Genomic DNA, 72,089 nt, shown 5'->3' on the forward strand with positions numbered 1-72,089 from the left:
AAAATTTATATGTTATATTAAATATTAAATAATTGATTATGAGTAATAAAATAAAATTATCAAAAATTTAAAAAATAAGATATTCTTATATATTGTGTTGCTATCTGAAACAATATTTTTATTATAAAAGTTAAAAATTAAGATACAAAACAAATTATAATTAAATATTAGTCAGCAAAAAACACTTACATAAAGGTATTTTCTAAACACTTATATAAAGATATTTTATAAACTATTTAACACAATAATAAGCATATATTTTGATAAAAAATATTTGACATATATAAATATTTTTATGTTTGATTTAACCATCTGACAACATAAATAATAACTTATTATGCTGGTTTTAGATTAATAAGACATAAACTTATAAGTACTGATAAGAAAATTATACACCTAGTTTATAATAAGGGAAAATTGGAAAAATGAGACACTTTGAACTTTTATTTGTCACAATAGGACTTCTGATATTTTGGGTAATTCTGGACAATTTTTACCTTTCTTTTATGGGAAAAATAGTATACTGAATTTTAAAAATGTTAAAAAATATGAAAATTATTGGAAACAAAAGTACGACAATATATATGTTTAAAAGTTTTTTTTTTTTAAGTGGAATCATATTTTATTTTATCTTCTTGCTACAGTTAGAATACTCATTCTGGTCATCTATTTAGTCTAGAAATCGGATACTAAGTTTTATACATAGATATATCTTGGGTATACAACGTATACATCTATTTAGTCTATATATTATGTGCCATAACATGTTCTACCTTTTACCTTATGTGGCGCTTAAGGAAGAATATGTTTCACATTTACTTTACTGTGTTCTGATTTAGCTAGGATATATATATTCTACGTGAAATCCGAAAAATATGGAAGTTTCCATATTCGGTTAAAGATGTTTCCTAAATCTAAACTAAATCTTCCCTAAATATCTCATAGAATATTTTCTCCCACGTTTTTTTCCCACGTTTTTCTCCTTCTCCCACGATCTTTTCTCTTCGTTGTTTGTGTTTCTCTCTTCTTCATCAACATAATCATATATTTTCTCTATCAATACAACATGGTTCTAAGCTATGTTAAATCTGGTGAACCTGCAGTTGTATCTCTATCATCGAGGGACGTACACATAAGTGAATTTTGTGACATTATTCATTTCAGTGTGTAAACATTGTTTAGATCATCAATGTGTCGTTGATGTAGTATAAGAGCATTGAGAAGAGAGAAGGAGTTTTTGGCGAGAAGGATAAACTCGAGACTGACGCCTAAGGAGAGAGAGGAGCTGTACATGAAGTGGGACGTATCACTGGAAGGAAAACAGAGGAAGCTACATTTCGTGAACAAGCTATGGACTGATCCTTACGACTCAAGGCACGTGCAAGAGAGTGCAGAGATAGTTGCCAAGCTTGTTGGGTTCTGTGAAAGTGGTAACATCTCTAAGAGATGTTTGAGCTCAACTTCGCCATGCCTTCAGATAAAAAGTGGAACAATGTTTGGGACAACATCTATAATCTTCTTCATCTATGAAGATAGTTTTTTTTTTTGTAAAAAAGTAGACAACACATAAGAGTACTCCTAGTTATATCATTATGGTTGTGTTTGTAGTACTAGATTCCTTGTCAAATTTGAGACTATAACGATCAGATTACCATGTATGATCCTAGCGCCAGTACCACGTCCTCTTGACAGTGGCTATAACAAACCTCAGTTTTAGAATTAATTTTAATGAGTCAAGACCTTGTACCCCCATTGCTGGGGACGCTCAGCTAAGTGATTCTACTTGTAATGAAGTTTTCTTCCACTGTCGCACATAAAAAAGGTTGAACTTTAACCATATTAATATTCGGCAATATGAAGGTACACAACAAAACTGAATCAATCTCTGCAACCTGAAACTTTTGTGTGCAACGACAGGCCCTTATTTTCTGAGGAACACTGTAATATTGGAGCATGAGTGTGACCAAATCTATGATAAATAATGACAACAACTGAACAATATTGACTCAAACAGCAAGCTTAAGTTTCTTCTATGTTGTTGGAAAATGTAATTCTAGTTTTCCTCCCTCTCCATGTGCTCAGGTGATGAATTGTATAAGAAACAGCTAAACAATACGTAGCAATGGCATCTGTTAGATATATTGTTGGTTTACGTATGTCTGTCGAAGAACTTCTATATGAGTACATAGAAAGTGGCAAAGCCAGCGCAGCCTATACATGCAGCTTTTGGCCCACCTGAAACAAAATCAAATTCATCAAAATCCCCAGAGACGCAACGTATAATGAGAGCAAACAAAAATCTCTTGAAAGAGAGCATGTGAAATGTCAAAGGAACAAAAGCAACTACGAGACTTCAGTTTGAGAATCAAAGATTATTACCTACTGTTAAGAAACTTGAGATTTTGAGGAATTTGATGGAAGAACACTTCGATTTGGAATTGGCCCGTCCGACGAAACTAGTTGAGGAAGAAGACTTTGATTTCGTTGTTTCTTCAGTGAGATAGAAGAGAAAGATGACGAAAACGAGGTTAGATACTAGGGCAGATGAAGAGCTCGGCGGATAAGACAAGGGCAGATGAAGAACCCTAAATCGCCATGGGAGAAGCTTCTACGCGGAGAAGACGAGGTAAGAAAAAAGGAATTAGGGTGTCGATATCTTAACCCGTGTCCCTCTTTTGTTCTCTCTTTTTTTTTTTTAACTTTTTAACTATTTTAACTATTAAATCTATTACGAAAATTATTAGAGAATTATTACTTATAATTATAATTCAACTTAATTGATTAATTTAAGGGCATTATGGTATTTACAGAAATTAAAATCCTATTTTCCTAAAAAAATGTTGCAGAAATCTTAAGTGGACAAATCCAAGTTCAAAGTGTCACTTTTTTCTAATTTTACCTAATAATAACTTTGAAGTAGGGTGATGGTTTTCACTAAGAATATTTAGCATATATCTAGAATCGTTGCTAACGGAATCTAAAAATATGGTATATACCTAATATTATGGATGCAGTTTAATGATGAGTTAAATTTGGTTCTCATATTTTAGAAGAGTCGTATAATATCTATTTCTATTATCCGATATATCTATAAATGTTAAAAGCTTATATATAAATTCGTTAAGATCTTAATTAGTACTAAATGATTTTGCATGGTGAATAAGTTTAAAAATCTAGAATATTCGATATGGAGCATAATAATGATTTATATCTATTTTAAATATCAAGTAGATAATATTAGCCAATATAATATATATAACCATAAGTTATATTAAATTATATTTTTTATGAATGTAATATAATATATATAATAACCATAAGTAAAAATTCATATGGTACATTTTCATATAACACTAAATTAAAATGTCCACTAATTGATATCTGTTTTTTTAATTATTTGTATGTTTCATATAACACTAAGTTAAAATCTTTAAACTGACATCATATTATTATATGTATAAGCCTAAGTTTAAATCATTACGCACCCTTTGTTTTTGGTAAAAAAATATTATTTGTATGTTTAAGTCATTACACACCCTTTATGTTTATAGAATTGAGGGTTTGTATGTTAGAGTTCAGGGTTTGTGTAGTTTAAAGTTATATTTTTTGGTTTAGGGTATCAACCGATTTTTTAGGTTATAAAGTATAGAGATTGAATATTGAGATGTATATTAACATGAGAGAATGTAGAAGGTATATAAAGAAATACGAGAATAGAGTATACGTTAAGATCAATTACGATCGATGAATCCTATGATTGATTCTATTTTACTAGTAAAGATTTCTTCCTTTTTTAGATTTCTGTGTGGAACATTTTGTTCCGTTAACCGTTGTGTCTTTTCGTGGTTGCCAGAACCCCTTATCGTTCTTTTTTTATATGTTTTTATGTTCACTTGGTGATCTTTTGTTTGTGTCACAGCGGAAGTGAAGGTTCAAACTAGACTTGTTTGGGGTATATTTGTGGTGTTTATCCCTAGTTATACTTCGATGTCTTTGTCCAAAGTTTTTCTAGACCTCAGTGATTCTTCTGTTTGACCTTGGACGCACATCTACATTACTTTCATTCTTTCAATCTGGTTCGTGGCTGCTAGACGCTTAGTCTTCTCGATGGGTCTTGGATATGGGTTTCCTGCAACTCCTATCTTCTTGCTTTGGCTTTGGTACCACCGATGATCTTCAGTTGTAACACGTGGAGCTTATTTGCAAATGAATCTTTCACCTGTTTTGCAGTGGTCTCTGGTGGCTGCGCATGTTGGTGTGTTGGCCCTGGTATCGTTTGTCCACAATGTGCGTTAGTGGTTCTCCCACCCGAAATTTCGTTTTTCCCGACATTATGGTGTTTATCATTACCTGGTTTTCTCTTCTTTTTTTTTTCTTTTTCGTGGCAATTATTTTCTCAGTTATTAGGACGACATATGTGGTTGCCTGCTTGGTGGTAAATTGACAGTTAAGCATTTAGTCTTCATTTTATCGGCAGAGGTTGTTCCAGAGGTTATGCTTCCTTTTGGTCTTTTTGCTTTATACAGGCTCTCGGTTTAGTGGATGTAATGTTGGGAGGTTTGGAGGCGGTAATTAATCTTTGAGAGTTTCACCTAAACAACGGTGTCGCTGGATGGTTTCACTCCCTCATACTGTTATGCCAATGTTGTTGGATAATTCCAATTAACTTGAGGAGCAAGTTAACTCATTAAAGTGAAGTTTGATGGGTTAAAGAAAAATGAAAACATATCGAGCTTAGGAATGTTTCTATATTATTATTAGGAAAAGATGTAGCTTCGCCCTTAGGAAAAGATGTAGCTTCTTCCTATATAAAGAGTTCTCATGGAGAGATGTTCCATCAAGAGAAATACATTGAAATGTTTAGTTTTGAGAGAGTTTCTAAATCTAATAAGAAGAGAAGTTCTTATAATCTTTGTGTTTGTGCAACTTTAATTGGTATCAGAGCTCCAGGTTTCGAAGGTCGTTTACAAGAGGAGTTGTAACTTCGATCAAAACATGGGAGACGATTCTCAAGCACGTGATAAAGGTCTTGAGATGAAGAAGGACATACGATGTCCGATGTTAACATCGACCAACTACACCGTATGGTCGATGCGAATGAAAGTTATGCTTCGTTTATACGAAGTTTGGGATACGATTGATCCAGGGAGCGATGATGCAAAGAAGAACAATATGGCGATTGCTCTAATCTTTCAATCAGTCCCGGAAGCGTTAATACTTCAGATCGGAGAACATGATACATCGAAGAAGATTTGGGAAGCTATCAAATCCCGTAACCTAGGTGCTGATCGCGTGAGAGAAGCAAGGTTACAAACTTTGATGTCTGAGTTCGACAAACTGAAGATGTCAGACACAGACACAGTGGATGACTACGCAGGAAAACTTTCAGGCTTAGCATCGAGAGCAGCCGCGTTAGGAGAGATAATGGAAGCATCAAAGCTGGTAAAGAAGTTTCTGAAGGGACTTCCAAGAACGAAGTTCATTCACATCGTAGCTTCGTTAAAACAAGTTGGATCTAAATTCAACGGGATTCAAAGACATTGTTGGGAGATTGAAGGCTTTCGAAGAACGCATCAAAGAAGAAACCCAAGATGAAGGTCAATCGAAGCTCATGTTTGGAAAGAATGATATGCAAGGTAGTGGAAGCCATAACAACTCGCGAGGAAGAGGCATAGGTAGAGGTTATGGTGGAAGAGGAAGAGGACAAGGAAGGTCTAATGGTTCTGATGGTCATAACAAAGGAGGAGAAGTTTCAGACAAGACCAAGAAGGACTACTCTAAGGTTAGATGTTGGCGATGCGACAAGATGGGGCACTTCGTGTCACATTGTCCTACACGACCAAGAGAAGAAGCTAACCTAACGGAAACACAAGAAGCATATGCATTATATATGCATGAAGTAGTATTCCTCAACGAAGAGAGAGTGTTTCCTAAGAGGTTTGATGAAAGTGATGGAAATACGAGTATATGGTACCTTGACAATGGTGCAAGTAACCATATGACAGGCAAGAGAGAGTTCTTCTCAAACCTAGATGAGAGCATCAAAGGCAAAGTCAAATTCGGTGATGGATCAAACGTCGAGATTGTTGGGAAAAGTTCGATCACGTTCATCGGAAAAACAGGGGAGAGAAGAGCACTCAAAGGTATCTACTACATCCCAAGTCTTAAACACAATATCATAAGTCTTGGACAAGCAACCGAGATGGGTTGTCAGGTTAATATGAAAGAAGACTTACTGATGCTGAAAGATCCCCGTGGAAGGCTATTAGTACAAGTCGCAAGACAACCAAACCGATTGTACAAGACACCAATGGATGTTGAATATCCAAAGTGTCTTCAAATACAAGAAACTGATGTTACATGGACGTGGCATGCACGGCTAGGACATGTGAACTTTGGAGTCATGAAGAATATGGTAGACAAAGAGATGGTAGTAGGGATGCCTCAGGTGATACACGAGAAAGATGTGTGCAGCGCCTGCTTAGTTGGGAAGCAAACTCGGAAGTCTTTCCCGCCTAAAGCAAAGTATCGAGCATCACACGCATTGGAGTTGGTACATGGTGACTTGTGCGGTCCGATATCACCATCAACACCAGCAAACAATAGATATGTATTTGTCTTAATTGATGATCACTCAAGATATATGTGGACGATGCTGCTAAGAGAGAAGAGTGAAGCGTTCGATCGGTTCAAAAAGTTCAAGGAGTACGTGGAGAATCAAACGAAGCTACAACTCAAGACTTTTCGCACCGATAGAGGAGGAGAGTTCACATCTTCTGAGTTCATTCGTTTTTTGTGAAGAAAACGGTGTAACTAGACATCTCAATGCATCGTATACACTATCAACAAACGTGGACGAAGAACCAGGATCATTCAAGCTTTCTCATATTGATGTTACAGAAGAAGGAGATGGTGATGAGCATCAAGATCACCAACACCAGCAAGTAGCAGAGAACAACGATGTAAACCAAGACCAACATGTAACATCAAGATATGGCCATAACATCAGAAAACCAAAGCGGTTCGATGATTACATCCTACTTGCTGAAGTTGAAGGTGGCAGGCCCTTGCTGGACATCGATGGTGAACCAGAAAGTTACATCAAAGCTGCAGTGATACAAGCTTGGATCAATGCAATGAAGGCAGAGATCGAATCTATCATCAAAAACAAGACCAGGAAGCTCGTCAAGAAGCCGACAGGTGTGAAATCGATAGGTTTGAAGTGGATTTATAAGATCAAGAGGAATGCAGATGAAACGGTGATCAAATACAAAGCAAGGCTAGTCGCAAAAGGCTATGTGCAACAACAAGGCATAGACTTCGACGAAGTGTTTGCACAGTTGCTCTAAGAGCTTGGAACATCAAACTCGGACATGTTCTCAAGGAGATGGAGTTCACGAAGTGCACCAAGGAACCTACGGTATATCAAAAGAAACATAAGGAGGAGCTTCTGATCATAGCTATATACATCGATGACTTGTTTGTAACAGGGACTTCGCTCAATGTTATCAAGCAATTCAAAGATGATATGTCAAGAAAATTTGAGATGTCAGACCTCGAGATGCCTACATACTATCTTGGTATAGAAGTAACGCAAGGAGCTGATGGCATTCACATCAAACAAGAAGGATACGCGCAAGGTATACTTGTCAAGACGAAGATGGAGTCATGTAACTATACTCACGTTCTGATGCACACGAGTTTGAAAGTATTAAAGGCAGAGGAGGAGCCTGAGATTGATGCAACATCGTATCGAAGCACCATAGGATGCTTAAGAGAGAGTCATAGAGAAGCAGTGAAGCATCTATACTCACGTTCTGATGCAACATCGTATCGAAGAAATGCGATGCACCTATTAACGGTCTATGGAAGTTCATCGGAGTTCAGAAGATCAACATACCCGAGATTCGAGTTGGAATTAAGGGGGGAATGTTGGATAATTCCAATTAACTTGAGGAGCAAGTTAACTCATTAAAGTGAAGTTTGATGGGTTAAGGAAAAAAGAAAACATATCGAGCTTAGGAATGTTTCCATATTATTATTAGGAAAAGATGTAGTTTCGCCCTTAGGAAAAGATGTAGCTTCTTCCTATATAAAGAGTTCTCATGGAAAGATGTTCCATCAAAAGAAACACATTGAAAGGTTTAGTTTTGAGAGAGTTTCTAAATCTAATAAGAAGAGAAGTTCTTATAATCTTTGTGTTTGTGCAACTTTAAATGTTGGGTTGGTTAGTAAGATTATGCTTGTGATTGTCGAAGTGGTTAGTGTTCGGTTGTCTTCATGAAAGCTATAAAAACCGTATTATCAAGGCTTGAGGGTGTTTTCTTCTCGGTAACTCGCGGAAACCGTTTAGTCTTTTCAGTTCTTAACATTTTTTTTATTTTTTTGTGTAAGTTTTATTTCGTTGGTTCTGCTTCTAAATTTCAACTTCTGGTATTTGTTCTAGGGTTGGTGTTGTTGTGATTTAGCATTTTTGTTTAGTTTCTATATCGTTGTTACTAGTAGATTGTAATCTCTATCAAAATTTAAAAATTTGGTATAATAATTTAATTTATCAAAAAGATGTATTTCAACCTTTCAACCCATAATAGGTTTTCAAAAATGTTACTATCCTAAAGACTTTGGGACAAGTGGCTGAACAAACTTTGCAAAAATGATAATAGGAGAAAATATCTCGAGGAAGATTGGAAGCACTTTCTTATGGACCAAGAGGCAGAGCTAATGATACGACGCCGTCAACACCGTGGCCATGAAGTTACGATGCGCCACCACTTTGAGACCCACCAAAAAAGGTTCTTATAGAAGGTGAACTTCCTGTGATACGTTAGAAAAAGTAGCATTTCTTTTATTCCTTTTCTTATTTCATTATATTTACTTTTATATATATAACAACATAAGCCAATTAATATAACCTGACTCACAAATCACCACACCCACCCATCATAAACTTTGGATAAAGTGATTTGAAACCAAGTTGAAATTAACCAAATCACCATAGAGTATTTCCAAAAACCCTTGAACACTTAAATTTTGAGGTTTTTTGCCCTCCAAAAAAGATTTTCAAACCTTCAAATTTTTAGATGTCACTATTCAAAACCTCAAAATACTATTTATTTTTTATTTTAGTCCTTATAATTTTAAAACTTCCATATAATTGTATTCGTATTAAATTTTATCACTTTAATATTTATTAATATTTCACCTAACTTTTCAAATATATATAGAATATATAAAAATATATTACTATAAAATAAAACTAATATAAAATACGATTATTTAAGATAGGATTTTTATTTCACAAAACAATTATAATATCAACACACTGGTTAGAAATGCAAGATGGATGACGATATATGAAAATACTCATTTAACCTGTAATCTTCATATAAAAACTCATTTCTTATTTTGAAATGCGTTGATTGATCATATATGGAAACAATATGGAAAAAATATTAAGTAATTTGTAATTTTTATGAACTAATTCATGTTTATATTATTGAAGTTGAAGACTAAAATGCAAATTACATAAGATTTTGAAGATAAATTTGTGATTTCTTCTTGTAGCAATCCACCTTGAAATTTTCATTTTGAGGATCCTCCACCTTAAAATGAGATTCATTCTTGAAGATGCTCTTAATAAACACATTAAAAAGAAAACAACAAAATCAGTCCATTTTCTAGTGAACAAGAGTGAATTTCGGAAATTTTAAACGATTTTACCCATTTCATACAATTCAAGTGTTGTAGAATAAGTTGATATACACTTCATTCATGCGATTTTATGGTTTTGGCAGAAAAATATTTTGGCTGGATGATATCTTGCATATTTACATTGTTTTATCCATTCACTCATGTGCATTTTGATCATATAGACTAGGATTTAGCCATGTTTAGGTTGCATTTTGCATACATGAGTCTTTATCAGATATTGGAGTACCACATGGAGTTCTTGGAGGCATTTGGGTGCATTTGGAGCTCAAAAGAAGTGATTAAAGCGATCAACGGACGAGCAGCGCACCAGAGCGACCTCACCGGAGCGACGCCGTGAAGTCGCTGTGACACACATCCCGTAGCGATCCAGCCAGAGCGACATGGAGAGGTCGCTCGCGTTTCTATCGTGAGACACCCCTCTCAGAGCGACTTGCCAGAGCGACGCTCCGAGGTCGCTCGCGTTTCCATGGCGAGATGACACAAAACGAAGCCCAGAGCGACCTCTCAGAGCGACCCACTGAGGTCGCTCCCGAAGTCCGGAGAGACTTGTTGGAGCGACACACCAAGGTCGCTCGCGTCCTCTCGTCCGGAGACACCAAAGTCGAGCATCCTGGAGCGACCCCTCAGAGCGACCTACCAAGGTCGCTCCCAGTCAGAGCGACCAGCCAGAGCGACCAGCTCAAGTCGCTCGCGTTTTAACGGGGCGAGACACGAAGAAAGCGTCGGGAGCGACCTCCTGGGAGCGACTATGCTAGGTCGCTCTGCGTGTTTGATTGGACGATTTTTATGTTATTTCAGGGGCCTTTTGGTCATTTGTTTTATTGTTTTTAGATTGCAAAAACCTAAGTTAAGTACTCTTTGTAGCCACCAGGCAGATTATCTTTTGATCTATTGAGAAATACACAAAAACTCTCTTGAGAAGTTCATCTCTTGGATTTTGATTGTTATGTTCTTTTGTTCTTGTTGATTTCTTATCTATTTCTCTACATGATTAATCTGAAATCCAATATGGGTTTAAGAGGAATCATGGAGATTGGTGAGTAATCACTTTTTGAATTCATGGGTTAGGGAGATTAAGAGTGATTAGGTTAGTTCTAGGATGTTTTAGTGTAGATCATTTTTGTTCCTTGCTAGTAGAGTATTCATAATGCATCTTCTGAGTTGGCCACTCAAAAGTTGATCAATAGACATTTCCCACCCAAAAGGTGTTTGATGAAATGCCTGAGACAACTCTCCTAGGCTTTTAGTATACTTTGCCAAAGACATTTGTTGTTAAAGGTGCTAAAATAGCTAATAGACTTGTTAGTAATGATTGCTTTCATATTATTCAACCAAAGACATTTGATGTTTGAGATATGTTAGCAAATGAGCATTCATCTAGACATAGAGCTTGCTTAGAATTGTGTCTAGGCTTAAGGTTGATAGTTTGATTGATCATTTGTCATCCTTAGTTCGATACTTGATCACCCAAGGTCTAATCCCTATGCCCATGAGTTCTCTTTTCCCTTAGTCAAGAAAGTATCATTCTGTTATTGCTTCTTTTTAATTAGTAGTAGTTTAAAACCCATCTAAATCATTGGTTGCACTTACATTAAGTGAGTACTTGCATTCTCGGTGCTTTGATATCCCTCAGAACTGGTTCGACAATCACTATACTACAACATTTGTCTTAGGAGCCTTGAAAACTCCTAACATCAAATTGGCACCGTTGCCAAATTCTGAGTAGATTTGAACATTGAGATTTAGTCACTTACTTGAGACTAAGTCATTTTTATTTTCTTTTGTTAATGATTCTTCTTCTTCACCTACCTTTAACTTTCAGGTGTATGAACTTGAGGAGCAGGGGTCCAACAAACCTAGTTCCAATAGTAGCAGACATCAGAGCTTTAGAGAGGGAGTGTGTTCGAGCTAGAAGAGAAGAAGAACAACAAGCCCACTTGCAGCGATTGGATATTGATATGGCAGATCCACCGCAAGGGGCAGAACACCAACCACGGGCAGCTCGACCCATTGGTACTTATGACCGGCCCAACATTCATGGTCACAGACTGGGAATCCGAGCACCAGCTGTAGCAGCCAACAACTTCGAGATCAAATCAGGACTCCTCAACGTGATTGAGAACAACAAGTATCATGGCTTGGCTCTAGAGGACCCATTTGATCACTTGGACAGGTTTGACAGCTACTGCGGGTTGTCAAAAACCAATGGTGTGTCCGAAGATGCTTTAGAGCTCAAGCTATTCCCTTTCTCTTTGGGGGATAAGGCACGTCAGTGGGAGAAGTCTCTACCCAGCGATTCTATCACCACTTGGGATGACTGCAAGAGAGCATTCTTGAAGAAATTCTTTTCATCCTCAAGAACTGCTAAGCTGAGAAATGAGATCTCCAGTTTCCAACAGAAGAACTTGGAAGGATTCAGTGAAGCCTGGAAGAGATTCAAGGGCTACCAAGCTCAATGCCCACACCATGGTTTCTCTAAGGAGAGCTTGCTGAGCACATTCTACCGTGGTGCTCTTCCTAAGTACAGGGCCAGACTGGATACAGCTAGCAATGGGTTCTTCTTGGGGTGAACTGAGGAAGATGCAGAGGAGCTGGTTGACAACATGGTAAAGAGTGATGCAGTCTACAGTGGAGACCACGACAGAAGCAGTCGAACAGATGATAAGCAGACGAGGAAGGAGTTGAAAGCTCTACAGGATAAGATAGACATCCTCCTTGCTGATAAAGCCACACAAGAGCAGCTGGAGTTTGTTGGTAACTCCAAGCAGGACGATCCACCTGTTGTCCATGAGGTTGAGGGTTTGGAAGGTCAGGAAGAGTTGTGTTTCATCAACAACAATGGTAGCTGGTACAAAAAAGAGCCCAACTTTCAGTACAACAACTACCAACAGAAATCCTATCCCAACAACCAACAGAGTGGTTATCCGCCTCGACACAACCAGCAAGGCAGCTATCAACCTCAGCAAAACCACTCATATGGTTCCTCTGCTCCTCAAGAGAGCAGCACTGACACCCTGCTGAAACAAATCTTGGAGTCTCAGACTAGAAGTGAGAAGCATGTTGGTTATAAGTTGAAGAACCTTCATTCCAAGATTGATGAGAGCTACAATGAGCTCAACAACAAGTTCTCACATCTTGCTTCTACAGTCAAGAATTTAGAGAATCAGTTTGCTTGCATGAACACTCACCAGACTCGCCAGCAAGGATCTCTACTTGGAAAATCTGACCAAAACCCCAAGGAGGCCAAAGCTATCACCCTCAGGAGTGGTAAGCAGTTACCTCCTACAACCCTCACCAAGGATGCTGAGAAAGTAGGTGAGGAGGTGGCCATCAACTTAGATGATCAAGTGGTGATTGTTGATGAGAAAATCAATGATGAAATCTTGGAGATGATTGAGGAAGCCAAGGGTAAAGGAAAGGTTGGGGAAGAGAAGAAAACAGTGAAAGATGGTGAAGTTCTTGTTCCAGCAAGTGAGAATTCTTTTGTTCCTCCTCCCTATGAACCCAAACTACCATTCCCTGGTAGATTCAAGAGGCAGCTGCTAGAGAAGTACAAGGCTTTGTTTGACAAGCAAATGAGTGAAGCTCAGGTTGCAATGCCCATCATCGATGCTTTCATGTTGATTCCTCAATACAACAAGTTCCTGAAAGATGTTGTAGCTGCAAATAAAAAGGAAATGGAAAGCATGATGATTCTTACCCATGAGTGCAGTGCCATCATCCAAAGGCTTGACGTTCCAGAGAAGTTAGAGGATCCAGGATGCTTCACACTACCTTGTGCTCTTAGACCTATGATATTTGAGAAATGTTTCTGCGATTTGGGAGCTAGTGTCAGCGTGATGCCTTTGTCTGTTGCAAAGAAGCTTGGATTCACTCAGTACAAGAAGTGTAAACTCTCTCTGGTGTTAGCTGATCGTTCAGTGAAGTACCCTGTGGGCATCTTAGAGGACCTACCTGTGAAGATTGGAAAATATGAGATACCTACAGATTTTGTGGTGCTTGAGATGGGTGAGGAGGCTCAGGACCCATTGATTCTTGGAAGGCCATTCTTAGCTACAGCAGGAGCAATTGTTAAGGTGAAAGAGGGCACGATTGATCTCCATTTGGGTAAAGGGCATGTTCTCCACTTTGACATCAAGGAGAAAATGAAGAAACCAACTGTGTTCGGGCAAGCCTTCTACATTGAAGAGATGGGCACTCTTAGTGATGAGCACCTTGAAGAGTTACCACCTGAGGACGACGAGGAGGGAGCATCTCCCTCTACTCATTCTCCATAGAAGGTAACCCACTACTTTCCCTTGTATATACCATTTCGTTTTTTTTTGCATATTAGTTTTCTCTTTTTGGGTATCTCTCTCTCATTGACAACACAGAGACTGTGTCATTTAAGTTTGAGGGAGGTACCAAGTATTTGATCACGTTTGCTTTGATGATTTTGAGTCTCATGCATTGCATTATACATATATATTTGCATTAAAAAAAAAAATTCATTTAGTTTGCATCATTGGCATTTCTAGGAGAGTCTAGAGCATATAGGTTGCATTGGGAGCAATGATTTTAAATGCCTTGTAAAGAACACTAAGTTGCACCTGGGTAGCTTTTGCACCTCTCAAAAACACTTGTATGCTTGGAGCCTTGAAGACTCTTCCTGAAACTTGTTGATTGCTGAAACTCAGTCTTTGAAGCCAACTACAACCTTATTTGAACTGAACGAACTTAATGCTTCTTGCTCATGGTCCCTTGTGTACTGAGTCATGGCTATACACACTTGAGTTGTCACATCCTTTATGCCAATCTTATTTTGACAAACTCTAGTGGTAGACCACTCCCAAAACCTTTCCCTTCTTTTAAGCTTTCATTGTTTGATGAGTGAGGCCTTCTTCGGAAAGTCTTACATGTGCATAATGTTGAGAGTATCGGGAACGACAATGCTTTATCTTCATTCTTGTTAGATTGGGCACTCTATTGTCTAGCTATAGGTGGGGGGTGAGAGTTGTGATTATGATTTGGGAGCAATGAAAAAGTAAAAGAAATAACTCTTTGTGTTTAAGTGAATTGTCTTACTGGGATAAGTAGAAAAAAAAACCTCTAGCTCAAGTTATGAAAAGTCTTGGCCCCCATTTAAAAAAAAAAAAAAAAATATGAAAAGAAAAGAAAAAGAAAGAAAAAGGGGGCTAGCAAAGTTGTTAGGAGCTAAGTAATGTTTTGAGGTTGCGAAAAATCCCTTGCAGATTTCAAAGAGAAGGAGTTAATGTTCTTAGGATCTTTTGGTGAGAGATGTGAGTTGGGTTTGACATTTGAGAATGATTGTGTAATTGTATGTTTGGGAAAATGGTAGAACAATGGAGATTGAGCATTGTATGCATGAGTTGGTCCCTTTCTTAGATATATTATGTGCAATGTCAAGGCTACTTGTTTTGAGAGTAAACCACTTTAAAAGATCATGGATTTTGAACCTCTTGACCCACTTGAATAAAAGTCTTCCCTTACTCAACCAAATGATTTGGACCAATTGACCATTTGCAAGAATTCACTTGATGCTATGCTTAATGAACTTGAGAGTTGGCTGATTTGCATGTGTGAATGCATGATGATGAGTGTAGGGATGAAAAGAGTTGAATAGGCCTAGAGAAGCTAAAGTATAATAAGAGAGGGTGTACTAATGCTGAATTTAGATGTTGATTTTAGTGCTTTGTGTGTTTCTTTTGGCAATGAGTTCCCACCTTCAAACCTCTCTCCCTATGAGTTCTAGAAAGTTCACTTGAGGACAAGTAAAAGAATAAGTTTGGGGGAGTTGATATCTTGCATATTTACATTGTTTTATCCATTCACTCATGTGCATTTTGATCATATAGACTAGGATTTAGCCATGTTTAGGTTGCATTTTGCATACATGAGTCTTTATCAGGTATTGGAGTACCACATGGAGTTCTTGGAGGCATTTGGGTGCATTTGGAGCTCAAAAGAAGTGTTTAAAGCGATCAACGGACGAGCAGCGCACCAGAGCGACCTCACTGAAGCGACGCCGTGAAGTCGCTGTGACACACATCCCGTAGCGATCCAGCCAAAGCGACCTGGAGAGGTCGCTCGCGTTTCTATCGTGAGACACCCCTCTCAGAGCGACTTGCCAGAGCGACGCTCCGAGGTCGCTCGCGTTTCCATGGCGAGACGACACAAAACGAAGCCCGGAGCGACCTCTCAGAGCGACCCACTGAGGTCGCTCCCGAAGTCCGGAGCGACTTGTTGGAGCGACACACCAAGGTCGCTCGCGTCCTCTCGTCCGGAGACACCAAAGTCGAGCATCCTGGAGCAACCCCTCAGAGCGACCTACCAAGGTCGCTCCCAGCCAGAGCGACCAGCCAGAGCGACCAGCTCAAGTCGCTCACGTTTTGACGGGGCGAGACACGAAGAAAGCGTCGGGAGCGACCTCCTGGGAGCGACTATGCTAGGTCGCTCCGCGTGTTTGATTGGACGAATTTTATGTTATTTCAGGGGCCTTTTGGTCATTTGTTTTATTGTTTTTAGATTGCAAAAACCTAAGTTAAGTACTCTTTGTAGCCACCACGTAGACTATCTTTTGATCTATTGAGAAATACACAAAAACTCTCTTGAGAAGTTCATCTCTTGGATTTTGATTGTTATGTTCTTGTTGATTTCTTATCTATTTCTCTACATGATTAATCTCAAATCCAATATGGGTTTAAGAGGAATCATGGAGATTAGTGAGTAATCACTTTTTGAATTCATGGGTTAGGGAGATTAAGGGTGATTAGGTTAGTTCTAGGATGTTTTAGTGTATATCATTCTTGTTCCTTGCTAGTAGAGTATTCATAATGCATCTTCTGAGTTGGTCACTCAAAAGTTGATCAATAGACATTTATCACCCAAAAGGTGTTTGATGAAATGCCTGAGACAACTCTCCTAGGCTTTTAGTATACTTTGCCAAAGACATTTGTTGTTAAAGGTGCTAAAATAGCTAATAGACTTGTTAGTAATGATTGCTTTCATATTATTCAACCAAAGACATTTGATGTTTGAGATATGTTAGCAAATGAGCATTCATCTAGACATAGAGCTTGCTTAGAATTGTGTCTAGGCTTAAGGTTGATAGTTTGATTGATCATTTGTCATCCTTAGTTCGATACTTGATCACCCAAGGTCTAATCCCTATGCCCATGAGTTCTCTTTTCCCTTAGTCAAGAAAGTATCATTCTGTTATTGCTTCTTTTTAATTAGTAGTAGTTTAAAACCCATCTAAATCATTGGTTGCACTTAGATTAAGTGAGTACTTGCATTCTCGGTGCTTTGATATCCCTCAGAACTGGTTCGACAATCACTATACTACAACATTTGTCTTAGGAGCCTTGAAAACTCCTAACATCACTGGAAAACACAATTTTCTATTTTGTGGAAAAACACGATGTTTGGATTTTGACGGGAAATTACGATTTTTCAATTTTTATGGAAAATTGAGATTTTTTGGTTTTTGACAGAAAACATTGATTTTACGTTGATTTTACGATTTTGATGGGAAACGCGATTTAATAGTTTAAGCAGGAAAACATATTATTATGTTTCAGCGAGAAAATGTGATTTTATTCGAAAACGTAATTTTATGATTTTGGCAGGTAATAACAATTTTCGATTTTGACAAGACAGCGAGATTTCTGTTCTAGAGAGAAAACATGATTTTCCGATTAAAAATATATTATATAATAATTATAATAATTAATTTAATTAATTTATATATTTGTATTAAAGGTATCTAGGTCTTTTAGATTTTGAGATGAAAATATAGCATCCAAACTGTACATATTTTATGCATCTCAAATATCTAGATATTTTAGTTATTTATAGATTTTGTATTTAGATATCGCATCTACATATTAATGCAATAGTGTTCAATAACATTTAGATGCAGCCTACGTCCAAAAAAAGGAAGCGTTATTTTCATAATAGAAAGTCGCGTTGAATAGGTTGTGAAGGCTTTGAAGAGTCAACTCTTCACCAAACTCTTAGTTGTACAGAAAAGTTATGAAACCAAGGCAAGAAAAGTTCTTCACCTAAAATAACGATATATCTTCACACCAACAAAATATAAAATAAAAGTTTGACAAAATTACCACAAGACAAGAGTCGTGTTGGTGACTCGACAAAGAGAGAAATGCTCCGTGTCAATCCTGCCGTCTGCATGCAAGACTTTGTTCTCTTAATTAGTAACTTCTCGGCAGGGTTAGGTGAACATGAACTCGAGAAACTTTTAGTCCAAGTCAGCCTGAAAACAGATAACACCGTGTGATATTTGCTGTTGCAAGTCTTGTTTAATTGGATCTGTTTTTACGTAAAGTATATTGTTTTCCATATGGAGCCATGTATATATAATATTGTAGCCTTCTGATTTTTCCAATAATTTGTTTTTGTTAATTTGTTTTGCATTTCGGTTTTATGTTTCACTTGTAGATAACAAAAAACGCAAAAATGAAATGAAGTATCTCATTGCTCAAACTTCATCTTTTGTAAATCAAGAATAGTTGACGTTTCAACATGATCCTTACAACTATAATACAAAACAAGTAACTACAACCAAGTGTTCCCACATTCATTTTGAAAACCCGAAGATTGAAAACTGTTCGCCAGCTCGAACCGTCCTCATATGCAGAATTGAAAACCCTGAAAGAAAAGTCTACTTCGTTTTCAGAAAGACAAAAGGGAAGGACTTCTGCCTGACCCAGTGACAAAGGGAAAATCTGGTTGCACTCAGGGGGGAGGCTTTATGGTACGGGGTCACGTGCCCAGGGGCGGATGTAGAATCATATTTAGTAGGGTGGGCATTTCAGTCTAAACATGGGTTCGGTTTGGATTCATTTGGGTCTAAGAAAATATGAGAAATTTATTTTTTCAAAAAAGAAAAGAAAATTTTAGCCAGATGCAACCCAAATTAATTTGGTTTGGTTTGTATTTGGTTCAGTTTGGTTTGTGTTATGTTCTGTTTAATTTGGTTTTGTTTGTGTTTATTCCATTTCAGTCCAATATTGACTTTTTTAAAAAAATTTGTTCTAGTTTAAGTACAAAAATATAATTTTATAAAAACATAAGCAAATCATCATTTAACACTGAATTATTATTTTATTTACATTTAAATGTGAAGCCAATTACATCACAGTAAAAATATAAATATAATCTCAGATGGATCAATGCATCTACAACGGCTAAACCTATAAAATAATCAAATAATTCTTATAAGAGTGCAAATGATATCAAACTAAAAATATTATACGATATCCTATAAATTTTTTACCAAAAATCCAGTAGATCCATCCAAAACATTTATCAAAAATTCTCTTTTAATGAAAATAATTGTAAGTAAATAAGCTTCTCGCACGTCTCAATGAAAACATATTATGCATCAGATCAAGAAATTGGGAATAACAAAAACATAGTCATTGTTGCAAAATTCCATCCGGAAAGTTGGCCTCAATTCAATCTTGGATGGCTCTTAGAATGAAGTTATGTCTTTCACCCGCGCCTTTTTTTTTTCCATCCCCTCTGTTAGCCCAATAACTAGTGCAACTCGAGCATGCCCATAACCGAGATAGAATGGCAAGTTCGACTTGGTCAAGAACAGTGAAGCCGGAACTTAGGGAGGTGATTGAGGCAATCCCGAAAGAGGAGACTATAAAAGAGGATGAGATCAAGACCGTTAGGGTATTTTTAGGTGGGATCTTTGTAGGTAATACAGAACAGTAAGTAAACAATAGAGAAGCAAGAATCGAGACTGAAAAAGATGTTTTATTGATTGTTTGTGCAGGACTACAACGTTTGGTGTATAAACCCTAGTTCTAGCCTCCTAGCTCTAATATTTTAATCTCTGAATGTCGATCTTTTGTTCTAGGGTTTGAGCTCCTCTTTTATATCTTAGTCGTAGTCGGTTATTAGGTCAGAGTCCTCCATATTCGGAAATATGGAAGAATCCCTTTTGATAGAAATCTTTCATTTTTACCCGGAGGCAGGAATTGAGCCGGGTTTGAGCCGGGATTTCTCCAGGAATTTGAAAGCCGGCGTCCTTTTCAGAAGCTGGAGTAATCTCTTCCGGATTTCTCCAGGCATGAATATGTTCTATCAAATTGGTGCGTGTTGAGCGATATGGATCGGAAAACTTCGTGACAGATGATCTACAATGATGACAAAGAACAAGAAAAGCAGCGGCGATGTGCAATCAGATCCACCGCTGACCTTGGATTTGCTATATTTGACGTTACATGAGCACACAACAACACATAGAGAAAATCATAGGTTTACAAGATCATTTCGGGAGCTGGAGAATAATTCAAAAGTTATGGAGCCGAGAATTGAAGCTTCGATAGAGGCGACGATCGAAGCGTGTTATGAGATGTGTGAGAGATTGGAGAAGAAATTGTCGAAGAGTATCAAGGTGAGAGAAGAGTGATCTAATGTCAGCTGTGCAGGATGTGATCTAATGTAAGCTGTAGTGACGCTACTTCCTGGTTGTTGCTTTGGGAAGAGAAGTCAAGGTGTTTTTGGAACGGAAGATTGGGATCAGCAATCATCTTGCTCCACTGATTGTCTCGTTTTGACGGTGAGAGGTGTCTAAATGAAGTTCATGCCTCTCGAGGTGAGCCTCGGGGGTTTGAGAAGTTGCTTTGCTACAATGTGTTTGACCCACAAACGTGGTGAGCATCCTTCAGATTTCTAATAAATTGTTCGCTGTTGGCGGTAGCACAGAGGTCGGTCGTTGACTGAACCTAGCTCTAGCAGCGGACAACCTGTTGCTTCGGTTCCATACCCACGAGTTAGGTCTATCAGTTGGAACATTTACTGGAGGGGCCACATGGAGAGCCATCTTACTTAGCCCTGGAGAGTTCTCCAGAGCAGATGTCTGGGATTCGGTATAGATAGGGGCATCGATAGGTTCCCTGGTAGCGATAGTGCTCTGCTGAGTCGAAAAGACGTTGTCGGCTTGATCTGCACTGTTGCGGTTGGATTCACTGGTTCTGGGATCCATTTCGATCTGGCTGATCTTTGATCGGGTTCTTGAGTCAGAGATATCTTTTTATCTTCTCCTCACATACGGTGCCAAATTGTTGGAGATAAACTCGTAATCAAAATTTTAATGTGAATAGAGTAAGGTTTAGGGAAACGGTGTGAAATGATCTCTGTGAATAGATCTCTAAGATATATTGCCTGAATTGGACTAAAATTAGTGACAATGAATATGATAAATACAAAGAATAAATAAGAAGATAATGAAACTCAGAAGAGAGTATTCTAGGTCTCAAGCGACTAAGTCAAAATGCCTCTATGAAATAATGGTCTTAGATTGTTTTTTTATACTGCTCAGCTCACTACAACTATCCTGAGTATCTAGCGAGTACGTGTGAAGCCTTAGTCTGAAAATCTCAGTATGTTGTGTAACCGTTTGACAATGAGGTGACCGGGTCTTGGTTGTTATCCAGACTGGAATAGCTGGGATTCGCCGATGAACCATATATTCACTGCCAATTTAGCCTGATTCGATTGGTCATTTACTGTGCCAGATTTATGTTATAAATCCTACTCAATAGCAGTTTCATATGACTAATAATAAATGAACTTTTTAAAAATTTAGGTTTAAAATCTTTAAATTTTATATAATCACTTTGTCTCATTCTCTCTCTGTTACTTTAGATTATTTGCCTAAATATTTTTTTTTTTTGTAACTTTGGTATCTGGACAGCCACATTCCCAACTATCCCCTCGTAAGGGGTCCAGCGCCCCAACGGAAGGGATGTTAAATCCGTTGTGGTCAAGGCTCGAACCCGGGTGGCGGACAGTACAGTTGTACCTCCTTTACCACCAAGCTACGAGCGCTTGGTTCTAAATATTTTATCATCATGTGATTTGTTGTTAAACACACTGTTTTTAGTTTATACTTATTGTATTGTAAGAAATTTATTTCACCTTGTTTACCATATTTGTCATGTTTTTAGCACTATAATCTTATAAACAATTATAATTTGACCATGCATAAATAAAACCTTTTTTTTGTCAGGATATTGATTGTAGTTCTCTTTTGTTTTTTTGTGTGTGGATATATCCGCTGTTGGTGGATACTATATTATTCTCTCTTTAAGGATTGTTTTAAATTTGTATATGTATAGTAAGAAATGTTTTTGTATATTTTTAAAATAAAATATCATTACTTATGCATGTATTCATATTTCAACCAATAAAAAATAAAATTAGAGAAAATAAAATTAATAAATTTTGTATGAAATTATAAAACGAATTTATTTTAATATCAAACGAGAGAGTATTATCTAATTTATCAAGTGTTATCCATAAAGTTTATGTGGCTGTTCTACAAACCAAATCTTGTAGTCAACATTTCATGGGAACATTTAAGTCTTGAGTTTAATACTCCCTCTGTTTTTTAATATAAGTCATTTTAGAATTGTACACATAGATTAAAAAATTACTAATTTTTTATATTTTCTAAACAAAAACATCATTAATTATCTATCTAACCACAAATCAACCAATAATAAAATAGAAGGTATATTATCATTGGTCATATAACATTAAGTGTTAATAAATTCTATATAGAAAACTGAAAACGTCATATAATTTGATACATAAAAATTTCTCTAAAACGACTTATATTAAAAAACGGAGGGAGTATATTTAAGGTGAAGGTTCCACGATGGTTACTTGAAAATGTTTCACCGCCTCAACTTTTTGTAATGTTTAAGGGAAACAATTGAATCTCGGGTTAAATATACTTGTGGTTAAGGTTTTATGGTATTAAAGACGCCTTGTGCCACTTTAGAGTAAAGATTCTCTCAATGATCGTTTCACAAAGAATAAAGATGCCAACATGAATGCACATATTATTTAGACTTTGAATTAGGCATGTGCATAATATCCATAACCCGAATCCGAACCAAAAAAGCTGTTTTGTATCCGGTTCGAAATGTTAGAAATATTCGTATGGATCTTGTAGGGTGTTACAAAACATATCCGAACCCGATGTGTTATTAACCTAGTATAAACAAGTAACCCGGAAAAACTGAAAAACAAGAAATAATATAAAAAACGATCCAAATATCCAAATTAGTATGCAATAGAAATAGTTGAAACATATTAATAAATATCTAATTCAAATATTCAATTTCATATTATTTTGATATAGTATCTAAATATAAGTATTTAAAATCTAAATAAATACTTTATATATCCAATTCTATATAAATAAATAAATATTATTTTTAAATTTTAGATTTTAATCATGTTATCCGAACCGATCTAATATAGCCCGAATCCAAATGATATATGATTACTTTATGAGTTTTAGGATGTGATACAAATTAGAATCAAAACCTATGTGTTTACTAGAATGGGATCTACAGTGTGTTACAAATTTAAACCGAAATCCAAAATATCTGATCCAAACACCAACAGTTACCCAAACGTATTGAAGAGGAACATTAAAAAAATTTAACATTCCTAAAAAAAACTATACTCCCTTCGTTTTAAATTAGTTGTCATTCTAGAGTTATACATACAAATTAAGAAACTATTTAAATGTTAAACTATACACCCTAATTTTTTTTATCACAAATATAGTTTTCAAGGGTCAAAATGACCAAAAGAGCTTTTACTAAAAGGTAAATATATGGTTTAGATTTGAGGGATGAGATTTAGAATTTTAAAAAATAAATAAAGAAATACTAAAAATTTTAAATAACAATCTTAAAATAGTTTTACTAATAATTTTCAGATTTTAAAATAAATTTTGAAAAAATATTGAATGAAAAAAATTAAAAAAGTCAAATTCAAAAACATACTATTCAAAAAAATATATTTTTTTTATTATTTATTTAAATAATTATGCATATTTAAATAATTATGTATATTTAAATATCTATAAAGTAATAGTATAAGAGTCTTTTACTTTTTAATGAAACCTTTTTTGGTTATTTTCTTTCTTATGGACTCTTTTGGTGAAAAAAACTATTTTATGATCATTTGAGAGAATCATCCAAACATTTATTGTTTACTTTGTTTAATTAAGGGGCAAAAGAGATAAACTCATAGAAAAATTGCATTGAAATCATAAAAAGAAACTTATTTTAAAACAATTTTCTTATATTACAATAACATTTGATTTGAAATCGAGAGAGTATCATTTATGGAGATATTTTTTTTTTCATTTCTTCTTAGTCATTTTTAAAAAATATTATAAAACAAATTAAATTTCAGGAAAAATAATCATTCCTCTTTATTCTTACTATTTTATTCATATCTGTTCTCTTTGTAGTGTTCCTACTTCCTACAATGATTAGTAGTTAAACCCTTAGTATTTACCACATTTTCTTGAGCCACTTCGATTCAGTGGGTTTCGAATAGGAGAGCTCATAATAAGTTGTAATCGTATGATGTATAGGACTTGACTCAACTACTTCCAAGTATGTATTATCATAAAATTTTAGGGAAAAAGAATTTAATGCTGTGTTCAGGTCGGTCTATATTGACATTTGAGGCATTGGTGCGGATAAATAATAGCAGGTTGGTTGATTCAATCGAAAACCTCAATGCTCAGTACAGAACAAGTTGTTCCAGTAGCTTATAGAATCTCGATTGTATGATCTCAAATAATAAGAATTCCTCTCTTATAAATCTCTTAAGGAAAATCACTCAAAACCTTAAGCTCTTTCACACAATCATAAAACTCATAAGCTATGCAACAACCTTGCATCTTCTTATATAGTGATTAGATAACTCCTAATCTCTATAAACTTAACATATTTCTATATTTCCTTTTCCTAATCATTTTACTAAACTATAATTCGGTAGGATTAGGTCTTTAACTTATATCTTAAGTTTTTTTTTTCAAGCTTAATCCAACATTCTCCCCTCTAAACTTGAAATCCATTTTTGACAAGTCTTCATCAATACCTCTTATCTCCTTGAGCTTCAATTTCTCGAATGCTTTCATCACGATATTGCTTCTCTGTTCACTTTCGGTTGTATGCCGATGCAACTCTTGAAGCCATATAACTTGTTCCATAGCTTCAGTCCATGCCATGTCTTCAGCTTCACATGACAGTAACACAACAGTTTCTTGTTTGCTTGATCCCCACATAATTGAACTTTCACCATCATGAAAGATATGTCCTGTCATGTTCTTGCCATCATCTGAGTCAATTCTATGACTTTTACCAATATCTCCAACAATTGGTATCAGAGCGGTTGACGAGAAATCTGCAAGAAAACCGAAATACCCTTCCGGAGATGAATGATATCCTATGAGTTAGGAATGAGAGGTGTGTGGCAGAGATCAAGTCAGAAGATTCTGGAAGTTCAGTTGTGGGACACGAAATGAGTGTGATCCTTAGTTTGAGGGGGAGAATGTGAGATATCAAACTAAGTCTCACATTGGAGAATTAGACAAATGGTGTCTAATATATAAAGAGATGTCCAACTCTAATTAGTACGAGATTTTTTGGAAAAGAAACCAAAAGTAAATTCATGCGGGCTTGCCTATTAGGCTCAAAGTGGACAATATCGTACTAATTGGATAATATAGAGTTGGATATGGGCTTTCGCAATCCCAACATAGCTTCTCAAGAAAGCTAGACATTTCAGTGTTTTCAATCGAAGAGTGAAGAATAGTAATGAGAGAACAGTCTTCGTGTGAAGTATATTACATGAATACTTCTTTGGGATGAAAACATTACATAGTGAGGAAAAAAAATAGTGAACAAAATCATAGCCTGTTTATTCTTGCCGCATCTCGTCTTTGTTGTCTGATTTGAATCACGGTTTATACTCATAGTGGCAAGAACCATGACCTGTTCCAGTCATATAAGGATAAGACTACTGTTGGTTCACTAGATTCAAAGGACTCAAGTACACACACATAGAGAGAGAGAGAACTTACTTGGGTCAAGCTCAGTAATCATGGCAGCGCCTTTGAAGTAACAAGAGCCACCTTTGTGCTTATAAGTTTGGTAATAACTGTTAAAGGCAACAGAGGCATGATCCCTGATTGTGTTGGGCAAGAAGCAAGGTTGGTTTTGCTGCTGCATTTTGCTGCAGTCTGCTCCGCCTTTCGAGCAAGCCCAGTCTAAGGCTGCCTGCAACTCATCGTCTGGCGTTTGTTCATCTGCTATGCACCATTGTTCCGACTCTGCCTCTGTGTAATACATACATACATACATCTTTCATAAGGAAAAAAGACAACAAAACATATAGTTGCAACATTTCAGTGATATATTGTTTGTTACCTAACTGTTGGGAAACAGTGAATGCTAAGACAAGCAAAGCAAGAAGAATCCTCATCAAGAAAGTTGACATCTTTTCCAAGAAGGCAATGTGTGGAGCAGAGAGATTCAGATCTGATCCTGTTAGGAAGTCTGAGAGCTACAAAACAAATGAGTGCAACTTGACCCCCTTTATATAGTAGTTAGAAAGAATCACTAGTCCCAAGATCTATGATTTTAATTCTTAAATGTGAACATGATGACTTGGGAATCTTGGTTTGCTTCAGATGAAATCATGTGCCAGATCTGTGTTTTGAGGAAGATTTTGTTCTGTTTCTGGTAGCTTTACAGAACACAGAGTCATCCATACGGTTCCCATAAAGGGCCGTTACTATTTCTACACAACATGCAAAAAGCTTTTTTTATTACAGTTAAAGTAGAGACAGTTTGGGTTTATATGAACGAATATAAATAGAGCTAGCTATACACACAGGCGGAGATCAAATACCACATACTGTCTATACAAAATTTAAGGCAAAGGTTGCGGTCTTAAAGGGAAAGACACGTGTGAAGAAGAATGGATAATGAATTTGGTTCTTGCCTTGATATGAAGTTGAACTGCAGGCCATTGATGTTTAAGATATATACTACTCGACGTCAAAAAAGCTGTCGGGTTAATATATATACAAATCCTACAAGGGGCAACAATGGCTTTCTAGTCTTTTAACCAGCAGATTCAAAGAACTTCGCTACAGCTGCATAGAGAGCTTCTTCTTCAAACGGTTTCGATACATAACCATCCATCCCACATTTGACGCATTCTTCGTTAGTAGCCTGAATCACATCAGCTGTCATTGCTAATATTGGAACGTGCCAGCTACTGTACATTTCACCGGAAACTATTTTCTTCTTCTCTAGATCACGGACTCTCCTCGTTGCTTCAAATCTGTACACAAAAAAAAAAAATGATATCTAAATTATCAAAAGCTGAATGAGGATGATGAGATCCAAAGTGATTAGCTTAGCTAACCCGTCCATTTCAGGCATCTGGAGGTCCATGAAGCAAGCATCAAAGTTGTGAGGCAGCTTGAGCATTGCCAATGCAGCCTTCCCACTCTCAACGCATGTAACGATAGCTCCATATTTCTTAAGTGCGCCTTCAGCGACTCTTCTGTTCACCAGATTATCGTCCACAACCAGAATCCTCTTTTCTCTCAGTAAGTGTCCAAGATCTGTTCGCTTTCTGCTTGGTTGCCTCTTCTTGCCATTGACCAGGGTTTCTTGCAAAGAGCATATTAGGGCACTCATCCGAAGGGGCTTTATTACCACCTCGTCCACCAGACCAGAAGACTTCATCTCACTGCGCTCTAAAAGAGTTGCAGAGGTTGCCAAAAGTAAAATCTTTGTTGGTCTTGTGGAAGCGGCTTCTTTGATACAATTAAGCAACCCATCAAGTAGTTCAAAGCCGTTCTTGTTCCACGCGTCTTTGTCGATTAGAACCAAAGCCAAACCTCCTAATTTGCTGCAAAGAACATATAAAAACATAACTATAATCTCCTGGTCTTTCAACCTTTAGCAGTTATATTAACATAGCAAAGCAGTTGAAAGAAGTAAAGAAAAACTAAAACTAAATGAGAAATGTATGTGAAGTACCTGACACATGTGCATGCTGTTCTCAGACTTGAAACAATGTCTGCACATATTCCCAATCTCTGCAGATGGTATCTAGTCACCTCTGCTCGAATGTTTCTGCTATCAATAACTAATGCCCTCAGTCCTTTGAACTCCTGAATAGCTAGATCAAACTTAGTATTAAACGAACTTGTTGTTTCTGCTTTCCCAAAAACTCCCGTAAATGAAAAAGTACTCCCTATCCCAGGCCTGCTCACAAACCCCATTTCTCCTTGCATGAGTTCAACCAAACGCTTGCTTATGCTCAAACCTATGCCGGTCCCACCATAGGTACGAGATGTGGAACTGTCAGCTTGCATAAAAGGAGTGAATATTCTTCCTTGTGCATCCAAAGGTATGCCCACCCCTGTGTCCTCCACTGTAACTAGCAATTTGATGATTCTATCAGAATTATGATTCTCAGTGCTGTAAATTGTCTTGAAACTCTCCCAGCTTCCCCATGCATTCACAGCAGGAAACCCGCTTACTGTCTCACCGGACTCACTGCTTCCCACAGCTAACCTCTGTCTTAGTACTGCATCTTTGATATTAACACTCTCCCTCACCTCTTCTGCAAGGTGCACCGAGATAAATATGTGTCCCTTCTCCCGTGTGAACTATAATATTGTTTGTTACAGAAAGAACAAATGAGTACTATTTGTAGTGGAGGAAGACTTTTTTTCTTTTGTAAAGAAGTAGGAAACTGGATCACCTTGATTGAGTTTCCAACCAGGTTTGTAATTATTTGCCTGAACCGACTCGGATCACCAACTACAACATCAGGAACTTGACTAGAAACATAAACTGCCAACTGTAACAATAAACCAACATTTGTTTGCTATATATGAAAACATTTAAGCAGAGAAGGTCATGCGGTTTATATTGTACCTCAATTCCTTTTTCATTTGCCTTGCCAGAGAGTAGAGATGAAACGTTATCCAGAACTAAGCGCATATCAAAAGGCACATTTTCAAGCTCAAGCCTTCCTGATTCAATCTTTGCCTGATCAAGAACCTCGTTTATTAGTGATATAAGATCCTTCCCACTCCCATGAGCAGTTTGTGCATAGTCCATTTGTTTCGCGTCAAGATCAGTGTCCATAAGCATTTTCAGCATTCCTGTAACAACATATGCTTATCAAACCTTTCAGCTGCTATTCCACAAAAAATGCAATGGCAAAGGAGACAGTAAAAAGATTTACCTAGAACACCATTCATTGGAGTCCGTATCTCATGAGAAACAGTTGCTAGAAACTGCATAAACAAAAAGCATATCAGTGACAAGAAGCTTTTGTGAGTATTCGATTGAGAAAATTCACCTGTGATTTGGCAATGTCAGCAGCCTCAGCGCGAGCTTTCAGTTTCATCATCTTCTGACAGTCCTCTTCAACTATGGCAATTCGACTGATGGCATCATGGAAGATATAAGCAACCAGAAAAGTAATAATCAACACTAAGCCTGACGGTGTTATAGCTGTCCAAGGGATGGGAAGTTTATCTTTAAACCTGTATAAAAGAAAAATATTGCCATTTTCATACTTAAAATAAAAAAGAGAGAAAGTGCTTTACAGAAAGATGTCATTAGAGTAAAACCTGCAGCGCATCTCATGTTTTCTGGATGGATCACCAAAATCAAGTCTACTTATATACTCTTCACTTGTATCCCCAATTTCAGTTCCGTACATTTTAATTAGACCCGAGGCGTTACTTGTGTCATAAACATCCACCACAATTGTCTGTTTGCTGGCAAGTTGGTGAAGAAGTTTCTCCACCAGCGATGGCATATCATATGATGCACCAAGGTATCTGTTTCATGTGTAAGGTACATCAGCACAACCATTTTAATTGAGAAAAGTTTAAAAACAGTACCCAATAGTTGCTTCAACACGTTGTTCTTCTGTAGCATCAGGCGGTAGGTCCGTGTCATAGACAGCAAAGGTCAAGACAACGCCGAGATGATTTGACTTCAGAAGCTTAAATGGAGATGTTAATACACCCTTTCCTGATGCCCTTGCCCTCAAGATGTTTTCACGGTCTTCCTGCAAAATAAATAGAGAGAGAGATTTTGTGAAGTTCTTATTTAACCCACACTGGTTTGGAAAAAGGGAAAGGAAACATTTTAGGAACATGGTTACTGACTTGTCCAGACATCATGTCGACCGATACAATATGGGAAACAGTTTCTTGAGCAAATATGACAGGAGCGTACTCGTCTTGAATAGGTGCTGGATCAAAATTTTCAGGAACACAATCTTGGACAAGTGTCTGGTCCTCAGTTTCCATTTTCTTTATTGTCCATCCATGATCCTTCTCAAATTGCTCTCTTTTGGAGTGTGGGACTTTCAAAGCATACGCAACACCACTGGTAAGGGGTCTCTCGAAGTTTGTTCTCTCAGTATATTCACCAAATGTTTTCTACAAAGAAGAAGTTTATTGTTTTAACATCTTCCAAATTGCAAAAAAATATGAAATGTAAATAGCGGTAAGAAAAAAAAAACACATCACCTGATCAATGGCAGATGGGGTTTTACCATGGTGAAAGGTGGATACAAGAATAGATAAGGCGTGAACATGGTTCAGGCTAACATTGAACTGATCTTGTAACACACGGGCTCGTTCATCACACATGTTTTCTAAAGTTTCCCTCCGTTGCAATATGATCTTCTGATTGGAGTCCCAGAACCACCAAACCGACATAGAAACTCCTGCGATGACACCGAGGAGAAGGATGTTCTTCCTCCCTTTTCCAGCCCCTCTACAAGCACGTTGCTGCTTTTGAGCTAAAGAATCTTGCAGATTTGTTTTTCCTTCTATCTCATTTGGTGGTTTAGAATGAGAAACAAAAAACTTATGGCACACGAGTACACTAAGGATAAGGCACCACCATGTATTTCTTAAATAAGATGACCATTCCCAATCCAGCCCTTCTCTGTGGTTTTCTGGTTGCAGTAAACTCTACACACAAACCAAAATATAATATTACCAAAATAACGTTTTGGGAAGGCATTTTTCTGCAAATAGTGCTACAAACAAATGTTATCTAACCTGTTGTAAGCCTGATGGATTAATAAGATTCCAGGGAATTAAGCTCTTTGAATTGTCATGGACGCTTTGAGTCTCCTCTTTCTCCAAACGCATATTCAGAGAACATGTAATACCATAGTTTGCCCACATTCCAGGGATCGATTCTTTTTGACATTCGAAGGATGTTACCTGTAAAACAGATGCAGAGAGTGGTAAGTTGATTGTATTAGTGTTTCCACAGAGAGTCTTTTCCAAAGGCAAATCTGGTGAACTGATTGCATATTGATGTGTTTCCAAAGGCGAATCTGATACATTTTATTGTATATATAAAGCTTTCAATAAAGCACAATTTCAAACCATAGCCAATTCGGATTATTTACCTGATCTGAATCAGAGAACAAAGAGACCAAGTCATGAATCTCACTCCTAGTGACGTTTTGATGTATGTACAACACTCTACCTTCCCCATTACAAGAACCGGTCTCCTCCTCCTTCCCCGAGGACATCAAAATAACAATCACCAAAGAGGTGGTTAAGCAACACAGAATCATGAAGAAGAGATGCTTTTTTATCCATTTCACACCACCGCTGGATTCCTCTGCCTTCTTCGAAGTGAGTTCACAAGTTATAGACATGTCGACTCGTGTCAGCGAAGAAGATGAAGAGGCCCTAATCTCCAGATTCAGCTGAAGAGTAACTGGGAAATTCAGATCTCTCCCGAACCCAAAACTAGATTTTAATCAGCAGAACAGAACAACAACGTCATGATGTTAAAAAGTTGAGTTCTTGAAAACCCTCCAAGAAGAAGCTTTTTTCTCTTACCGAAACCAGTTAAGACAGAAGACGACAAGATGAACCAAACCCAGTGGTTGCAATGGGAGGAAGACATGGTTTCAGTAAAGAAGTGGAAAATAGAAAAAGGACAAAGCTTTAACATCTTTCATGGTTTCAGGGGAGTAAAAATGTGTAAAGAAAGCTATTTCAGATGTGTGACAAAAGCTTAAAGAAGAGACGACTTATAATTATTCGCTTGTGTTCCTCATTAGCCAACTGGACGCAATGATCAGACTTGCCGATAAAGAAGAGAATTACGAGAAAGAGAAAAGAAAAAGAATCTGCACTTACTTCTCTCTTCTTCTTTTTTTTTACTCAATTGTATATTTTCTTGTCTTTTCCTGAACACCATTTTGAATTTGGTTCCATGATTGTCTCATCATCTAGGTGGGAAAGGCACTATTACAATTTACAAACAATTTAATTACATATTTAAAAATTATTGAAAGAATCAATACTTCTTTCTTCTAAACCTACTCATTGTGATTTGTTTCTTTGTTCTTTTGGTATTTATAAATTGTTTTTATCAAGCATAACTTCACATACACTCTAAATCCATGTATATCTTATTATGCGATCAGTTTACATATCTTTGTCTAACAACGATATTCGGGTGATGATTGTTTGTATGGTTTTTTTTTTTATCGACTTGTTTGTTGTTATAAATCATATCGTGGATGTTCATAACCAGCCCGGTCCATAACCGGCCCATTCTTAGAGAGAGAGAGTCGGTCGCGGCTACTAGAGGAGAGAGAGTCGGCGGCCTCTTGTTTGTTCCTTCTTAGTTTATGATTTGTACTCTATCCATATTTGTATTTTCTTTTTCTAGTCTTTCCATTATTCTATGACGGTGTAATTACCTATATATAAAGGGCTCCTTATATTTATGATTAATAAGAATAAGAAACTAGTCTCCTAAGTTTCAAAACACGTTATCAACACGATTACTCTAAAACCCTAAGCTACAAAGTCCCAACGATAAACCCTAAACCTACCGGCGATAACCCCATCCCGATCGCTAACCCTAAACCCGATCGAGAACCTTTCACCCCGTACTCAAGGCGTTCCCGATCCCAGCTAGTTCGCGACCCGTCTCAGCTCAGCCGATAGACGATCTCAGTCCGTTCCAGCTCGTGACGACCTCAGCAAGCAATACGTTCGCGATCCGATATCAGCACACACAGTTCGCGACCCGATAGCAGCTTGTTCCCGTTCGCCAGCCGACGATACTCAGCTCGTTCCAGCTCGCGACTATCTCAGCTTCAGCCCGTTCGCGGCAGACTATACCGATCCCCATTCGCGACCCGATAGCAGCTTGTTCGCGACCCGATCAGCAAGTTCCAGCTCGCGGCTTTTCTCTAGTTGGTGGTCCATTCAACCAGACTTGAGGTTAAGGTAAAACTGAAACCCTAATAATCGAAACCCTAAGAAACCGTTTTTGCTAGGATGTATAACCGATTGCATAATGAACATATAGAAACTGAATGCTAAGATTGATCATATCTTGTCTTGGTCGTGTGGCTTGTTTGCATCATACATGTATAACTGATTGTCTTGTATGCATCATATGAACATTATAATCTTAAGAATGAAATATATGATTTCAGATGTCGAAAATCAACAACTTGGATTTTGCTGCCCTAAATCTCTCTGGAGATAATTACTTGCAATGGGCACTTGATGCTAAGATCATCCTGAAATCCAAGGGACTCGGTGAATGTATCACCGAGGGCAATAATGCAAGTGAGAAAGATAGATACAGAGCTATATTGATTATACGCCATCATCTTACTGAGAGTCTCAAAGATCAGTATTTGACTATTGAGAATCCTTTAGACCTTTGTACAGAGTTGAAAACGAGATATGATCACCAAAGAACGGTGTTATTACCAAAGGCTTAGTATGATTGGAGGAATCTCAGAATCCAGGATTTCAAGTCTGTGGATGAGTATAACTCAGCCCTATTTAAGATAGTTTCGAAATTGAAACTGTGTGGTGAGGATATAACGGATAAGGATATGCTTGAGAAAACCTTTTCCACCTTCCACACAAGCAATGTGTTGTTACAACAACAGTACCGTGAGAAGGGCTTCACGACTTATGCTAATCTGATCTCTTGTCTATTTCTCGCGGAGCAAAACAATGAGATGTTGATGAGAAACAGTGAATTGAGACCTCCTGGATCAACTCCATTACCTGAAGCACATGCGGCCACAGAGGCTAAGAAAGAATCTAACCATGTCCAGAGTGATAGCCAACACGGCCGTGGCCGTGGGAGATGGCAAGGACGTGGTCGTGGCCGAAACTCTTTTGGTCGAGGCCGAGGCAACTATAACTCTTATGGCCGTGGCCAAGGAAACTCATTTGGCCGAGGTCATGGCCGAGGCCGTGGTACATCTTTTAAGCCACAAAACTCGACCAAATCTGTGTGTCATAGATGTAGTATGGGCAATCATTGGGCTAAGACATGTAGGACTCCCAAACATCTCGTTGACCTCTACCAAGAGAGTTTGAAAGGGAAGAATCATGAAGCCCACATGACATATCAAGATGGTGAAGATGATTTGAATCATGAATGAGATGATCTTATGGATTATGAAACTTCAGATTGTCTAAAAGAATCAAGTTGATTTCGACATCAAGTTTTTGTGTTCTTTGTTTTGTTATTTCTTTGAACTTGTTTTATTTTAAACTTAATGAATGAATGGTTTTTATATGAAGTCTCTAAAGTATCATTCTATAATCTTGTTTTGAAGAATGAAAGATGATATGGATATATTCGTGGTGGGTAGTGGGTCAAGCCACACGATCTTAAGAGACAAAAGATATTTCATAAACCTAACTCTTAAAAACGCCAATATAAATACCATTGCGGGTATAGCCAGTCTAATAGAAGGCTACGGCCAGACCAATATTTTGTTGCCTAAGGGTACGCATCTAGAGATATCTGATGCATTGTATTCACCCAGCTCTAAGAGAAGCCTATTGAGCATGAAAGATATCCGACTAAATGGCTTTCATATTGAGACTAAGGGCGAATGAAACAAAGAGTTCCTTCAGATCATAGAAATCGGCCAAGGCCATAAGAAATTCTTAGAGACTATACATGCATTCTCTACTGGCCTTTACCATGCTAAGGTCGGTATGATAGAAGCCAATGCCACATTAAACAAAGTGGCCACTGAGAATTTCACTCTTTGGCACCACCGGCTCGGCCATCCCGGTTCGACCATGATGCAAAAGTTGATATTGAACACTAATGGCCATACATTGAAAGACAGACGAGTTATTCCTAAGAATCTAACGTGTGTAGCATGTTCACAAGGGAAACTCATTGTTAGGCCATCACCAGTCAAAGTGACTAAGGAAACAATAAACTTTCTGGAAAGAATACAAGGAGACATCTGTGGACCAATATACCCACCTTGTGGGACGTTCAGATATTACATGGTCCTTATAGATGCGTCCACGAGATGGTCGCACGTCTGTCTCTTATCAACCTGCAACTTGGCGTTTACGAGGTTACTTGCTCAGATCATTCGTTTGAGAGCTCATTTTCCATATTTTCCTTTAAAGACTATACGTCTTGATAATGCTGGTGAATTCACGTCTCAAGCGTTTAATGATTAATGTATGTCCATGGGGGTAAGTGTGGAACACTCCGTGGAATATGTACATACACAGAACGGCTTGGTCGAATCATTTATCAAACGCATACAGCTAATAGCTAGACCATTGCTTATGAGATCAAAACTTCCGGTCTCAGCTTGGGGACATGTGGTTCTACACGCGGCCGAACTGATACGCATAAGGCCATCAAGTGAACATAGATATTCCCCATCACAATTGCTTACGGGTCATGAGCCAGACATATCCCATCTTAAGACATTTGGTTGTGCCGTCTATGTACCAATTGCACCACCACAGAGAACAAAGATGGGACCTCAAAGGAGGATGGTGATATATGTTGGATATGACTCTCCCACGATCATTAAATACCTTGAGCCAACTACGGGTGATTTATTTAAGGCCAGGTATGCGGATTGTCACTTTGATGAATCTGAACATCTAACATTAGGGGGAGAGAATAGTAAGCTGGTAAAACAAATTACATGGAATCAAACATCTTTATCTTGGCAAGATCCTCGAACTCAAGAATGTGATTTAGAAGTCCAAAAGATAATACATTTACAAAAGCTAGCTAATCAATTGCCAGATTCCTTTGCTGACCCGAATAGAGTAACAAAGTCATATATACCAGCTGCTAATGCACCAATTCGTATTGATGTTCAACAGGGACACAATCAAGTTTCTACGGAGTCTAGAACACGTCTGAAACGTGGTAGACCAATAGGTTCCAAAGATAAGAACCCTCGGAAAACTAAGAAAGGTGCTGAATCCGAGGTTGATAAAACCCTAGACGCGACCGCGGCTGAACCTAAATCCCGAGTCATGGCCGCAGCCGATCCTAAAACCCTAGACGCGATCGCGGCTGATCCTAAGGCCCTAGACACGGCCGGCCCTAAGATACCTAATATTGATGCTTGGGACGCCAAGCTTCAAGGTACTAAAGGTCCTGATAATAATGAGATCTCAATAAATTATGTCTTGTCTAGATACAATGGAACAGAAAGAATGTCGACATTGATGATATATTTGCATACAAGGTAGCACTGGAACTCATGGATTTAAACGAGGATCATGAACCCACGTCTATCTTAGAGTGCACTCAACGATCAGATTGGATTAAATGGAAAGAAGCTATAAACGTGGAGTTAAACTCTTTAAAGAAGAGAGATGTATTTGGTCCAATAATCCAGACACCTTATGATATCAAACCAGTTGGATACAAATGGGTCTTTGTGAGGAAAAGAAACGAACATGGTGAGGTCGTGAGATATAAAGCACGGCTTGTTGCACAAGGATTCTCACAGAGACCAGGAATAGATTATGAGGAGACATACTCCCCTATGGTGGATGCAACTACTTTTAGATTCCTGATAAGTCTGGTTATAAGAGAGAAATTAGACTTGCGGTTAATGGATGTAGTAACTGCATACTTATATGGTCCACTGGATAATGAGATATATATGAAAGTACCAGAGGGTATTGAGTTGAAAAACAAAGCAAGTTCTCGAGAACAACATTGTACAAAGTTGAACAAGTCACTTTATGGATTGAAACAATCAGACCGAGTGTGGTACAATAGGCTAAGTGAGTACCTAGTGAAAGAAGGATATAAGAATGATCTGATCAGCCCATGTATATTCATAAAGAAATTTGACAAAGGCTTTGTGATCATAGCAGTGTATGTTGATGATCTGAATATCCTAGGAACCTCTGGAGAAATCTCCCAAACAGTTGAATATCTTAAGAAAGAATTCGAGATGAAAGATCTAGGAAAAACAAAGTTTTGTTTGGGATTACAACTTGAGTACATTAGAGATGGAATCTTTGTGCATCAAATGGCATATACAGAAAAAGTACTCAAAAGATTCAATATGGCCGAGTCTCACCCATTGTCTAGCCTCATGGTCGTGAGGTCTCTTGGACTGGACACAGATCCGTTCGGCCCTTAGAAGGACGATGAAGAAGTCCTAGGTCCCGAAGTGCCATATCTCAGTGCCATAGGAGCTTTAATGTATCTGGCCAGCCACACTCGGCCAGTCATATGTTTTGCCGTGAACCTACTATCTAGGTTTAGCTCTTGTCCAACCCAAAGGCACTGGAACAGGATTAAACATATTCTTCGTTACCTACGAGGAACAAAAGACTTGGGTTTATTTTATACTAACCAAAGCAAAGAAGGTTTAGTTGGCTTTGCTGATGCAGGTTATCTCTCGGATCCACACAATGCTCGATCACAGACAGGCTATGTCTTTACACATGGTGGTACGGCCATATCATGGCGTTTCATGAAGCAGACGATCGTGGGCACATCATCCAACCATTCAGAGATCTTGGCTATTCATGAGGCCAGACGCGAGTGTGTATGGTTACGGTCCATGACCAACCATGTCTGAGTTGATTGTAGGATGTCCGAAGGGAGAGACGCACCAACGATCATGTATGAGGACAATGCTGCGTGCATTGCTCAGCTCAAAGACGGTTACATCAAAGGAGACAGGACGAAGCACATCTTGCCTAAGTTCTTCTTCACGCACGAGCTATAGAAAGCCGGTGAGGTCCAAGTAGTCCAAGTGCGTTCAAGTGACAACTCAGATGATATGTTCACCAAGTCACTTCCTACTTCAACGTTCAGAAAGCTCACGCATCAGATTGGGATGCGTAGGCTGAGAGACCTTCAGTGAGGTACAGAACACGGGGAGTAATACATGTTGTACTCTTTTTCCTTCACCATGGTTTTGTCCCATTGGGTTTTTCTGGTAAGGTTTTAATGAGACAACATCCAAAGCGTATTACAATCTCTGTATGGTTATGACATCCAAGGGGGAGTGTTATAAATCATATTGTGGATGTCCATAACCAGCCCGGTCCATAACCGGCCCATTCTTAGAGAGAGAGAGAGAGAGTCGGCCGCGGCTACTAGAGGAGAGAGAGTCGGCCGCGGCTACTAGAGGAGAGAGAGTCGGCGGCCTCTTGCTTTTTCCTTCTTAGTTTATGATTTGTACTCTTTCCATATTTGTATTTCCTTTTTCTAGTCTTTCCATTATTCTATGTCGGTGTAATTTCCTATATATAAAAGGCTTCTTATGTTTATGATTTATAAGAATAAGAAACTATTCTCCTAAGTTTCACAACATTTGTATGTTTTTAGATTTTGGTTTTTAGTTTTTGGTTTTTAGTTTTTGGTTTTTTATTTTGCAGTAGATTTTAGTTTTCCAAAACACACGACTGGTGATTTTAGTTAGTTTTTGGTTTTTGATTTAGTTTTTCTAAAATTTTATCAATGATTTATTTATTTTTATTATTTCAAAAATTAACTTATAAGTTTTATTTTTTTAAAAAAAAAAACTTAAAACTAATAAAAGAATATATCAAAATTTTAACAAATATACCAATGTATTATTAACAAAATATGTAGAATTTTGTTATACATAGTTAATTTTATTGATATGTTTAAGAAAAAATGTTCTTAATACAAATTATTTACAATTATATATACTTGTAAACTAAATTAATTTTGATAAATATAATTATATGTAAATTAAGTGTAGATGTTTTTCTTTCTCACTGAAAAAATAATTTGTGAATAATATGTAACTTAATTTTTATTATATTTTTAATAAGTATATGGATTTTAATGTACAATTTGGTGAATATATGAATATGTAAGGAAAACAATAAGCACAGATAATTAGGGGATAAAATAACAATTAAATATTAAAATCAGCAAAATAAAAAAGGCAACTCTTCGGGGTGACGGGTTCGAAGGCGCTTAGTGGCAAGGGTGATTATCTTGAGGGACCTTCGGACCCAATACGGAGAAGCCCAACTGCGCGTGGCCACTGGTGCTATAACATGAGGCTGACCAGCTCTCCTGGAAGCCTTCGACGGGCTCCGGCAGGCCCTTAGTGGCTCAGTCCGGACGGTCATTAGGTGCTAGTCGGATCTTTTCGAGGCTCCGGATACCAGGATCATCAAAAAACAAAAGGCAAAAAAAAAAAGCAACTTCAAATGTTGCTGAAAAACTGAAAAATTATAGATTTTGGTTTTTGTTTACAATTAGGTAGTTATCACAAAAACTAGTTTCCCTAAATTTTAAGAAATCTATTTCTTCAAAATCTTGATTGGATGATAAAGTGGTTTTTGAAAAACAAAAACTAAAAACTAGTCCAAAAACTAGAAACAATCAACTACTCGTAATTGGGAAATTGGACCGTATGACTTGAAAAAAAAAAGCATAATTGGTAAATAGCCAGATACCCTATCTTTTTTACATACATTCCATTTTATGTAATAATGATGTTTTGCCCCCAAATCTAACCGGTGCAACCTGCAGGAAATAAAATTAAAAATTCCTAATTATTAACTGTCCGCAAAGTAATTTGTGGCATTTTTAGAATCGCATCATCTCTTTTACTATACTATTTTATCAGGTCCCACTCAATTTGATGGTTACTAAAAAGTGTTCTATTTTGTTTATATATATAGTTTGTAATTTTATTAAGTTCTAACTATCGTTACATGTTTTGGAACTTGTAAAAATCGTATAGTTTAATATTACATAATATAATTTAATATTACATAATATTATGTATCCTTTAGTTTTTGATATTTGGGTTTAAAGTTCATATTTGAGTTATGGTTTAGTGATTATAGTTTAGAGTTTATTATTTAAAAGGTGAGGGAGTATGGTTGAGGTGAGAATTAACTTCTTCCATGCAATCATAGACATTTCATAATTTCACCAATATTTACTATGTTATTTATTTTGTTTCATTCTATTTGGTTTTAGGGTTTATATTTGGGTAAGAGTTTATTGATTAGAGTTTAGGGTTTAGTATTTATAAGGTCAGATGGTATGATTGGGGTCAGCATTAACTTATTCCATGCAATCCTAAACATTTCATAGTTTCACTAATATGTACTATGTTATTTACTTTATTCCATTCTATTTGAATTTTGGGTTTATATTTGGTTTTATGGTTTATATTTGGGTTTAAGGTTTATTGATTAAGAAGTATGGTTTAGTATTTAGGGGTTGGGGTTGGGGTGAGATCAGAGATCGGAATGTTTAGTATTTAAGGGTTGTAGGTGAAGTTATAATCTTATAGTACTTCAATGACATGTAATAGCACACTCCGTAAATATGTATGTGATCAATAAAAATATACATGAAGGGCTCCTCCTTTTTTTATTTGGAATAATATTCATGTGCCACTTTACAAAATGCAACTGACAACTTGCTATTTAAAGGGACATAACCGGATGGAATGTGTACAAAAAGTATGACATTTAATTATGTCAAAATCAATGAGATTCAGTTAATTTCACACTTAAATATGGTTATCTCTCCAATAAACTCTTCGTAATTTACATATATAGTTTTGTAATGTTAAGGAAAAACTATAATCTCCAAACAATCTAATATCACAAAATCAGATTCCAATGAAAAAAAACATCGTATCTATATTGTAGCCGACGGGAATCACGATTGAAGAATGATTCTCAAATGAAATATAAGTTACAAGTTTCGAATTACATAGATAAGGAGAGAAAAGAATGAATTCATAAAATTTTCAAATGAATTCAAATGTTGACTTTTCAACATCTTTTTTTTTTGTGTGTAGCACTTCTCAACATCTATAAAATGAAACTGATGATTTACCTTGTCCACGTGGAGTGATGACTCCGATATTATTGATATTCCTATATCAAATCCTCCCTTCTCAAATGTTAGAAATTTCTTCACAAGATCAAACACAAACTCCCATGTGGTATCATCTTCGTAACAATTCTTCCACTTAACCTGAATCATAACTGCAACTCTCAATTTTACCAAAAAACAAAACTGCAGCTCTCCCCTGCCTCTTCACCATCTTCATGTCTAGAACACATTCTGGTTCCTTGACCAATACATCACAACTCTCCCTTGAGAAGTATGTTGAAGTGAGAGCAGAGCCCACCATTAACTTCAACTGAGAAGCATTGAACATGGGATCCAACTTATATGCCATTTTGGGGTGAGATTAGAGATCGGAATTCAGATATGTTTAGTATTTAGGGGTTGTAGGTGAAGTAATAATCTTATACTACTTCAGTGATATGGAATAGTACACTCCGTAAATATGTATGTGATCAATAAAAATATACGTGGATGACTCCTCCTTCTTTTATTTAGAATAATATTCATGTGCCACTTTACAAAATGCAACTGACAACCTGCTATTTGAAGAGGCATAACCGGATGGATTGTGTACCAAAAGTCTGACATTTAATTATGTCAAAATCAATGATATTCACTTAATTTCACACTTAAATATGGCTATCTCTCCAATAAATCCTTCGTAATTCACATATAGTTTTGTAATGTTAAGGAAAAACTATAATCTCCAAACAATCCAATATCACAAATCAGATTCCAATGAAAACATCGTATCTATACTGTAGCCGACGGGAATCATGATTGAAGAAAGATTCTCAAATGAAATATACGTTACAAGTTTCGAATTACATAGAAAAGGAGAGAAAGAAATGAATTCAAGAATTTTTCAAATGAATCCAAATGTTGACTTTTCAACATCTTTTTGTGTAGCACTTCTCAACATCTATAAAATAAAACTGATGATTTACCTTGTCCACGTGGAGTGATGACTCCGATATTATTGATATTCCTATATCAAATCTTCCTTTCTCAAATGTTGGAAATTTCTTCACAAGATCAAACACAAACTCCCATGTAATCTCATCTTCGTAACAATTTTTCTACTTAACCTGAATCATAGCTGTAGCTCTCTATTTTACCAAAAAAAAATAACTGCAGCTCTCCCCTGCCTCTTCACCATCTTCATGTCTAGAACACATTCTGGTTCCTTGACCAATACATCACAACTCTCCCTTGAGAAGTATGTTAAAGTGAGAGCAGAGCCCACCATTAACTTCAACTGAGAAGCATTGAACATAGGATGGACTTTCGAATGAGCAGGAAGATCCAACTTATATGCCGTTTCTCCACATCTGTTAATGATCTTATAAGGCCTACACACAATACCACAAAGTAATATCTATACGATTGCAGCTTAATGTACATCCAATCACCAATATCAAAATACAATTTTGTGTTGAGTCTGCATCCGATGAATCTTCAACATCAAAAGCATGTCCTCCCTATCTTGTAAACACTTTGCCACCATCTCTACCTTCGATACTCATAGCTAAGTAAACTCGATATATATTAATAGAGAGTAGTTCAAAGTTCAAACATAGCTATTACCTCATACATAAGTTGTTTTTGCTTATACTCTCAAAAAGTTTGTATATGTTGTCTATTATCAAATCTAATCAATGGAGTCAATGAAGAATGCATATTTCATCTAGTCTTCTATTAATGTGGAAGATTATTGGATAAATAATTTATCAAACCCACGAAACTAATAAATAAAAGTTGATTAATCTGAGGAAAAATATGTCTTTGACACTTTTTAAGAAAACCTTATTAACTTTGGTTAATAACTTAATATGTAAAATACTCGCATTAGAAACAAATGTTTTATATGAATTAATGTTTTGAGATTGCTATATATTATTATTTCAGATTTTATATGTATTTTTTTATCTAACTTTTTCATACGATTCGACATTTTGTTGGACATGAAAAACTAAATCCGAAACCAACCCGAAAATACAGGTGCGGTTCGGGTCTGAGTCATGGGCAAATTACCTATTCAATATCTTTTTGGACCGCGAATCTCTATTCCAGTTTGGGTCTTATCCGAGACTCGATCGGGTACCCAATGTACCTGGAATGATTTGTGTATATTAGGTATGTTTGGGTATTTCATATATGTTTTTGGCATTACATATATTTTTAAGTTTCTGGTTGGGGTTTTCGGTTATAGTTTGGGGTTATGGGTAAATTTTCAATTTTAGAAAAATATATTTTGGGTTGGTAAAATTTTGGGTGTTTTCGGTCTCCAGATTAGGGGTACGGGTAAAAGTTTGGACCTTTTGAGTATATGAATATTTTTCAGGTATTTGTTTGGATTTCAGCTATTTTTGTGTTTCAAGTCTTTTTTGTGTTTTGGGTACTTTGTATTTTTTTAGATTCTAATACCCAAACCAATCCGAACCTGTTATATATTCAAAAATTAAATTTATTTTACAGATATTTGAATTATGAGTCTGAACCAATCTGGAACCAAAAAGAACCAACACAAACTTAAATTATAGATTTAAAAATATTTAGTTATGTCAAACGTTTAGGATCCGAAAAACCCAGACCCGAAGATCGAAACATGAACCCTATGTTTCGAAACATTTTATCTCCTTTGATATAATGTAGAAATATTAAAGGATGTTGGTACAACTAAACTAACATATGAAACATCTGATATATTTTAAATCAAATTTTCAAAAGTTAAGAGTTTAAATTAAATGTTTTAAAAGTCAAGATATCTTGTACATTCGTATGATTAAAATAATGTGGATTGCTAAAATGTAAAATTATAACAATTGTCGTTATAATAATTATTGGAAATCCTGAGTTATTTATTAAAATGTAAGAAATTTTAAGTTGTTGCTATAATAAAATTATATTATGATATTTGGTTTTATATTAATAGGTTGGACTGAAAAATGAAAAGATCTAAACAACTTTCATATGTAGATTTTTTTAGGACTTCTTTTTTTTTTTAATAGTAGTGATAAAGTTTGCATACTTACCCACTACCACCGTGATGGGTTTTGATCTTAATAAATCTTAGATCTTTTTGATCTTGGTGAATGTGGGTCTTTGACCAACAAAAGATTTTTCTTAAAACACAGTCATATTAAAATATTTTGTATAGTATCATAAATAAATTGTAAATATTACACTTGTAATATCTCGGATAAATCTAAATCTCAAACGATATCATTTATTTAGTTATAAGATATTTATCGTTTCCCTCCGTTTGCGGAATAAAAAGAAATATTTTCGAATATTATTTTTCCTTTTAAGTAAATCTTGTAGATCATACAAATAAATGTATTACCTCTTTATTAATTATACACGTAAACACAAATTTAAAACTTTCAGCAAAATATTTTTAGATTTTATAATTATTGTCAGTGTTGGAGAGTATATCATAATTATCTATACTAGATCATTTCTCCGCGCTACGCGCGGATAATATATTTAAATTTGTTATATTTATCATTTTTATTTGTATAATTATCTTAGTTTAAAAGATCGGAATCTCATGTCGAATAAATTCATGAAAATAAAAAAGTACTCCACTAACCTACTTAAAATATAAAACTCCATTTTCATAAAAAAGTACTTAATAATATTTTTTTACGTGTAATAGTTGAAAACTGACAATTGAATATCGATCTAGAATATTATTTTAATATATCTAATGGTAAAATATTAATTGTAATAAAAAAATTTTGAATTTTGTAATATTACATGAATTAGAAGTCTTTAAAATCTAAAATCTATTTTATTAACATTATATATTTTCTATTCATTTATTATTTTGACGTTACAAAATATTGCTTTAGTTTTATTTGTATATTAATTTTTTAATAATTTAGCTTCTTTCTAAGTAATTTTAAAATTATCAAGAATATAATATATTTAAAATTATTTATTTAAATATATCCAAATAAGATGTCTCATTTTTATGTGTGTTTGTGTTGAGCATATTTAATTTGTAGTTTGTATATTTAATAACACCTTGTTGCGTGCCGTTCTATGGTTTTAATAAATGTGTTGTCATTTCATTTTTATTACTACTAACATGATTTTTTAATGATCAGTGATAATGTATTTTTAACGTTATGTATTATATTTTATCGTATATTTTCTAACTCTTCATGTTAGCACTTTTTTAGAATCATTTTAATTAGATAATAGGCTTAAAGATGTAAATAAAACTGTGTATGCTGTAAATTTAGACTTTTTAGTGTAACTGACCACTATCAATTATGGAAATTATATTATGATTTTATTTTACTAAATATTTCTTTCTGTGTATATTTTTTGTTTTATTTTGTATTTTTACAATTTTATTGTCTTATTCTTTCATTGCGGAGAATTGTTATTTCCAATTTTTGTTTTATATACCTTAAAAGTCTTTGGTTGATTTTTGTTTGTTTTTTTTCTCCAATTACAATGTACTGTTCGACCGTTTTTTTTTGGATCAAACTACTAATATCATCAGATAGAAAAGCTTAAACTCCAAGAATTGAGTGAGTATTTGTGTTAGAGAAAACTGACTTAGCCACTAATATAGTGAGATATTATAATATTAGAAGGTATGAAAATTCTTCTCTGTTGTCCTACGCTGGACATAATTAAGTTGTTGTCAATTGATTCTATATTTGTGATAACTAGAAATACATTTTTATGTCTTCTTTACATCATCCTTAATTGGCTTAAGATTCGACTATTTCTAATATACTGGGAGTAATATAATATTAGATGTTGATTATCTCCTTCCAATTAGGAATGCACATAATGAGAGAAATTTAAGGTGAGACCACTTTACCATTTTTTCCTCATATATGTATAGAATTAATTTATGGATTACTTTATATGTTTCAAAATGTAATCGGTTTTAATTTAAATCTGTAATATTTAAAAGTTATTACTTTAGAAAACTGTCATTTAATATATAAATTTAATCAATTACACATTAATTTACATAATTTAGTTGGCCACACAATATCCAATAAATATAAAGTTACATTGAAATGTAAAAACAATTTATATAGTGAAACAAAAAATACTTTTAAACCATTATATTATAAAACAAATAGAATATTCAAATTATATTGAAACAATAGAATAGTAAGAATCAGAAAAGCTGAAATCTCAACGTCGATCATTTACGTCGGTCATGCCTTACACCATCTCCAATGTATTCCTCATTGGCCGATTATTTTCGGTTATAATTGTTTAGTTAAAAAGTTAAAGTATTATTTTGTAAAAACAAATAGAGGAGGTGACATGGCAAAAATATTGTTTCTCATCGGCCGATTATTTTCGCATACGTGAGCACTCTATCTGAGGCTTATATCCTCCTTTTATTAAAATTATATTTTTGAGTATTATGAAATAGTACTAATCAGAATTTTCACAACGTCACAAATTACGAATGATTTACTAATAAATTTCAGTTAATGAAAGAGATTCGTACGTGTATTCGTTTATTTCTTAATAAATTTTCTAACTTTTTTTTCTTATATATTCTCCCACTCAGATTATTTCACAGAAACATGTATATTTTTCGCGTAATTTGAAACAAACAAAAATGTTCGAACCGATGAAACTAAAGCGAGAGGGACAAGTAAAAAAGCAAAATGATATTTGCTACATTTTTATAGTAAAAGTTAACAAAGAAACATGAAATACAGAATCCTAAAACAAATAACAAGTCCAACTATGTTTTGATTCTTCAACATTGCTAATACAACAACTCCAATGAACAAACAGAAGCTTGCGCGCATATAGTCCCTGACATAATAAACCAGAAATCTTGTAGATAGAGTTGGGTTTTCTACAGAGTCAAAAACCTTTTGATGGAGATATATAAAAGATCTTACTCGTCTCTTGCACTAACAGTGAAGCTACATCTCAATCAGTTCCTGCCCCCGTGCCAAGCAACTCCTCAGGTATAGCCGCCGGGTCCAAGTCCCAACAGTTTCCAGGCACGCTGCTGGTTTCTTCTTTAAGAAACCAAGACGGCACTTGATGAGAAAACCGGAGCATCTCTTTCCTCGGTATCCATTTTGTACTCTCCTCCCTCCTGCAATACACGGTCTTGTAACCCTCTACTTTGACAAGCGAGGCGATGCAAACCCCAAACTGTTCAGAATACTCATCGAGGATCTCGACCATTTCATACTGGTGCCTCACTTCATCAGGTGTTGAGTTGTTCCAGTCTGGTGACCAGTTCTTGTACACAGCCCAAATCTCTCCGGTCTTGGGGAATATCCTAACACAACCACCTCTTCCCGTCTTCTTGTCTTTCAACAGATGGGAGAATATGTTAACGTGTTCAACTATGTCAGTGTTCCGTATCCTGAAATGTCCGCACGACTTGGTAAACCCGTACTGCACCCATTTCATTGTCCCAAACTCGATGTCGGTTTTGGAGCTCAAGTAGGCTATGTCAATCTTAAATGGTTGAACCGATAGCACTTCCCGGACCACGCAATATAGCCGTGGCATACCATCATCTTCATCATAAATTGCCCATATTTGCCTCGCCTCGAAGCACTCTTCCGATCTGTTGCTATCAAAGTCATGGAAGTCGGAGTCTGGAACTGTTATTGGTCCGTTTATTTTCCGAACAGATTGATGACCGGAAGAAACATGGCTTCCTATTCCGAATACACCATCTCCTACCATGGAGGAGGCCTTTACTTCATCAAGTGGAGCTGCGTCCTCTGTAGCCATCGCTTCTGCTGCCACTGAAGCCAATCTCATCATCTCTAGTCTTTGCTGTATATTTGTTTTAGCTTTGCTAATCAATAGCTTCCGCGTATCCAATCCTGTTGCAGGCGCGGACCACCGTCTAGATTTACCATGACTTTGGCCTACATGTTTAGACTCAGGTTCCTTGTTTCCATCCAACTTCGTTGTTTTTGATTCTGTGTTTTCAACAAATCCATTACCAGATGACCCCAAACTCACGTTCCTCTTCTTCTCAGGTCTGGGGGCCTTAGTCACTGAAGGATCAGCAGACCAATTGGGTGGGCTCAGATCAGTGGCTGCGCTTGTAGTCCTGATAGACCCTTCCTTAACATTCTTTCTTCCCCTACAGACTACTCCATTGGCCAGCTTAGAAGGATATCCGCTTGATACAGAAGACATCCGGTTTGACTCTAGATTCCCAGGAGATGTTCCCACGTAAGAGTTCCAGTCATATTCATATCCATGTGCAGGATACTGACCTAAGAAATAAGTGGGATTGGCAGGCATGCCCGAGACAAAATCATAGCCATGAGATCCGTAGCCATTACTTGTTGTATGAGCTGGAGGCGCATATTGAACTGATGCACTAACAGGACCAGGCCCAGTCTCCACAGCAATAAATGCTCCTCGGCAGTTCTTACACGAAAGCCGCTTATTGACATACTTGCGCAGATACTCGTACTGAACTTTGCAAGAGGTACAAACAGTCCAGAATGTATCAAGTCTTTCTGAAACTGGTGGACAACAATCAAATCCTGCGGTCCCAGGGACATACTCTGTGTTGTTGTTGTTGTTCTGATCCTCCATGGAGTCAATAAGTTTCTTTCTTTTGTAATAAAAAGTGCTTTTCTTGAACTCATTCGAGAGGAAAGCCCAAGCTTCGGATATGATCTGGAAAGCCCCACTAGCTCCAAGGCATTTGTTCTTGTCGGGATGAAGCAAAACAGCCATCTTCTTGTACTGTGCCTTGACTTCTCTTTTTCCAGCTGACGGTTTGAGTCCAAGAACAGCGTAGTAATCAATCTCCCCGCTGCGTCTACTCTGAGAAGCTATATAAACATCGTAGGTCGTGAGCATTTGAGACAAACCTTCCAAGTCTGGAAACAGCGACCTCGCCCTCAACGCGTAGCTCCTTGCGCCCGTAAAATCCTTTTCTGCAAATCTCCTCTCAGCGAATTGCTTGGCTTTAAGAGCCTCTTCTCTGTATGCTTCCATGTATAGAATTCTGGTCAATTTTCTCGAAACGTTCTGCAAAAGGAAACTAAGACCGTTCTGGGGAGCTAACACGCGCGAAGTTGCCCATTTACAAGCACCATAGAAATCATCATCATCATCTGCAATCAATGATTCACCAGAGTAGAATGATTACTTTCAGTCAAAAGACAACATTCTAACACAAAACAGGATAATCTTATTGAGATCAATCTTAAACCCTTAAAAAAAGAGAGAAAATTCACTTGTACTAGCTCCATTTTAGGATCATTTGCTGCTTAACATATGTCAGAAATACAAAAACCCTCTAGAGTATTTACGCATCTTGAAGTCAAATCTACCTTAAAGATGTCTCCTTTTCCGACAAAACAATCAGTTGAAACAGGAACAGAGTCAAATGTAAGCTTAATAACTCCAGCAAAAGAATCACAACAAAATCTGATACATTTAAAGGTTCGCTAATTTCAAAAAAAAAATAAAATAAAATAAAGCTAATCAACCACGATCGATTAATTCGTCAAGAAATAGCTAGAGATCTTACTTGGGAACAATGCTGTAAATCTATCACTTTCCTCCAGAGCAGATCAAGCCTAGCTTTATCCCGAACAGATTTGTAGATCCACTCCACTAAAATTAGGGTTTCCGACGAAGTGAAGTTTGTTCAGCACTCTTTGGAATCACACATCCCTAATGGATTTGCCGGCGGAATAAGCTCGAGATTCGCCGTCGATCCGAAATCGAAAATTTTAGGGGAAAATTAACGATAAATATAAAATATGGAATTTTTATTTCTTCGGATTGGTTTTAAGTAATTTTCACAAGTGAAAAGTAAACGATGCTAATTTGCTAATACTGCTTTATGCTATCGTGCACAGTGCGCATTTATGTATTTTATAATTTTTAATATCATATGTCCATAACCTTTTTGTATATAAATTAATTGATGTGATAATAATACATAAATCCCTTACCAAAATGAATTTATAAGCGGTATTGGAGGTAAAACTGAAACATGAAAACTTAGTTTCCCGCCAATGCACACACAAGTTTGTGCTCCCTGCAGATACATCTAACTAATTGTTAACTGTGGATGGATCATCATGACACACACACACATTTATGTATGTGTATATGTATATATGTTAATCTCGTCCTTTTCTCAATTCTTCTTAGTGTTGAAGACAATTTATGGAGTACCATAGTGAAATTGTAACATCTCCTCACCATCTATGGCTAATGCGCACGTTCACTTTCTTGGTCTATGACAGTAATTCTGTGTAATAATAGATTTAATTTTTTGGAAGTTCGAAAAAACTGTTTACAAATTCGACAATAATCACATAACATTTTCACATATTTTGGCATAATTTAGATGGTATTGCAAATTATTTTCTAATAAATCACTTATCTTTCTAAAATAGATAATTGTAACTTAAGATTTAATAAACTAATTATTTAGATAATACGTATTGGTGACTATGGAAACAAATAAATCATCATCATGTGCAAGACCGTCAACATATACTATAAATGTGATGTTGACACGGTTTTTGATGCTCGATCCAAAAAGGTTACAGAAAGATAGATTGTGGAAAAAGAATTGGTGCGGCAAAATAGTGGAGCTCTGGAAACTTAGGAGAATCATCATCTCCTTTATAAGCAGAAGGAAAACCTCTTATGATGACAATCAATGCCTCAATGGTACGAAATTTAAAGGTTCCAATATACTATTTTTGAAGAGGGGGGGGGGGGGGGGGGGGGGGCGGGGGGGGGCGGGGAGGGGGGTATTGCCAAGTTTTAATGAAAAAAAAAAAAATAGTGAGAACAAAGTTTATCAATACAAAATCTTTGAAAATATTTTTTTGATACATATATTTCTTAAGAAGTTCTGTATGTGAGTGAGGTATAACAAGTTGGTGTTTCAACAAAAGCCGCTCATTGTCTTGCAAAGAGGGGTCTTCCAAATTCTTCATTTTATTCAGTTTGTTGTGATCCTCCTATTTTGTTAGTAAACTTACAAGTTTTACTTAAAACAATCTTTCAATAAGCTCAACACACACATTGACTTATTGATTTAGCATCTTACGTTCAAAGGTCTATATGCATAACTCAAAAACTTCTCAGTGAAATCTTTTTATCTCTATAGTGTTCGACTTCCTTGCAAGAAAAACAAAACCCCTCTTTTTCGAAAGCTTTATTTCTATTGTGTTAAGCACATACAATGCTTCTCCATACTTATTTATACTCAATAGGTCGTGGCTAACCTTCCACAAATAAAATCTATAAATTTCTTTGTGAATATTCCCTTTTTTCCACTTTAAATAAAGAAAAATTGGCATATGAAAAAAAGTAAATTCGTTAAGTTCTAATATCATTTCTAATATGTATTTTTCTTCATAAACCACCGCAAGGTTTATCTTTATGATCCAGACTCATCTATACTTTAGTTCCATGTCATCAACTTCACAATTTTGCTTCCTCTATCACTTTTTATATTACTTCATGTAGTAGTTCACGACTGGTATATGAACTTTCAAGATTTGTATTTCGCGAGCTTCTGAAACTCAAGTCTTTGTTGTACTAACAATCTCTCCCGTGATGATTAAATTTTAGTTTCAAAGTGCACACACAATGCTTCACATCAAGCACAAAAGCCTTTTGTACACATAACTAGTTTTTCAGTTGGTTGTGTTAGTCCGATCTCTGATCTTGAGAATAAGTGTCATGACATGATCATCAAACATTAGGACGAGAATACATTACAACCATGTCAATAAATACAAGAAAATGATTGATAAACCTCTTCAATTGTCTTCTTCATCTGCTTATTTTGATGACGCTCACACTCTGTTGCATTATGTCCCGTCTCAACACACTTTGAGCGATGCAATGTGCACCAAGCCATTCCAAGTTTTTTAACCCTCTTCTTTTTCTTCTTAGTTGATTCATGTTTACCTTACATTTTAGGGAGCTTATTTTGCTTTTTCTTTTTCTTTCTCCCAGATAATTCAGGTTATGGAGGAGCAACTATGAGTGGTAAACTTGAATGCATCCACACTCGTGGTCCTCGAACTGGCTCAATGTTTGTGTTGTAAATGTACTGCTATATAAGTGTACTTAAGAATCCTTAGACATAATGATCAACATTCAAACCAGCGTTGATCATTCTCCATAGGCATGTTCACTAGGAACTCCACTGGACCACTGATATGCAATTTCCACGTGAACATGTATGCCTTATAATGTTGACACTATGAATTTCCATCATAGCTTACTTCAAAAACTCCAAGGGTACCTAGAGAAATTCTACAATCATCAGCGATCTTCGTCTCCACTACAAGTAATTTTACAACATACTTCATACACAATCCTTCGTGCCTATTTGATGTTACGTGTCTTTTTGCTATGTGATATCACTCAAATTACTCTAAGGAGTGACTTTACTCTCACAAATAAGAGGTTCACTTGTAATACTTAGGGATCGAATCCACAGGGAGCGTGAGCACACAATAAACTCAATACAGTCGTGATTAAGCTAGGTAAATAAGGATGAAAGCAGTAAATAAAGTAAATAGGGAGAACAAGGTAGTTGTTCAGTTGATTAATGAGTTGTTTGATGGAAGGAGGGTTGCTAGACTTAAGATTTCAGGTAATCATGATTATAATGATATATATGCTAAGGTTATCAATCCTAGAACTTGAATTCTAATGAGAAAGTATTCCAGCTTCCGCGTGCGAATAAATCCTATTGACTAAGTCCAATATCTCAGTTGTCCCTTGTTGATATGGTTCGAACGTCGATGAATGCTATGAGATTAGCGTCGATCGATGTTTACCTATGCAAGCAAGCGAGCTGTTTGATAGGTTCACTAGTATTACTAAATCAGATGTAGTTTGTTTCTAGCAATCCTAAATCAAGGGAATTAATTCAGGTAAAAGACCATGCCGTCGTGTGCACCTAATTATCCTAAGTTCAGGGTTCTAGTTAGCTACTCTAGAACACAAGCATCACAAACAATTCTTTGAAGTAAATCTTATCACCTTAGCGTATCTATAGTTTGGGCTAATCCCTCATAGCCTTACTTTAAACCCTAAATCTAACAGAGATCTATTCAAACATGATAGTTGTCACAAAAAACCCATTGATGAATAGATATAAAATAGAAAACAATATGAAAACAAGGAGTTCCAAGAGGACTATAAAGGAGTTCCTCTCTTCTCTCTTACATAAAACTAAGAACAAAGAATAGAATAAAGCGTAGCCGTCAACAATGGCGTAGAAAATACATAAATAGGGTTTTAGGTCGGTCAGGGGCATTCGGGTAATTTGCGATAACTTCTGAGCTTAAGTCGGTCATAAAATAGGCTCGGCCATCTTCTGGGGTTACCCTCGATTGACACCAAGGGTCTGTCGTCGATTGAGATTCCTTCATCTCCTCAATAGCTTCCTCTAGCGAGGCAGACATACCACTCTTCAGTAAATCAGGCATAATGTATGCTATAGGATGCTGATTGACCTCAAATCGGTGTAATTGGAAAGCTACCTCAAAGCTATATTTTGTGTCAAAAGAAGAGCTCAACCGCACCGTGGAAAGATCTTCATCCATAGCTAAATATCTGACGCGTCTGTGTAGTTCTACACCTCAAAAGACTCCAAAATCACCAAAGTTCTCCAAAACATGCTTAAACCTGAAAACACTCTAAAAAATACTCTAAAAATAATGAAAAAAAAATAGTGAGAACAAAGTTTATCAATACAAAATCTTTGAAAATATTTTTTTGATACATATATTTCTTAAGAAGTTCTGTATGTGAGTGAGGTATAACAAGTTGGTGTTTCAACAAAAGCCGCTCATTGTCTTGCAAAGAGGGGTCTTCCAAATTCTTCATTTTATTCAGTTTGTTGTGATCCTCCTATTTTGTTAGTAAACTTACAAGTTTTACTTAAAACAATCTTTCAATAAGCTCAACACACACATTGACTTATTGATTTAGCATCTTACGTTCAAAGGTCTATATGCATAACTCAAAAACTTCTCAGTGAAATCTTTTTATCTCTATAGTGTTCGACTTCCTTGCAAGAAAAACAAAACCCCTCTTTTTCGAAAGCTTTATTTCTATTGTGTTAAGCACATACAATGCTTCTCCATACTTATTTATACTCAATAGGTCGTGGCTAACCTTCCACAAATAAAATCTATAAATTTCTTTGTGAATATTCCCTTTTTTCCACTTTAAATAAAGAAAAATTGGCATATGAAAAAAAGTAAATTCGTTAAGTTCTAATATCATTTCTAATATGTATTTTTCTTCATAAACCACCGCAAGGTTTATCTTTATGATCCAGACTCATCTATACTTTAGTTCCATGTCATCAACTTCACAATTTTGCTTCCTCTATCACTTTTTATATTACTTCATGTAGTAGTTCACGACTGGTATATGAACTTTCAAGATTTGTATTTCGCGAGCTTCTGAAACTCAAGTCTTTGTTGTACTAACAATCTCTCCCGTGATGATTAAATTTTAGTTTCAAAGTGCACACACAATGCTTCACATCAAGCACAAAAGCCTTTTGTACACATAACTAGTTTTTCAGTTGGTTGTGTTAGTCCGATCTCTGATCTTGAGAATAAGTGTCATGACATGATCATCAAACATTAGGACGAGAATACATTACAACCATGTCAATAAATACAAGAAAATGATTGATAAACCTCTTCAATTGTCTTCTTCATCTGCTTATTTTGATGACGCTCACACTCTGTTGCATTATGTCCCGTCTCAACACACTTTGAGCGATGCAATGTGCACCAAGCCATTCCAAGTTTTTTAACCCTCTTCTTTTTCTTCTTAGTTGATTCATGTTTACCTTACATTTTAGGGAGCTTATTTTGCTTTTTCTTTTTCTTTCTCCCAGATAATTCAGGTTATGGAGGAGCAACTATGAGTGGTAAACTTGAATGCATCCACACTCGTGGTCCTCGAACTGGCTCAATGTTTGTGTTGTAAATGTACTGCTATATAAGTGTACTTAAGAATCCTTAGACATAATGATCAACATTCAAACCAGCGTTGATCATTCTCCATAGGCATGTTCACTAGGAACTCCACTGGACCACTGATATGCAATTTCCACATGAACATGTATGCCTTATAATGTTGACACTATGAATTTCCATCATAGCTTACTTCAAAAACTCCAAGGGTACCTAGAGAAATTCTACAATCATCAGCGATCTTCGTCTCCACTACAAGTAATTTTACAACATACTTCATACACAATCCTTCGTGCCTATTTGATGTTACGTGTCTTTTTGCTATGTGATATCACTCAAATTACTCTAAGGAGTGACTTTACTCTCACAAATAAGAGGTTCACTTGTAATACTTAGGGATCGAATCCACAGGGAGCGTGAGCACACAATAAACTCAATACAGTCGTGATTAAGCTAGGTAAATAAGGATGAAAGCAGTAAATAAAGTAAATAGGGAGAACAAGGTAGTTGTTCAGTTGATTAATGAGTTGTTTGATGGAAGGAGGGTTGCTAGACTTAAGATTTCAGGTAATCATGATTATAATGATATATATGCTAAGGTTATCAATCCTAGAACTTGAATTCTAATGAGAAAGTATTCCAGCTTCCGCGTGCGAATAAATCCTATTGACTAAGTCCAATATCTCAGTTGTCCCTTGTTGATATGGTTCGAACGTCGATGAATGCTATGAGATTAGCGTCGATCGATGTTTACCTATGCAAGCAAGCGAGCTGTTTGATAGGTTCACTAGTATTACTAAATCAGATGTCGTTTGTTTCTAGCAATCCTAACTCAAGGGAATTAATTCAGGTAAAAGACCATGCCGTCGTGTGCACCTAATTATCCTAAGTTCAGGGTTCTAGTTAGCTACTCTAGAACACAAGCATCACAAACAATTCTTTGAAGTAAATCTTATCACCTTAGCGTATCTATAGTTTGGGCTAATCCCTCATAGCCTTACTTTAAACCCTAAATCTAACAGAGATCTATTCAAACATGATAGTTGTCACAAAAAACCCATTGATGAATAGATATAAAATAGAAAACAATATGAAAACAAGGAGTTCCAAGAGGACTATAAAGGAGTTCCTCTCTTCTCTCTTACATAAAACTAAGAACAAAGAATAGAATAAAGCGTAGCCGTCAACAATGGCGTAGAAAATACATAAATAGGGTTTTAGGTCGGTCAGGGGCATTCGGGTAATTTGCGATAACTTCTGAGCTTAAGTCGGTCATAAAATAGGCTCGGCCATCTTCTGGGGTTACCCTCGATTGACACCAAGGGTCTGTCGTCGATTGAGATTCCTTCATCTCCTCAATAGCTTCCTCTAGCGAGGCAGACATACCACTCTTCAGTAAATCAGGCATAATGTATGCTATAGGATGCTGATTGACCTCAAATCGGTGTAATTGGAAAGCTACCTCAAAGCTATATTTTGTGTCAAAAGATGAGCTCAACCGCACCGTGGAAAGATCTTCATCCATAGCTAAATATCTGACGCGTCTGTGTAGTTCTACACCTCAAAAGACTCCAAAATCACCAAAGTTCTCCAAAACATGCTTAAACCTGAAAACACTCTAAAAAATACTCTAAAAATAATAAATAGACTCTAAAAAGCACATATACCATGGTCTAAAAGTGGTAAAATCCATGGTATATCAACTCCTTCATACTTACATTTTTTCTCGTCGTCAAGCAAAACACAGAGTAGTCTTATGAAATAGGTTTGAAAACAGCAGGGACTCACACAATGTAATGAAAAATTGTCATATGAAAAAGGTAAATTCTTTAAGTTCCAATTTCATTTCTAATATGCATTTTTTCTTCATAAACCACCACAAGGTTTATCTTTATCATCCAGACTCATCTATACTTTAGTTCTACATCATCAACTTCACAATTTTCCATGGGTACCTAGAGAAATTCTATAATCATAAGCGATCTTCTTCTCCACAGCAAGTAATTTTACTATATACTTCATACACAATCCTTCATGTCTATTTGATGTTATATGTCTTTTTGCTATGTGATCCATTGCATGTCTTCTTATCATCTTTAACCTTGGCACTGATGCCTTGGCTCTTGCTTCCGTGATAGTGGAGTTAAAGGACTATGTTTCATTGTTGTCAACATCTTCACAGCAGCCTCCAATTCTATAAAATGGTCGAGACCAAGTATGTGGCTCATGTTTCATGACATCATTGTACCAAGCTAAGTTGTATACCTTCAACTTAGATAGGTTGTAACTCTATCTACATGCAGCTCCTAGCAATGTCCCAAATAATTTGTTTCAGTAAATTCTTCTTGGCATGATTCTTCTTCAAGTTTTTCAAGATGTGTTTAACACACTTTCTATAAATGCTCAGCATTCAGTAACTCTGCCTCCACAACAGTTTAAGTCCCTTAGATTTATCTGAAAGCAAAACAAACCATTGCCATCTAGAAGAACTAAACCTCTCTTGATTTGTTGGATGAACCATATACAATTGTATGTAGTCTCAGATTGCACCACTACCCAAGTAATAGGATAAGATCTGATTGTTTGCTTCATGCCCAATTGCAGTTAGAAACACCCCTTTTACAACAACTTTCAAGAAGGTACCATCAACTCTAGTGATAGGTCTACTATACCCTCTCCATGTGTCTGAAATAATCCCAAAGCATGCTCAAATTAACCTCAAGCAACTCTCTCAAATAACAGTGTCATCGTAGTACATAAGAGCATGTGAGAATATGAATTTCTAGCATTATACTGTAATTTCGTATAATTGTGTTCGTAGTTGCTATGTTTATACCATGATTTTTGTACCAGCAAAATCATCGTATTTGGAGATGTAGATGAGTTACCTAGAAGAATGGTCTCTTCTCGACAGAGATCATTCAAATTATTTGTAAGGAGCAACTGAAGCCTTGAAGCAGCCCTGGGACCGGGATGGGGACCGGAAACTGGGACGAGAGCGGGGACGGGAAACGTCAAACTTAAAATTTGTAGATACGGGTACGGCATAGAAACGGCGACCATATTATAAGAAAATATAAAAATATCCATAAGTCAAAATGTTAAAATCAGAAACATAAGTTTTAACAGCAGCAAACACACTTAATCAAAATACTAGACATCAACAGAAACAATAGCAAACACACTTGATAAAAATACTAGACAACAACAGAAACAGTAGAAAACACACTTGATCAAAATACTAAACAGCAACAGAATAAGCTAAAAAAATATATGATACATATAAACTGACAGTCACATCTTTGTATAAAAAACACAGAAACATTGTATATGAATTATTTTTGTAAGATAAGATTACAAGAAGAAGGTAAAGAAAATGCTTACGTGTTTTGCTTGTGATATAAACAACAAAGAGACAAGAAGGGAAGAAAAATCCGTATGTGTTTTGTTGCTGATATATCACAGAGAGAGATATGGTCGAGACTTGAGTTTCAAAGAGAAAAAAGATGGAAGTGCAACAGACTAAAGTGAGAGTGGAAGAATCGAAGAGACAGAGACACTATTATTTTTTTTTTAATTACAACTTTTGATCTTTTCAAAATTAATAGAATAAACACATTAAAGGTTAAAAACATATATGGTTTAATTTTGTACACTTCTTATAACACAAAAATTCAGATGGATACGTCTATTTTCTGCAGAAACGTTTTCCGGAATGTCTCCTTCTCTGACCAAGCCCGTACCCGATGAGTCTTGACGTCCTGGGTTCACCTCACACATATTGGGGACGTTTCCTAGGCGTACCCGAGACGTCCCCGTCCCCCCCCCCTCCCCGGCGAACCAGATACGTGAGACGGCACCAACTTGGAGTACCCGTGCAACCTAGCTTGGAAGCCAGCACGCTTTGTTTCCAATTATTGGGAAAGCTGTGGTGAGTGTTTGTTTTGGCTTACTTTGTATCATTAGAGTCTGTTTTCTGGATGTTTTTTTTATAATTTTTGTGTTGTTAGGTTGATATTCTATCTCAATCATATTGTTAGTTCAGCTGTTGATGTCGTGCACGGTCTGGCGTCTTCCATATTCTCGTTGGTAACGAAGGTAAATTTAGATCTTATGAAGCTTATCCTCTTACGTTTCTCTGTAGCCGCAACGTACTCTCCATGTGTACATACTGCAGTGGAGGTGGTTTTCATGAGAGTTCAGAGATGCAAACAATTATCATAATAGTTATTATTAGATATAAAGTGGAAACTATCTGTTAGTTGATATTATATGCATATGTCCCGAAGCTGAAGGCTGAATTGTTTCAAGTATTAGGTACAGGCTGTTACTCTGGTGTTTTGTGGACCTTATCTAAATGCAGGTTTTTTTTAGTTGTTTGTTGTCATTGGTATGTAGATGAAATGAATTCAGTAATGGCGGAAGTGATGAATATCAGTCTGACAGTCTTGCTCAAACAATGTCAAGGACTCTTATCAATACTAGCAGCTATGTAGGTTAAAGATTGATCTCTCTGCTCTTGGCTTTTTTCTTCCCTTATACATTTTTCTTCTTTATCATCAAGCTTTTATAAGCAAATCAATGCCTCTTGATAGGTTAAGGACTGTAGCATGAAGACGCACATAAAACAACTAAGCTGGAAACTGACTTCACAACTATAGAAACTGATGGGGTTTCCATGACTTTTGATTTCCTAAGGTTTGTTTCAAGCTTTTCAATTTCAATAATTAATACCCGTTAGCACAAGTAGCCTGATTTTTTTTTGTGCACACACAAGTAGCCGACATAGCTTCATAGGAGCCTCATCAGATATACCTTATTAAATATTATAACTACTAAAATGTAACGAACATATGTATATTCTAAAATAATAGCCTCACAAATCTGGTATCAAACAGCATATCTCTGCAACAAATAAGTTAAAAATTCAGAGATTACTTGACTATCAATCTATCACTAACACCATCCGAACATTAAAAAAAATAACACTCAACAACCTAAGTTTCCACTACAAACGGTGTGTGGTACAAAAAGGTTCACACACGTTTCATAAACCCAAATAATAACACCTTAACAAAGTACAAAACACAAAACTTGAGAAGAATACAATATCAGATCGTTTCCTGAGACCACAATGCAATAATGTAGAGACAAACTGAGGCAAAAATCAAAAAGAAAATCACGTTTAAAGATTTGTCAGAATTTTTCACAGACCAGCAAAGAGAATTTAAATAGACCAATACTTCCATTTTTCAAGCTCCATGCCATCTGGTGGAATGCTCTCCACTTCCTTGATCTCAACCTCTTTCCAGTTTGGATAGCACCGTCCTGTTTGACTCTTCCTGTCAAACCAAAACTACTAAAAAAGGTACATCTTTAGTTAAAAGAATAAATAATCTATACTAATTAAAGAAAAATACTTCTTAGGATTTTTCCCATAGTTTGACACTATAATTATAATTCTATGCCTTAAAAAAAATATTCTGATATTAATGATGAGATCCACCGAAAATCGTTAAAGCAATGAAAATAAATAATGAAAAAAACACGACACCCACCTAAACCATTTATAGGAGAGAAGAAGAAACAAATGGATCAACCTATAATTAATGTCCGCCGTAAAAAAGAAATTAATCTATTCTAAATTTCTAATATTCACCTCTACTAATTAAATCAATAAGTATAAACAATACAAAAAACTATAAAATTCAGTCCATCTAATTAAAATGATGAGTACAAACACCACAACTATGGAGGTTGGGATGTAGCTTTAAAATCTATGCTGTAAAATTTAGTTTTAATTTTTTTTGTTGTAGATGTATCGGTTGTATCTGTAAAAATTAAATAGATTAATACAATGGTAGGAATAGTTCTAGAAAATATCAAAAATGTAAATAGATTATCTTATATAAAAATACATAATCTTATAATTAACAAAATTTGACCAAAATTTTTAAAAGAAACAAATCTCGCGCTTTAGTAAGTTGTTAAACCAAAAGAGAGATTTATCAGCTCACAAATGGGATCGATGCGACCAATGGCGGGGGTACGGATGTGTTATCTAAAAACATTCACAACCACCGAGGAGATGCCATCTAAACAACATCAAGGATCGATGCGACCAGTGGCGGAGAAACGGCTAACGGAAGAAGTACATCCAACCATGTGAATATTTTGGAAACTAAAGTTTCTTTGTACTTTAAAAAGATATGGTGAAATGTTATACATTAATTAGTTTATTACCCCCTCTAAATTTGCTAAACATCTACTTGAGCCAATAATTTTAAAAATAATTTCCATTTCCCTTCATTCTCCAATATCTTTTATTGAAATTATTTAGTTATTAATTTATTTTTTCTTATTTTTCAGAAACCTTTTTTCGATTTTCTGCACTTTAAATACAATTTTCCTTACATAAGCTTATAAATATTTAAAACATTATTTGATTTTCAGAACATTATATTTAGAAACTAATAATAAGTTTTTTGTTTATTAAATATTTAAATGGATATTTTTAATAAATTAATTTTAAATGGATATTTTTAATAAATTAAAACAACTAATAAATTTAATAAACAAACATCTTCATCATCTACATCTACATGTATGCTAAATCATTATAATTGAAATGTGTGTATAAAATTAAATTATGTAATAAAAAGAAATAATTGTATTCAATAACAAAACAAAATCAATATTGTCGATAGATAATAATGTATTATAAAAGTATTGCAAGGATTATATTTTATAAGTTAGCCAATAATATTTATTTCAAAAATCGATTCAATTATGTTGATAACATGGTTAACTTCGTTTTCATATATGATAATAATAATAATACATATAAGATTCTAACAAACATGTATATGTATACCCTTTCTCAAAAAACATGTATATGTATAAAGAGTAATGATAGTTTCATATTATTTATTTATCTATCTTAAAATATTTTTATTTATAAAGAATAAGTTATTTCTTTTAAAGTGAAGTCATTAGTTTTTTTGAAAATGTACAAAGAAGAAAAAATAATTTTAGTTTTACAAATTTATAATAATTAGACAAGTATATGATTTGTTTTCTGCAACAACCAAGTATGTAATTTTTAAAATAAATAGTTAAAATTGTTGTAAAATATTATGAACATTAGTACTATTTTTAGTTAAAAATAAATTAACTATTTAAAATAAATTTTGTACTATTTATCTTTTATTCACCCATCTGTATGCCAGGTTTACCCTAGTTAATAAGAAAAACATTCAAGTATTTATTATGAATCCCATACAAAGCCAAACTGAAACTTTTTGTTATTAATAAAAAATACATTTATCTTTTGTTTAATTAAGTAATTCAAATTACTTATAAAACTGATTTCAATTTTCTTCAAAAATTATAAAATTTAATTGATTTTTTGCCAAAATTAATAGGATATAGAATAATAGTTCAACTATCAAATTAAAAATTAAATTTTACTTCACACTTGGTTTGGTTTAGTTCGGTTAAATATGTTCATACATTTTAATCAGATCATCTTTTCAACGTTTTACCATAGTATACTCACAAGATTTTTACCTATGTTATTATTTTTTCATATATAAACAATAGGACTTTCACCTCATGTTTCTAATATGAGTCATTTAATATTTTAAAACATCGTCATGTCAGGTGTCAAGCTTTTCAAGTTCTTAGTGATTCTAGAGTAATATTTCTCATTTAAATGAATTCCAATTTTAATATATGAATAAATTATCTAATAATACAAAACAGGGAACCAAATCACCAATGCTTTTAAGATGCAGTCATTCTGGTTATCAGGTGTTCAGAAAGTCCACTGGAGTAGCTAATGTCATTTGTCCAAAAATAGTTTCATCATAGACTTGTCTCCATAGATTTATAATGGCTATAGCGTAGATCTGATTTTGGGTGGATTTAATTTTTTGGCCAAAGTAGTATTTTGAGCTATATTTTCATTAGGTTGAATTATTCTAATTTTAAACTTAAGACTTGATCATCTTAAATTTATGTAGCAAAGCTTTACGAACTCGTGTCAGTAACTCGAGTATAATTTCTTTATTGTTCTCGAAAACAACTAAATGAATAAGTTTTGGCTCAGAATTTTCTATTTTCAAACGCGAATGTGTGTTTTTTTTTTTTTTTTTTTGACAGCAAAGAATTTACAAACTCATGTTGACTCTATAAACCAAATCGGTAACTCCGCATCCATGTGAACGACAAAGGACGATTGTTTCCTAGCACTGCGTGCTAGACTATTCGCCCGAAGATTCGCTGTCCGAGGTACATGGACGATAACTGAGTTGAGAAAACTTCCTTTGAAAAGCTTGATGTCTTCTAGATAGCTTTTGAATGATGACCATTCTTCTGGTTCCGAAACCATATTCACCAATTGAGAACAATCCGTTGCAAACGTTACCTGAAACTGTCTTAAATTCTTCATACATTCCATTGCCCAAATCAATGCCTCTACCTCCGAATGAAGGGGTGAAAGACATGCCCTTACATTCCTTGCCCCTAGCAGCCCTTCAAACCCTGATAAAGTACTATACCAGCCTTGTCCTGAGAATGTATCTTCATCTTTCCATGAACAATCTAGGAAACACCATCGACCTTGTGTCACTAGGGGGACGCTGGTCTGTACTGAGAGCCCTCTCGTCGGGTCATTTTTCACATGTGCTTCTGCCCAAAGTGATGATTCTAGTTCAGCTAATTGAAGAGTATCCTTTGGATCAATATCCATATTACTGAAAACTTTGTTATTTCGAGCTTTCCAAATATACCATAAAATCCATGCAAACTGATGATCATCCATCTTTTGTAAGCTATGGCTCAGAATTTTCTTCACAAATACAATTTTTAATATTACTTGTTTTCAGATTACATTTGGTTGAAGAATGGTTGAAGAATAGTTTATTCATCCTTCCTTTATCTTTTTTTTTTTAAATTGGTTTAACTTTGTAGTTGTTAATTAGCACCCATGAACACTAGTATAAATTATTAATACAACCATAGAAAAATCATTGTTAATCATTGGCTAACACAACAACAACCACAAATTACTATGAAACCCCCACTAATATAAAAGTCACAAAATTAGATTTTCCGTGGAAATAATTAAACCACCGCTCAGAGCATCTCCGATGTATTACTCCAATTTTTACTCCAAAATAGTGTAACTCCAAAATGGAATTGAGTTTTACTCCAATGTATTACTCCATATTTTACTCTAAAAAATAATATTCACAAATGATTCCTTTTTTATTTAGTTATAATTGTTAGTAGTATCTTCAACTTATAAAAAATTAACAATTAACCCAACTATTTTATATTTACAAAACTTTCATAAAAATATATTTTATCTAAATTAAATATTTATTAATAAAAAAAGGTAGAGCTTTTCTTCCAACTTCAATTGGTATAATTTTCATCATATGCAATTTTTCTAATTCAAAAACAAAATAATGCATTAAAAGATCATAAAGAAGAAAACAAAGTTTTGTTTTGTAATTTAAATTACGTACTTGATCCAAATGTTTGTGGATATATAAGTTTAACAAGTACAAATGTTATCAATCGAAATGTTGACCCACAAGATACTTCACCGATTCCAAAAACAGTTTACAAAATTATTAAATCACTTATTTGTATTATATTATAAATTCCTTATGTTTAGTTTTGATTTTTATTAGATTACGCATCTTTTTGTAAAACCATTAAATAATATTTTATGGAGTATTATATTTATTATCATGTTATTTTATTATTTTAAATATTATGTAAGTATGAAATAAAAATATTCAAGATTAAAAGGACCATTTATAAATAAAAAAGTTTAACTCCAAAATGGAGTAGGATTGGAGATGCCCTTAACCACTATTTTTTTTGTAGCCAGTTAAGCCATTATTTTTACCACATATTTCGATGCTTTGTAACGACTTTTTCTTGTGTTTATCACTAAAATAATAGCCAATAAAATTTGTCACGTCATATTCTGTTAATTAAAAATAATAATAATCAGAAAATAATATTAACTGTCAAAAAACAAATAAAAATAGAAATTTTGACGTTGTTAATGCCGTCAGCAAAACTATAAACCAAAATCCTAAATCATAAATCCTAAACTGTAAATTTTAAGCTCTAAACCCAAGGAACTCTAAATCCAAGGAACTCTAAACCCTATGAACTGTAACCCTAAATCCTATTTTATGATTATTTTTACTTTTTTCATAAACAAAATATGGTGTGGCAAAATTTTATTGATTATCATCTTAACAGTGAACCCAAGAAAAACTTCTTTGTAACCACCAAAAAAATATGTTTCAATTCTAATTTTGATTATGGATAACAAGATTAATTATAGGGGGACAAAATTCAGGTATACCAAATATAATCTAATATGGTTGAAAACATCCCAAGTACGAGAATATGCCAACACTTATATGGTTCTCCATGCCACATGTACAAAATAAATTATAACATGGTGAGAATTACAAATTTAAGTTTAATTGATTCTAACATTAATTGATGGAGTCGGTCCATAATTTCTTAAACCTAAACTAGGTTATACACCAACTAATCCGACCCAACCTAATTATTTCAACCCGACCGACCCATAATAATAACATCTTCCACAAATAAATTCACAACATTTTTAGAGTTAATAGGAAAAATTGGTTTGGAGAGCTCTAAACCCTAAACCCTAGAAACCTTAACCCTAAATTCTAAGGTAGGGTTTATGTTTCCTAGGGTTTTTGAGGTTTCCTCACGGCTAGAGTTTAGGGTTTTGCTAAATGGCGTTAACAACGTTAAAGTTTTTTTTGGCAATTCATACTATCTTATGATTATTTTTTACTTTTTATTTTTTTCATAAACAGATCATGACTTAAAAAAAATTATTGGTTATCATTTTAATGGCGAACCCAAAAAAAACTCCTTTGTAACCACCAACATAATCATGTTTCAATTCTAATTTTGATTATGATAACTAAATTTATTTTAGGGAAAAAAAATTAGGTATACCAAATATAATCTAATATGGTGGAAAACATGCCAAATACGAGAATATTTAAACGCTTATTTGATTCTCCATGCCACATGTCCAAAATAAATTATAACATGGTGAGAATTACAAATTTAATTTTAGAGAGAGAGAGAGAGAGAGAGAGAGAGAGAGAGAGAGAGAGAGAGAGAGAGATCCAAAAAACTCAAAGGAGCAAGGGGAGTGGAGGAAATGTGCTTTGTTTTTATGGGTTGCAGGCTAAGATATATCAACATTGAATGACAAAAATCAAAGGTTCTACGGGTGTGAGCGATACAAGGTACAAAAAACTGTGATTTCTCTATTTATTGGTTTGTAGTTCCTTCATATGTTGTTAATTTTTTGTTGTGCTAGCGAGGAGGTGAATGTAAATTCATTCGATGGTTTGATGAGGTTGATACATACGGATGGCAAAGAAAGATTTGATTGAAGCTATAGATGAGATTCACGGGAAGAACATGACTATTGAGCAATTGAAGAAGATAATTTTGGAACTTCGCAGGGATTTAGTCAAATGTCAAATGTCAAACATTCTATTATGAATTTTGTAAAAGGCAGATTAAAAAAAAGAAAAAAAAAGACACTCATATAAGATAAAAATTTGTTGTTTGTATCATAATTCTACAAAACAATTGGGTTAGAGTATAAATACACAGATATTAAACTAAACTAGATTTTGATCCGCGCGGACGCACAGATGTATTTCTAAAAAAATATGATGCTATTTGTTTTTATGTCACTATTTGGGGTTGAGCAAAAAACTCAAATTCGAAGAATCGAACCGATCCCAATCCGAATAAGTAGTACCAAATCCGAACCGAAATCGATTAAATATCCAAATTATTCAAAATTTTGGTATTTAAAGAACTGAAACCTAATCTGATCCGAACCGGAGTATTTTGGGTATCAAAAATAGATTTATATACTTATATATATTAATTATTTTTAGATTTAATGTATATAAAAACATCAGAATATATATGATACTTTTAAATTCGTTTAAATACTTGAAAATATATACAAATAATCAAACGTAAATATCTAAAATAGTTAAAATATACTCAAAACTCTAAAAATACTTAAATAATTATTAATTCTCTATACAAATATTTAAACCAAACCATTTTAAATTGGTTATCCAAATCCGAACCGAATCCTCAAAAATCTGAACCGAACACGAAATCCTAAACAGACCCGAAAACGAACATGAAGGCCCACCCCTAATCACTATTATATATCCTATATATGTGTCATTATAAGTTATAAAAATATGTGTTATCATATAATTAATCGTATTTTATATGTACCATCAAATAAGTTTTCTTATGATTAATAATATTTTATACGTACAATCATATAAATAATCACATATATTATATTTTTAAATTTCAATGTGAAATATAAAAACCATAATTTAAGTTGGTGTTTGAAATTGAGCTTTGTATTGCATTTTTCTTATTAGGCCTGGGCATTTTACCCGGACCCGAAGACCCGAACCGGAACCGACCCGAAAATACAGGTTCGGGTCCGGGTCCGGATCCATGCTAAGTACCTATTGGGTCTTTTTTTTGGATCCGCGGGTCTCGGTTCGGGTCCGGGTCCTACCCGAGACCCGTTCAGGTACCCGAATTACCAGCAAATAATTGTATATACTAGGTATATTTGGGTGATTGGGTATTTTTTGGTATTTCGGATTTTTTTAAAGTTTCGGGTTTGGATTTTCGGGTATAATTGTAGGTTTTTGGTGAAATTTTAGATTTTTAGAAAATATAATTTGGGTATTCAGGTAAAATTCGGGTATGTTTTGGGTTTTTGGGTCTGATTGTGGATAAATTTTTAGGTATTTTTGCGGTTCTTCGGGTATTTTTAGAGTTTTCGGGTCCAGTTCGGGTATTTCGGGTCTATTTTGGATCCTAAATACCCGAACCGACCCGGATCCGAAATATACCCAAAAATTTTGGGTATTTTACGGGTATTGAAATTATAGACCCGAACCAATCCGGACCCGACAAGACCCGACCCGGAACCGACCCGAAAAGTTACAGGTACCTATATGGGTCTAAATTGTTAGGACCCGGACCCGACAATACCCGACCCGAAGACCCGGATGCCCAGGCCTATTTCTTATATATATTGAAAACATTTTTATAACGGTTATTGGAAAATATGTTAGTAAAAATTAAATTTTGAATATATGTATATTTTTGAATAAATTTTTGATATAAATTAATTTTAAATTATTATTTTGATTTGAATATGTATGTCAAGTAACATAAACTCATTATTTTTTAATATAATGTAATAGACTTTCAATTTTTTTAATAGTATAAACCCTTTTTTTTTTTATAACTTACTGTTATCCATGTTTCCAAACAACACTATTTTTTAAACTACTATTTATATTGCCAAACAAAATCTTAAAGTACTTCTACTTTAATAAGATAGATCGTTTTACCACGTATCTGAGATTGAAAGAAAAATCTTTAAATTACTTGTATATATAGTAAGTAGATTGCAATATCTGTGTATAAAAGTTCACATAATATTTTATGGTTATATTAGCTTGACAGTCATTTTGAACATTTTACTTTGGCACAGAGCAAATGCACCAATTCTAACAATCAGAACTGAACAGTTGCATCATCAACTCTAGGGGTGGGCGTTCGGGTATCCATTCGGGTTCGGTTCAGATTTAATCGGGGCTCGGGTTTTCTTGTTTAAAGATTTCAACTCCATTCGGGTATTTGTAAATTTCGGTTCTTTTCGGATCTTTGCGGATTCGGTTTGGATTCGGATAACCCATTTAAATTATTTTTAAAATTTTAATATTCATTATATGCTTAAAATTTCTCAAAATCTATAAAACAAAATAATATATTACATATAAATTTGTAATAATATATGTCAAAATACCTAAAATTAACATATAAATTGGTTTGATTTGAATATTTAGATTAGGCCTGGACATTTTAACCTGGACCCGAAGACCCGAACCGGAACCGACCCAAAAATACCCGACCCGGAACCGGACCGAAAATTTACAAGTACCTTTTGGGTCTAAATTTTTTTTACCCGAAAGAACCGGAACCGAAAAGGAACCGACCCTAATAGACTCGGACCCGAAAAGAACTGACCCGAATAGACCCGGACCCGAAAAGAACCGACCCGAATAGACCCGACCCGATAAGAACCGATTTGTACCCGACTTAAAAACATGTATATCTAAAACTATGATGTTTTTGTGTTCTATTTTATATATATATTATTTTATGATTTAGTTGAAATATCTTTTGTTAACAACATTTGTTATTATTTTTTAACATTTTAAAAGTAATATAAAGTTTTAAAATGTAAAATTTAGAGTTTTAAAATGTTTTATTTTAATTATTAATAGTTTCATTTAAGTTGTTTTGTAAAATTTTAGATATATATGATAAATATTCAACTAAAGTTAATGGAATTGGGTATATCATGTCATTTTCAGATCCTAAATACCCGAACCCGACCCGGACCCGATATGGACCTGAAAAATTACGGGTATTTTATGGGTATTTTAATTATAGATCCGAACCGACCCGGACCCGAGAAGAACCGACCCGAACCCGAACCAAAAATTTCTAAGTACCTATTGGGTCTAAATATTTAGGACCCGAAAAGATCCGGACCCGAAAAGAACCGGCCCGAACCCGACCCGAAGACCCGAACGCCCATGCCTAATTTGGATTGAAAATCAATATATATTTCAAGCATTTTGGTGTTTTGAATATATTTTAGCTATTTTAGACATTTACTTTTGACTATTTATGTATATTTTCAAGTATTTTAGACAACTTAAAAGTATATTATATATTTTGAATGTTTTTAACATATATTAAATTTAAAATTAAGTAATATATTTAGGTATATAAATCTATTTCGGTTACATAAGGGTACCCGAGTTACTTCGGTTCGGGTCGGGTTCGGTTTCGGTTCTTTAGATACCAAAATTTTGATTCCGTTAAGATATTTAATCAATTTCGGTTTGGATTTAGTACTATTTTTTTGGATCGGGTTCGGTTCGGTTTTTCGGATCTGAGTTTTTTGCCCAGCCCAAATCAACTCTCTTATATTTCTTATTCTATGTAATCCAATTTATGTGATCTAGAAGAACGCAACTTAGAAATCGACTCTAATAATGATCATAATAATAATAATAATAATTAAAATTCCTATAAAAAAGTTTAATAATAATAGTTGTTCTTAGCATTTAATAAACAACCAAAACTCTTGGTCTCATGATTCACTTTTAAACCCTTCTACAGTTTTGGTCTTGCTTCTGCCTACACCGCGTGTGAAATATTTTTCTAGATAAAGTTTTAACACTTTCAAATAATTATACAGAACCACAAAAATAAAAACAGAAATGGAAAATAAATAACATCTCGTACAACGTCAGAATTGATATGAGAACCCTAAACGTCAGAAAAAGCGATAAGAAAAAGTCCATTTTGTTTGGTTTTAGCAAAAACAGTAACATACTTTTGGTCAAACTCTGTAGAAGATAATCAATCTCCCTTGTGAATCTCACCCTCCTGTCACCATCTCCAATCCGTCACTTTCCAAATTAAATTAAAATTCAGAAACCCTACGTATACACCTAGGTTTAGGGCTTCGCTTTTTCAGAGAAAATGGTTCCTTATCTCCTTTTAATTAATCAACCACACGTTATAATCTGGAACTCTACGGAGCACCGAAATCCCACAGATGTATAGTACTCACAGCCGTTGATGAAGATGAAGCAACGGCCACATGTCTATCATTGGCAACGATAGCATCAACTTCTCCTACTCTCTCTCTAAAACTGTAAAGATATTCTCCTCCTCTCTGTACGTCCCACACGCGCATCACTCCTCCTGCGCACATTAAGGCGTGCAGTCTATTAACACAGCCCATCACTCTTCTCTGCGCCGCTCTACTTACACGAAACTCACAAACAGTCTCTTGCGTCCTCACTCTGCGCACAATAGCGTTACCCCTACTATCCATTCTAACGTACGCCTGATCGTTAGCATCAAAACCCGTCACTATAAGTCCTCTCCGTTGCTCCTCGTCCTCCGCGATGATCACTCCTTGGTTTCTCAGATCAATCACCGTGATTCTCCATCGTGTACACGCCACTGCTGTTTCTCCACCGGAGATTCGAAGCCGGCCAAGAGACATCGTTAGCTCCGTTAACGTGTGCCATCCCATAACAGCTTCTGGATCGGTGAGTGAACCACCAACGAATGTTGTTTCTTCGTTGATACAATCCCAAATGTGAAAAGCCCGACCCGGAACACCAGCAAAAAGCCCGACCCAGTAGCGTCCACAGCCCGTGAAATCCACTAACGCGCCGTCGTTAACAATATCTCCGACGAAAGCTGTGCGCGTGTGACTACCCACGCCGTTAATTTCCGCCACGTGGATGTCTCCGTCCATCGTGGCGAAAACCAATCTCGAATCTGAGATAACAATGCCCGAGACTGCTCGGGAAAATCGTCCAAACCGGTCTCGTGGAGGCGGACGTAGCGTCCTGACGTGGAGACGGCTGTTCAAGTGAAAGAGACGAACTGTTCCGTCGGCGAAACCCGCAGCTAAATAGAGATCAGAGAGTCTGAGACAGCGGCAAGAGAGACTATCCGGTTCGTCCACGTCAGACGGATCAAAATTGAGTGTGACGTGTACGTAGGAACGCGTCTGGAAGTTTCTAGCCGTCCGATGTCGGTAGATGAACTCATCTCGCCATGTGTCGTGCATTAAACGTGTTCTTGCCCAAACTTGGTGAGATAGGAGTTGCCACAGATGGTCGGAACGAGAAACAGCCTGCCACATTGTGCATACCTATAATAACAAATATTAGTGAAATATAGAGAGCGTTAGTATCAGCTTCATAATTCAATGTCACATAAGGGAGAGTATTTATATACAGTGAATAAATTACGCTTAAAATTGCAGAGCTGAATTGATATTACTAGCAACTATATAGTTAATCTGCAATCCTATATTTACATGAATATATATATAAGTTTAGAATGGATACTATTGTAATAAAATTTTGTTGGTACGTAACTTAACATTAATAAATAAAAACAAATATTAGTAAATTGAAGCTATTCCAACTTAGTCAAATTTAAGATCAAGAGGAAGAGTGGTTAAATACAAAAAATGACGAGGGAAAAACTAAACATAGAAAGAAGATATAGCCTCTAGTTAAAATTAAAT

The 72,089-nt window shown here is 35.5% G+C and overlaps 5 protein-coding genes and 1 non-coding gene across 9 annotated transcripts in view; 1 reads left to right on the plus strand and 5 right to left on the minus strand.

Annotated features, from left to right (window-relative positions):
- Window positions 1-1,291: 1,291 nt before the first annotated feature.
- LOC125586079 lies at window positions 1,292-7,349 on the plus strand. The gene is made up of 4 exons (XM_048755880.1): window positions 1,292-1,430; window positions 4,943-5,442; window positions 5,558-5,636; window positions 6,802-7,349. Exons 1-4 carry the CDS (start codon window positions 1,292-1,294, stop codon window positions 7,347-7,349), a joined length of 1,266 nt encoding a protein of 421 aa, XP_048611837.1.
- A 4,728-nt stretch (window positions 7,350-12,077) lies between these two features.
- Window positions 12,078-12,184, minus strand: LOC125586639. The gene has a single exon (XR_007323176.1). It is a non-coding gene; the product is annotated as a small nucleolar RNA R71 (small nucleolar RNA).
- A 13,082-nt stretch (window positions 12,185-25,266) lies between these two features.
- LOC125585514 (glucan endo-1,3-beta-glucosidase 1-like) lies at window positions 25,267-26,336 on the minus strand. The gene is made up of 3 exons (XM_048754734.1): window positions 25,998-26,336; window positions 25,652-25,906; window positions 25,267-25,562 (listed from the first exon to the last, which is right to left on the minus strand). The coding sequence occupies exons 1-3, from the start codon at window positions 26,065-26,067 to the stop codon at window positions 25,528-25,530; spliced, it is 360 nt and encodes a 119-aa protein (XP_048610691.1). The 5' UTR covers window positions 26,068-26,336; the 3' UTR covers window positions 25,267-25,527.
- Window positions 26,337-26,380: 44 nt separating this feature from the next.
- LOC106390821 (histidine kinase 2) lies at window positions 26,381-31,812 on the minus strand. 2 transcript variants are annotated; one of them, XM_048753276.1, is made up of 14 exons: window positions 31,490-31,812; window positions 31,048-31,396; window positions 30,689-30,856; window positions 30,149-30,598; window positions 29,783-30,058; window positions 29,513-29,682; window positions 29,237-29,449; window positions 28,963-29,149; window positions 28,846-28,897; window positions 28,533-28,762; window positions 28,357-28,455; window positions 27,627-28,261; window positions 27,004-27,495; window positions 26,381-26,919 (listed from the first exon to the last, which is right to left on the minus strand). In XM_048753276.1, exons 2-14 carry the CDS (start codon window positions 31,300-31,302, stop codon window positions 26,697-26,699), a joined length of 3,450 nt encoding a protein of 1,149 aa, XP_048609233.1. In that variant the 5' UTR covers window positions 31,303-31,396; window positions 31,490-31,812; the 3' UTR covers window positions 26,381-26,696.
- Window positions 31,813-46,459: 14,647 nt separating this feature from the next.
- On the minus strand, window positions 46,460-49,607 carry LOC125585515. Of its 3 annotated transcripts, XM_048754737.1 has the most exons (4): window positions 48,648-48,921; window positions 48,445-48,559; window positions 47,936-48,316; window positions 46,460-47,842 (listed from the first exon to the last, which is right to left on the minus strand). In XM_048754737.1, the coding sequence occupies exons 1-4, from the start codon at window positions 48,801-48,803 to the stop codon at window positions 46,746-46,748; spliced, it is 1,749 nt and encodes a 582-aa protein (XP_048610694.1). In that variant the 5' UTR covers window positions 48,804-48,921; the 3' UTR covers window positions 46,460-46,745. The 3 variants fall into 3 exon arrangements, with proteins under 3 accessions (XP_048610694.1, XP_048610693.1, XP_048610692.1); XM_048754736.1 differs by adding an exon at window positions 49,342-49,607 and having other exon boundaries at window positions 46,460-46,625; window positions 46,715-48,922; XM_048754735.1 differs by adding an exon at window positions 49,342-49,606 and having other exon boundaries at window positions 46,460-48,922.
- Window positions 49,608-70,197: 20,590 nt separating this feature from the next.
- LOC106395330 (transcriptional regulator STERILE APETALA-like) overlaps window positions 70,198-72,089 on the minus strand; it is a 5,465-nt gene continuing 3,573 nt past the window's right edge. Inside the window, exon 2 of the mRNA XM_013835824.3 lies at window positions 70,198-71,708. Coding sequence (XP_013691278.2) covers window positions 70,569-71,708 — 1,140 coding nt within the window. The 3' untranslated portion in view covers window positions 70,198-70,568. The remainder of the gene's footprint in view (window positions 71,709-72,089) is intronic.

Source organism: Brassica napus, chromosome C4 (assembly GCF_020379485.1).
Source record: "Brassica napus cultivar Da-Ae chromosome C4, Da-Ae, whole genome shotgun sequence".
NCBI classification, from domain to species: Eukaryota; Viridiplantae; Streptophyta; class Magnoliopsida; order Brassicales; family Brassicaceae; genus Brassica; species Brassica napus.

Bases quoted from the DNA above. Each gene is read 5' to 3' on its own strand.
- LOC125586079 (XM_048755880.1), top strand. From the start codon at position 1,292: ATGAAGTGGGACGTATCACTGGAAGGAAAACAGAGGAAGCTACATTTC. The intron at 1,431-4,942 runs GTAACATCTCTA...AATTGGTATCAG, and splicing joins TGTTGGGTTCTGTGAAAGTG to AGCTCCAGGTTTCGAAGGTC. The intron at 5,637-6,801 runs GTAGTGGAAGCC...TTTTTTGTGAAG, and splicing joins TGGAAAGAATGATATGCAAG to AAAACGGTGTAACTAGACAT.
- LOC125585514 (XM_048754734.1), bottom strand. From the start codon at position 26,067: ATGTCAACTTTCTTGATGAGGATTCTTCTTGCTTTGCTTGTCTTAGCA. The intron at 25,907-25,997 runs GTAACAAACAAT...TGTATTACACAG, and splicing joins CACTGTTTCCCAACAGTTAG to AGGCAGAGTCGGAACAATGG. The intron at 25,563-25,651 runs GTAAGTTCTCTC...TGACTGGAACAG, and splicing joins GATTACTGAGCTTGACCCAA to GTCATGGTTCTTGCCACTAT.
- LOC106390821 (XM_048753276.1), bottom strand. From the start codon at position 31,302: ATGTCTATAACTTGTGAACTCACTTCGAAGAAGGCAGAGGAATCCAGC. The intron at 30,857-31,047 runs GTAAATAATCCG...TCTGTTTTACAG, and splicing joins TGTTCTCTGATTCAGATCAG to GTAACATCCTTCGAATGTCA. The intron at 29,150-29,236 runs GTTTTACTCTAA...TCTTTTATACAG, and splicing joins AAACATGAGATGCGCTGCAG to GTTTAAAGATAAACTTCCCA.
- LOC125585515 (XM_048754736.1), bottom strand. From the start codon at position 48,803: ATGGAAGCATACAGAGAAGAGGCTCTTAAAGCCAAGCAATTCGCTGAG.